At 44.7% G+C, this 72,089-nt stretch overlaps 3 protein-coding genes across 7 annotated transcripts; 1 reads left to right on the top strand and 2 right to left on the bottom strand.

Annotated features, from left to right (window-relative positions):
• Positions 1-14,961: 14,961 nt before the first annotated feature.
• LOC125553600 (uncharacterized) lies at positions 14,962-22,455 on the bottom strand. Its single transcript, XM_087538357.1, has 5 exons — positions 22,370-22,455; positions 20,430-20,511; positions 17,842-18,122; positions 17,330-17,710; positions 14,962-16,542 (listed from the first exon to the last, which is right to left on the bottom strand). The coding sequence occupies exons 1-5, from the start codon at positions 22,453-22,455 to the stop codon at positions 16,248-16,250; spliced, it is 1,125 nt and encodes a 374-aa protein (XP_087394483.1). The 3' UTR covers positions 14,962-16,247.
• Positions 22,456-23,044: 589 nt separating this feature from the next.
• RAP74 (transcription initiation factor IIF subunit alpha RAP74) lies at positions 23,045-33,847 on the bottom strand. Of its 5 annotated transcripts, XM_087517756.1 has the most exons (10): positions 33,547-33,847; positions 32,284-32,442; positions 31,912-32,063; positions 27,357-27,724; positions 26,279-26,394; positions 25,026-25,148; positions 24,737-24,949; positions 24,448-24,643; positions 24,015-24,130; positions 23,045-23,627 (listed from the first exon to the last, which is right to left on the bottom strand). In XM_087517756.1, the coding sequence occupies exons 1-10, from the start codon at positions 33,718-33,720 to the stop codon at positions 23,532-23,534; spliced, it is 1,713 nt and encodes a 570-aa protein (XP_087373882.1). In that variant the 5' UTR covers positions 33,721-33,847; the 3' UTR covers positions 23,045-23,531. The 5 variants fall into 5 exon arrangements, with proteins under 5 accessions (XP_087373882.1, XP_048573311.1, XP_048573305.1 ...); XM_048717354.2 differs by lacking the exon at positions 24,015-24,130 and having other exon boundaries at positions 24,449-24,643; positions 24,746-24,949; XM_048717348.2 differs by lacking the exon at positions 24,015-24,130 and having other exon boundaries at positions 24,449-24,643; positions 24,737-24,946.
• A 33,334-nt stretch (positions 33,848-67,181) lies between these two features.
• Positions 67,182-67,568, top strand: LOC147990700 (uncharacterized). Its single transcript, XM_087538356.1, has one exon. It carries the CDS (start codon positions 67,182-67,184, stop codon positions 67,566-67,568), a length of 387 nt encoding a protein of 128 aa, XP_087394482.1.
• The last annotated feature ends 4,521 nt before the right edge of the window (positions 67,569-72,089 follow it).

The raw sequence follows: 72,089 nt of genomic DNA, 5'->3' as shown, positions 1-72,089 counted from the left end.
GTTTATGTTTTTATAACATTTCTTCGTCCAGCCCAACATGGTATTTTCACCTAGCCCAGCAAGTCCACGGATTTCGAGAAAAATGCAAATGGGCTTTAAATTCCACCATAATATATAAATGGATTGCATAGACGCTACATCATTGTTTCACTCAGCCCACCAAATGGACTAAAAAACCAAATGGACTGGCTGACATGTGGGCCAGTAGGTCGAAGCCTAAGCACTTCCGCAAAAAATAAAAATACAAAGGTCAAAGCCTAAGCAAGGTGGTTGATTTACATCCAACGGTCGGCATTCTTCTTCAATCTCTCGTCTTCTTCCCCCATTGCTGTCAGGACTACCTGCTCCAGCCTCCGGTGTCTAGTGGCGCTGTTTTGCGTGCCTCGCAGCGAAACGCTACCCCACCAACGGCCATGCCATCCCTCCACTCCTCCGCACCTCCTATTATTCTTTGCCGAGTGTAGGCCCACCCCGCACCCAAACCAGTCAAGTTTCCCACTCCTCTCCGTCTGCGACTCTACTACCACATCTTCCCCATCTCTGGGGCATCCCAGTCTGGGGCCTCGTCGTCGTCCACCGGCTTGGTGCGCTCTGCACGGTGTGGTCAATGTGGTCAACAAATGAGAGTCATCGGAAGATGACTGTACGTGGAGAGGCTGACAGTGGGGACGCACCACGCCCATGGACGCATGCATGCAACTGCATCCTTTTTACCCTAGAAATAATGTTTTCTCCCCCTAATGTTGGAACCCACCAGCTACATCTTCGCACACAAATAAGTGCGTCCTTATTACGGGCAAAAAATGATCCTTCCCCCTGACAGCTGGAACCCACCAGCTATATCTTCGCACGCAAGGAAGTGCGTCCTTATCCTCCCTGACAGCTGGGACCCACCCGATCGAAGCGTACGTAGCATTATCTATGTACATACGGTTGATCGGTCTGTCAGCCACGATGAATCGTGGCCAAGTAAGGAGCAGTAGCAGTTCAGGCAGTCCGGTCAAAACCGTGTACACATACGTACAGGCAGATGCCAAAAAATATGGCCACGTACGTACATACGGGCGGGATCTCGAACGTGTACTCACGCATACGTACGGCCAGGGCTCGTGTACATGGAGAGGCAACAGACAGCAGCAACGGCGTCCTGTTGATCGGAAGCCAATCGGCTGGGTCGGAATGGAGAAACTGCGGCGTGTTCATGGGGAGGCAATGGAATGTGTCGTGTTCATTAGGACGCAAGGGAATACGCCGTGTTCATCGGGAGCCAACCGGCTTGGACAGAACAACCGAAATGAGGTCTGGCGTACCGCAGAACAGAGGAAACAGGCCTTCTGTTCGACCACGTACGGTCGAAACGGGATCCTGTTCATCGGGAATGCTGGTGTACCGCAAAACGGAGGAAACAGACTTGTGTTCGACCATGTACGGTCAAAACAAGGTCATGTTCATCGGGAAGGGTCTGGCGTACCGCAAGACGAAGGAAACGGACTTGTGTTGGAGCGCCTACGGTCGAAACAGGGTCCTGTTGATCAGGAGGGGTGTGGCGTACCTCAAAACAGAGGAAACGGAGTTGTGTTGGAGCGCCTACGGTCGAAACGGGGTCCTGATCATCCACCGTCTACTACCTCTCTCTAGCCTCCACCTGCTATTGTTCATCCACCATCGACTTCCTCCAGCCTCCACCAGCTACTGTTCGTCCACGGGGTCCTGTTCATCTAGCTCCACCGACTACTGTTCAATCGGCCCTCCACGGGGTCCTGTTCATCAACCGTACACCTCCTACTATTCATGGAACCACCATGGGGGCCTCTTCATCCACCCTCCACCGGCCTCCTCGGTCGGGGTCCTGTTCATCCAGCGGCAACAGCCTACTACTACCACGGGATCCTGTTCATCCAACCCCCACCGGGAACTGTTCATCCAACCCCAAACACGTACATCTCGACTCGTTCAACCAACCCCCATGTTCACTATTCATCAAGAAGCAGCAGGTTCGATCGGCTTCAGTTAGCAGCAGTAGTGAAGGAATCACTTGATCGGGTTCAGTTAACATCAAGGGATCGATCGGGGTTCAGTAACGTAGTGATACGTCTCCAACGTATCTATAATTTTTTATTGTTCCATGCTATTATATTATCTGTTTTGGATGTTTAATGGCCTTTAATATGCTCTTTTATATTATTTTCGGGACTAACCTATTAACCGGAGGTCCGGTGCCAGTTTCTGTTTTTTTTGCCTATTTTAGAGTTTCGCAGAAAAGGAATACCAAACAGAGTCCAAACAGAATGAAACCTTCATGATGATCTTTCTTGGACCGAAAGCAATCCGGAAGACTTGGAGTCAAAGTCTGGAACTCCATGAGGCAGCCACGAGGTAGGAGGGGGCGCCCCCCACCCTCGTGGGCCCCTCGTAGCTCCACCGACGTACCTCTTTCGCCTATATATACTCTTATACCCTAGAAACATCACAGAGAGCCATGAAACCACTTTTCCACTGCCGCAACCTTCTCTACCCGTGAGATCCCATCTTGGGGCCTTTTCCGGCGAACTGCCGGAGGGGGAATCAATCATAGAGGGATTCTACATCAACGCCATTGCCTCTTCGATGAAGCGTGAGTAGTTTACTGCAGACCTTCGGGTCCATAGTTATTAGCTAGATGGCTTCTTCTCTCTCTTTGATTCTCAATACAAAGTTCTCCTCGATGTTCTTGGAGATCTATTCGATGTAATACTCTTTTGCGGTGTGTTTGCCGAGATCCGATGAATTGTGGGTTTATGAACAAGATTATCTATGAATATTATTTGGTTCTTCTCTGAATTTTTATATGCATGCTTTGATATCTTTGCAAGTCTCTTTGAATTATCAGTTTAGTTTGGCCTACTAGATTGATCTTTCTTGCAATGGGAGAAGTGCTTAGCTTTGGGTTCAATCTTGCGGTGTACTTTTCCAGTGACAGTAGGGGCATCAAGGCACGTATTGTATTGTTGCCATCGAGGATAAAAAAATGGGTGAGTTTATCCCTCTACATCATGTCATCTTGCTTAATGTGTTACTCTGTTCTTATGAACTTAATACTCTAGATGCATGTTGGATAGCGGTCGATGTGTGGAGTAATAGTAGTAGATGCAGAATCATTTCGATCTACTTGACGCGGACGTGATGCCTATATTCATGATCATTGCCTTAGATATCTTCATAACTATGCGCTTTTCTATCAATTACTCGGCAGTAATTTGTTCACCCACCGTAATACATGCTATCTTGAGAGAAGCCACTAGTGAAACCTATGGCCTCCGGGTCTCTTTCTTATTATATTGCATCTCTTTTATTTACATCGCATCTCGTTTACTATTTTGCAATCTTCACTTTGCAATTTATACAACAAAAAATACCAAAAATATTTACTTTACTATCTTTATTAGATCTCACTTTTGCGAGTGACTGTGAAGGGCTTGACAACCCCTTTATCACGTTGGTTGCAAGGTTCTTGATTGTTTGTGCAGGTACTAGGTGACTTGTGCCTTGTCTCCTACTGGATTGATACCTTGTTTCTCAAAACTGAGGGAAATACTTACGCTACTTTGCTGCATCACCCTTTCCTCTTCAAGGGAAAACCAACGCATGCTCAAGAGGTAGCAAGAAGGATTTCTGGCACCGTTGTCGGGGAGATCTACGCCAAGTCAAGACATACCAAGTACCCATCATAAACTCTTCTCCCTCGCATTACATTATTCGCCATTCGCCTCTCGTTTTCCTCTCCCCCACTTCTAAAACGATTTTCGAAAAGATTCGCCTTTTCTTCGCCTCTCTTTCGTTCGTATTTTTCGTTTGCCCTTATGCCTCACTTGGATTGTTTGCTCGTTTGCTTGGTATAATTGTGTGTTTATTGCAAATAAGAACCAAAACTTATGGATCCTCATCCACTTGCTAATATTTTGAAGAGATCCAATTATGTCGAACCAATCGCTAGTGAGTTGAGTGCACTAGATTATCTTTATGAAGTTTTGCTTGAAATCCGTGAATCTGAAAATTGTGATGAAGTGATTCACGATAGATCTTTGAATAAAGAGCATGATTGCAATGATGTTATTATAAATTCCACTAATATCAAATGTGCTAATAATATGAAAAACCCTAAGCTTGGGGATGCTAATTTTGTTATGTCTACTACTTGTTGCAATGATCATGATTGGGGTGATTCTTCTTATAATCTTAAAAGTTTATTTAAGCCCCATGATGAATATGAGATTGATAATAATGTTTGCAATAATATTGAAAGTGGTTTTGGAAGAGTGTCAACTTTAGGTCCCACATATTTGGATAACGTTCAATGTTATGAACCTTTTGATAAAAGTGGGTACGGAGAGGTCATGACTTTATTTTATGATAATCCCACTATTTTGGAAGAGTGTCAACTTTGCATGCATGTGGATCATGAAGAGAAAATTTTATGTTATAGATATATTGTTTAATTTGATTATGATCCTACATGTAATTATTATGAGTGAGGAAAATATGGTTGTAGAAATTTTCATGTCACTAAATTACCTCTCGTTATGTTGAGATAGCTATTGTTTCTTCTTCCTTGCATATGTTAGTTTTTGCTTGTCTTGATAATTTGTTTGCTTATATAATGCCAATGCATAGGAAGTATGTTAGACTTAGATGTGATTCTCATATGCTTCATGATGCTCCCTTCGTGTTTCAATTGCTATCTTTCATGTGAGCATCATTAAAATTATATGCCTAGCTTAATGGCTTTAAAGAATAGTGCTTGTTGGGAGGCAACCCAATTTTATTTTTTTCTTGCTTTTTAGGTCATGTTTTGCTTTGAATAAATCATATAGCCTCTGGTTAGATGTGTTTTTTGTGTTTTAATTAGTGTGTGTGCCAAGTAAGACCTTTGGGATAGCTTACGGTGATAGTTGATTTGATCCTGCTGAAAAACAGAAACTTTTGCGCCCAGGAGATTAGTTTTAATTTTTAACATAATCGCGATAAAATACTGATTACTTTTTCAAAGGATTAATAGACAAATTATATAGGACTTCCTAATTTTTTCGAATTTTTGGAGTTACAGAAGTATTCAAAAGTTACAGATTGCTACACACTGTTCTGTTTTTGACAGATTCTGTTTTTGGTGTGTTGTTTGCTTATTTTGATGAATCTATGAGTAGTATCGGGGCATATGAACCATAGAGAAATTGGAATACTGTAGGTTTAACACCAATATAAATAAAGAATGAGTTCATTACAGTACCTTAAAGTGGTGGTTTATTTTCTTATACTAACGGAGCTCATGAGATTTTCTGTTAAAGTTTTGTGTTGTGAAGTTTTCAAGTTTTCGGGTAAAGATTTGATGGATTTTGGAATAAGGAGTGGCAACAGCCTAAGCTTGGGGATGCCCAAGGCACCCCAAGGTAAAACTCAAGGACAACCAAAATCCTAAGCTTGGGGATGCCCCGGAAGGCATCCCCTCTTTCATCTTCGTCTATCGGTAACTTTACTTGAGGCTATATTTTTATTCACCACATGATATGTGTTTTGCTTGGAGCATCTTGTATGATTTGAGTCTTTGCTTTTTAGTTTACCACAATCATCCTTGTTGTACACACCCTTTGGAAGAGACACGCATGAATCGGAATTTATTAGAATACTCTATGTGCTTCACTTATATCTTTTGAGCTAGATGATTTTGCTCTAGTGCTTCACTTATATCTTTTTAGAGCACAATGATGGTTTTATTTCATAGAAATTATTGATCTCTCATGCTTCACTTATATTATTTTGAGAGCCTTTTAGAACAGCATTGTAATTTTTCTTTGGCTATAAAACTAGTCCTAATATGATGGGCATCCAAGATGGGTATAATAAAAACTTTCATATAAAGTGCATTGAATACTATGAGAAGTTCGATTCCTTATGATTGTTTTGAGATATGAAGATGGTGATATTAGAGTCATGCTAGTTGAGTAGTTGTGAATTTGAGAGATACTTGTGTTAAATTTTGTGATTCCCGTAGCATGCACGTATGGTGAACCGTTATGTGATGAAGTCAGAGCATGATTTATTTTTTGATTGTCTTCCTTATGAGTGGCGGTCGGGGATGAGCGATGGTCTTTTCCTACCAATCTATCCCCCTAGGAGCATGCACATAGTACTTCGTTTCGATAACTAATAGATTTTTGCAATAAGTATGCGAGTTCTTTATCACTAATGTTGAGTCCATGGATTATACGCACTCTCACCCTTCCACCGTTGCTAGCCTCTCTAGTACCGCGCAACTTTCACCGGTACCATAAACCCACCATTTACCTTCCTCAAAACAGTCACCATACCTACCTATTATGGCGTTTCCATAGCCATTCTGAGATATGTTGCCATGCAACTTTCCACCGTTCCGTCTATTATGACACGCTTTATCATTGTCATATTGCTTTGCATGACCATGTAGTTGACGTCGTATTTGTGGGAAAGCCACCTTCATAATTCTTTTATACATGTCACTCTTGATTCATTGCACATCCCGGTACACCGCCGGAGGCATTCACTTAGAGTCATATTTTGTTCTAAGTATCGAGTTGTAATTCTTGAGTTGTAAGTAAATAAAAGTGCGATGGTCATCATTATTAGAGCATTGTCCCATGTGAGGAAAGGATGGTGGAGATATGATTCCCCCACAAGTCGGGATGAGACTCCGGGCGAAAAAGATAAAAAAAAAGGCCAAAAAATAGGGGGGCCCAAAAAACAAAAAAAAAGGAAAAAGAGAGAAGGGACAATGCTACTATCCTTTTTCCACACTTGTGCTTCAAAGTAGCACCATGATCTTCATGATAGAGAGTCTCTTATTTTGTCACTTTCATATACTAGTGGGAATTTTTCATTACAGAACTTGGCTTGTATATTCCAATGATGGGCTTCCTCAAAATTCCCTAGCTCTTCGTGAGCAAGCAAGTTGTATGCACACCCACTTAGTTTCTTTTGTTGAGCTTTCATACATTTGTAGCTCTTGTGCATCCGTTGCATGGCAATCCCTACTAACTCACACTGATATCTATTGATGGGCATCTCCATAGCCCTGTTGATACGCCTAGTTGATGTGAGACTATCTTCTCCATTTTGTCTTCTCCACAACCACCCCTCTATTCCACCTATAGTGTTATATCCATGGCTCACGCTCATGTATTGCGTGAAGATTGAAAAAGTTTGAGAACATCAAAAGTATGAAACAATTGCTTGGCTTGTCACCGGGCTTGCATGATTTAAATATTTTGTGTGATGAAGATAGAGCATAGCCAGACTATATAATTTTGTAGGGATAAGCTTTCTTTGGCCATGTTATTTTGAGAAGACATGATTGCTTTATTAGTATGCTTGAAGTATTATTATTTTTATGTCAATATTAAAATTTTGTTTTGAATCTTTCGGATCTGAACATTCATGCCACAATAAAGAAAATTACATTGATAATTATGATAGGTAGCATTCCACATCAAAAATTCTGTTTTTATCATTTACCTACTCGAGGACGAGCAGGAATTAAGCTTGGGGATGCTTGATACGTCTCCAACGTATCTATAATTTTTTATTGTTCCATGCTATTATATTATCTATTTTGGATGTTTAATGGGCTTTAATATGCTCTTTTATATTATTTTTGGTACTAACCTATTGACCGGAGGGCCGGTGCCAGTTTCTGTTATTTTGCTTATTTTAGAGTTTCACGAAAAAGGAATACCAAACGGAATGAAACATTCGCGATGATCTTTCTTGGACCGAAAGCAATCCAAAAGACTTGGAGTCGAAGTCTAGAACTCCACGAGGCGGCCACAAGGCAGGTGGGCGTGCCCAGGGGGTAGGCGCGCCCCCCACCCTCGTGGGCACCTCGTAGCTCCACCGACGTACTTCTTTCACCTATATATACTCTTATACCCTAGAAACATCGTAGAGAGCCACGAAACCACTGGTCCACCGCCACAACCTTCTGTACCCGTGAGATCTCATCTTGGAGCCTTTTCCGGCGATCTGCCGGAGGGGGAATCGATCACGGAGGGCTTCTACATCAACACCATTGCCTCTCCGATGAAGCGTGAGTAGTTTACCACAGACCTTCAGGTCCATAGTTATTAGCTAGATGGCTTCTTCTCTCTCTTTGATTCTCAATACAAAGTTCTCCTCGATGTTCTTGGAGATCTATCCGATGTAATACTATTTTGCGGTGTGTTTGCCGGGATCCGATGAATTGTGGGTTTATGAACAAGATTATCTATGAATATTATTTGGTTCTTCTCTGGATTCTTATATGCATGATTTGATATCTTTGCAAGTCTCTTCAAATTATCAGTTTAGTTTGGCCTACTAGATTGATCTTTCTTGCAATGGGAGAAGTGCTTAGCTTTGGGTTCAATCTTGCGGTGTCCTTTCCCAGTGACAGTAGGGGTAGCAAGGCACGTATTGTATTGTTGCCATCGAGGATAAAAAGATGGGGTTTATAGCATATTGCTTGAGTTTATCCCTCTACATCATGTCATCTTGCTTAATGCGTTACTCTGTTCTTATGAACTTAATACTCTAGATGCATGTTGGATAGCGGTCGATGTGTGGAGTAATAGTAGTAGATGCAGAATCGTTTGGATCTACTTGACACGGACGTGATGCCTATATTCATGATCATTACCTTAGATATCTTCATAACTATGTGCTTTTCAATCAATTGCTCGGCAGTAATTTGTTCACCCACCGTAATACATGCTATCTTGAGAGAAGCCACTAGTGAAACCTATGGCCCCGGGTCTCTTTCTTATTATATTGCATCTCTTTTATTTACATTGCATCTCGTTTACTATTTTGCAATCTTTACTTTCCAATTTATACAACAAAAATACCAAAAATATTTACTTTACTATCTTTATTAGATCTCACTTTTGTGAGTGACCATGAAGGGATTGACAACCCCTCTATCGCGTTGGTTGCAAGGTTCTTGATTGTTTGTGCAGGTACTAGGTGACTTGTGTGTTGTCTCCTACTGGATTGATACCTTGGTTCTCAAAACTGAGGGAAATACTTACGCTACTTTGCCGCATCACCCTTTCCTCTTCAAGGGAAAACCAACGCATGCTCAAGAGGTAGCATGTAGCTAGTGCAATCGCTCGGGTTCAGTTAGAGCCTAATGCCTCGCTCGGGTTCAGTTAGAATGCAACGCCTCGCACACACGCGCGTACGTGTATGAGAGAAACGCGCAAACGTACGTGCATCGCTCGGCCCTGACCACCCACCGTAACCAGGAACTCCCCGATATTTTCCTCGCCCTCGCTTCTACCATGATTTTTTCCGTCATGGACGGCCGAAAGAATGTCATGCAGGTGCGTCTCCGACCCGCCCAGGACGAAAAGCCCATTTTCTGTCATCATTTTTTGTCATAGAAGTAGGAGCCCACCACATCTATGATGATACCGGGTTTTGTCACAATTATTGTCATAGAAGTGTCATAAGCATGACAGAAAAAATTCATTCGGCCCAAAATGTCACGGATGTGTCCTTTTTTTGTAGTGAGTTATGCTTCTTCAAGGACCAACATACTAAGGATCGTCCAAAGAAATGGCATGTGCTTGATGTTGACTTGCGATCCACTCGATCACTAGCATAGTCAGAGTCAGAATATCCAATAAGATCAAAAGCCGAGCCCTTGGGATATCATAATCCAAGTGTTGGAGTGTGAGCTAGATATCGAAGAATATGTTTCACAGCCTTATGGTGTGATTCCTTCGGTGTAGCTTGAAAATGGGCGCACATGCAGACACTAAGCATAATATCTGGCCTAGATGCACATAGATACAATAAAGAGCCAATCATGGAGCGGTATTCCTTTTGATCGAAGTCTATACCATTTTCATTGGTGCATAGATGGCCATTTGTGGGCATAGGGATTTTGCCGCCTTTGCAATCTTGCATGCCGAATTTCCTTAGTACATCCTTGAGGTATTTCTCTTGAGATATGAAGATGACATTGTGTTGTTGACGAATTTGAAGACCTAAGAAGAATTTCAATTCTCCCATCATAGACATATGATATTCTTCACTCATTATGTAGGCAAATTCGCCACTGTAATGTTGGTTAGTACAGCCAAAGATAATATCGTCTACATATATTTGGCACACGAATAATTCATCACCATATGTTTTGGTGAAAAGAGTTGGGTCAAGTGAACCGGGTTTGAAGCCTTTCTTCATGAGGAATTCTTTCAGTGTATCATACCACACCTGAGGGGCCTGCTTGAGGCCATAGAGCGCCTTGTTGAGTCTGAAGATTTTGCCAGGATGCTTAGGATCTTCAAAACCTCGGGGTTTAGCAACATATACTTGTAAGTGCATCTAGTGCCCCTTAGTGATTTTGGTGTATTCAAGACTTATAGGTTAAGGGACCAATGTGTTTGTGAGTGTACACGGGTCTATAAGTCTATGAGGAGTTTGATATTTATGATGAAAGTCGACCCCTAAAAATGAATGTCTTCAGCTGAAGACTTTGGTTTTCTTGAAGACTTTGAAAGTGAAGAAATTGGTGTGACCGTGAAGACTTGATATTCATGCGAGGAATATGAAGCGTGAAGACTTTTTGTTTTTGTAGTTTCGTTTTTCTCTTTCTTGAGTCATAGGAAACACCGTACTGTTAAAGGGGTCGAGGTAAAACTAAGGAAAAGTTTCCAAGTGATGCTCATCTCAAAATCCTACACCTACCCAATCCTTTCGAGTGAAGCCATTGGAAATCTCATACATTTTAGTCAATTTCTTCAATGACAGAGATGAAGATCTTCTAGTCTCTAAGGAATTTGTTCTGACTAGGGAGTTAGGAATTTGCCAGTGTGGATTGCCTACAAGTGAGGAACATGATAGCCCTGAGGAATTTGAGAGCTCAAATTTCCGACCATTGTTGTGCCACGCGCCAGCTGTCCCAAAATATCTACCCACCTAACGGTCATATCATTGAAGGGCATTTATGGCTTATCATGTCGGGCTGCTCCCTAGGCTATAAATAGCCGCCCCCTACAATCACTAGTTACTTGGATGCTCCTAGAGAAACTAACACTTGTCATTGAGAGCATCCCATCCTCCGAGGACTTTGAGCGAAAACCATCAAGTGAGGAAAACCGAAACCCAAACACCTACAAACCCAAAGTGATTGAGCATCACTAAAGAGATTGTTCATGTGTGGAACCGACGCTTGTTACCTTTGAGGATTGTGCATCCTCCACATAGTTAGGCAGCATGATCTAGAGCATCCAAGAGGAAATTTTGGATCGCCGAGTGACCGAGTCTGTGAAGGTTTGGAAGTCACCTGAAGACTTACCACGAGTGATTGGGCGAGGTCTGCGTGACCTTAGCTCAAGGAGAATACGGTGAGGACTGACTGTGTGTCCTCAGGTTTAAATACCTAGCCGCTCCAACCAAACGTACGACTGTCACAGCAGTTGGAACTGGTCTACCAAATCATCATCTTCACCAAGCTACTGGTTCTATTTCCTCAACCTTTTCATTTCCTTATTCTTGTGTTGAAGTACTTGATCATCACTGTTTGAAGACTTTGACTAAAGACTTTCTCAATTTCCTCAATCCTAATTCTTCAGTCACTTTGTCTTCGGCCTGCTTATCCTGTGTTCATGCTACTTGTACTCTGTGCTTGTTTTCACTTCATCATGATGATTGTGCTACTGCTCTATTATGCTTGCATTTGAGTACTTATTTCACTGCTAAGTAGCTCATTGCTTAGGAATTTCCTCACCCTGAAATTCCTCAGTGACGAATTTGTAAAAATCGCCTATTCACCCCCCCCCCCTCTAGTCGATATAACGCACTTTCAATTGGTATCAGAGCAAGGTATTCCCTTATTCTGTGTGATTTTGGTATAACCACATGGAGTTTTAGTTATGTCGACTGCAGGCATGATCAAGGTCTCAGCTGGGTGTCCTACCTTTGATGGGACGGACTACCCCTACTGGAAGAATAAGATGTGAATGCATCTTGAGGCAATTGACAATGATCTCTGGTACATTGTGGAAAATGGCGTTCCCTCCGTCACTCCTACAATTAACGTTGCTGATGTGAAGAGATTCAAGCAACTCGACTCTCAAGCGAAGAATATCATATGTGGCCATCTGAGCAAAGGGCAGTATGGCAGAGTGAATGCTTTGGAGACATCAAAGCTTATCTGGGATAGGCTGTCCAAGGTCAACGAAGGAGTCTCAACACAACGTGACTCTCGAGTTGACGTTCTTCGCAATCTCTTCAACCGCTTAAAAAGACTCGACAAAGAAAATGTTCAGCAAACCTTCGATCGCCTCACTGACATCTCAAATGAGCTTCAAGCACTTGGTTCCACTGACATCACCGACCATGAGGTGGTGAAGAAATTGCTAAGATCGCTTGATTCCTCATTTCACACTCTTGCACTGATGATACAAGAACATGGAGACTACAAGTCACTTGATCCTATCGATATCCTTGAGAGGCTAAATACTCATGAGTTCCAACTTGCTGAGAAGAGAGATCTCTATGGACCGAGCTATGGAAAATCACGCGCACTAAAGGCCAAGGCAGTCTCTGAATCTGAAGGTGAGGATTCTGGTAGCAGTCTTGGTGATCCTAAAGAATTGAGTCAGGAGCTAGCAATGCTCGTGAGGAAATTCCAGAAGTTCTCAAGGTGTGTTCACTTTGGTAAATCCTCAAGAGGTGATGACATGAGATCAGATTCCTCATACCGTGACTACAAGAAAAGAACTTGCCACAAATGCAATAAACCTGGTCACTACATTACTGAATGTCCTTAATGTGAGAAGGAATCAAAGAAGAAGAAATACAAGTATTACAGTTCTGATGACTCGAAGAAGAAGAAGAAATCTTCAAAGTCCTCATCGTCAAAATCTTCAAAGTCTTCATCTCACAAGAAGAGCATCTCCAAAAAGGCTCGGGCATTCATTGGCAAGGAAATGGACTCTGAAGCTGAATCTGAGGAAAATGAGGAAGATGAGGCATCTGAGGAGTCAGACTCTGGTGTGGCGAGCCTAGCCCTCTCTACTGCTTTCGTCAACAAGTCCATCTTCAACTCTGAGGAAAATGACTTCCCCAACACTGCTGATGACGGCGATGATGACTACGCTCCCACCTATTGCTTCATGGCAAAAGGTGCCAAGGTACTCAAATATCCCTCCTCTGAATCAAGTGAGGATGAATTTGATGAAAACCTCAAGCCTAGTTGTTCTAAACTTGCTAAGATTGCTTTGAAACAACAAAAGGCTTTTGAAAAGGTTCAAAATATGCTAGACAAAAGCGATGACCTGTTGGGTGAAGAAATGGATCGAACTCAAACTTTGAATGAAAATCTTCAGAGACTTTAGACTAAGTTTGACAACCTTCAAAGTCATCATAACACTCTCTTAGTTGATCATGAGAAACTTTCTTATAAATTTCTTCAAAGAAAGCAAGATCTTGAGCAGCTAAGGGTGAGTTATGAAGATCTTCAGAAGGAACGTGATTCATTGCTTGCTCAACAGATCAGTTCCGCTCAAGTTGAATTCATTCCACCATGTTTGAAATGCATTGAACAAGAATCTGCTAATTCTTCACCTGAAAGTTCAAATGCTTCTATTGCTGCAAAATCTTCAATTGTCTTTGTTATCACAAATTCCTCATCTGAGGATGCCACTAGTATCACTGACAATACAGGGTTGAAGGAATTGTATGTGACAGGCATGTACAAAAGCCTCAAAGGGCATCAGGCTCTTTGTGATGTGCTTAAAAAGCAGATCCTCAACAGGAACCCTAGGAAAGAGGGTATTGCCTTTGAGAGGAAACTCAATGCTGATGGGACCTACTAGAAACCTGAGCAGTATCCCAAAACCTCATGGGTTGCTGCAAAGGGACCTCTCGTAGATCCATCCACTTCATTTGTCTTTACATGCGAATCTTCATACTCTTCTGATGAGTCATTTGACTCCAACTATAAACTGTTCAAAAATCAGAATGGTGAAGTATTTGCTAGATATGTTGGCACTAACTGCAGGAACGGCCCCCCTATGAAGAAAATCTGGGTTCCCAAAAAGTGCCTTGAAAGTCTTCAGGTGAATGTCATCATGACACCACATGTGAAGAATAGGAACCCCAGATCGAATTCTTCACATGGACCAAAGTCTTCATATGGATCCAAGTCCTCATATGGACCAAATTCTTCATATGGATCCAAATCCTCATATGAACATCATCGTGCTAACACTTCTGTTTCATAGGGAAAGCCTAAGGGCTACAAATATGTGAATTATTCTTCAAATCATTATGTTCATAAGTCCTCGAAGAATTTCTCTGCTTATTCATATGCTTACCCTAACCCCTCTTCTGTGAACGAAGTGGACTGGCTTCTATGCCACCTTTTTCTTATGGAGCTCGTAGAATGATGAACTCTTTGCCACCCCTCCAGATGCGGGTGGTGAAGAAAAAGAACTAATCTCTTATGTAGGGTCGGGTCTCCAGACGTACTTGAACGTCTGATGAATTTGCTGGAGACTTGAATATGCTTGAAAGGATGCAAGCTAATCATGAAGAAATGGATTTTCATTTCTCACGTCATACTACGATATCTGTTGTATTGCTTGATGAAATTGATCTGATGAATTTGATGTCATATTCTTCGTTGTTGAAGTATATGAGTTCGTAAGATGCACTAATTCATCTGCAGGATGAACAACTCAAAGCCACTGAGTGGGTCCTCGACAGTGGATGTACAAATCACATGACTGGTGACAGAAACTTATTGATGGACATTGCTTTATCTCCATCACATCTGAAGCATATCACCTATGATGACTGTAACACCCACAATGCGGCTATATCTCCCACGTGTCGGGGCACGACTTAGAGGCAGAGCCGCATGGTAGGCATGTCGCAAGATGGGTAATCTTTACACATCCCATGTACTGAATAAGCGATATAGAGTTGGCTTACAATCGCCACTTCACACAATACAAGTTAAACATACATCATCCAGAATACAATCAAGGTCCGACTACGGAACCAAAATAAAAGAAGACAACCCCAAATGCTAGATCCCCGATCGTCCCAACTGGGCACCACTACTGATTAACAGGAAATGAAACAAAACAACGATCAAGATCTTCATTGAGCTCCCACTTGAGCTGGGTTGCGTCACCTGCACTGGCATCATCGGCACCTGCAGCTATTTGGAAGTGACTCACAAGGACTCAGCAATCTCACACCCGCGAGATCAAGACTATTTAAGCTTATGGGTAAGAAAGGGTAGTGAGGTGGAGCTGCAGCAAGCACTAGCATATATGGTGGCTAACATACGCAAATAAGAGCGAGAAGAGAAGCAACGCAACGGTCGAGAAGCTAGAAGTGATCAAGAAGTGATCCTGAAACTACTTACGCACAAACATAACTCCAAGAACCGTGTTCACTTCCCGGACTCCGCCAAGAAGAGACCATCATGGCTACACACGCGGTTGATTCATTTAATTAAGTTAAGTGCCAAGTTCTCTACAACCGGATATTAACAAATTCCCATCTGCTCATAACCGCGGGCATGACTTTCGAAAGTTCAAAACCCTGCATGGGTGTCCCAACTTAGCCCATCACAAACTCTCATGGTCAATGAAGGATATTCCTTCTCCCAAGAAGACCCGATCAGACTCGGAATCCCGGTTACAAGACATTTCAACAATGGTAAAATAAGACCAGCAAGACCGCCCGATGCGCTGACATCCCGATAGGAGCTGCACATATCTCGTTCTCAGGGAAATACCGGATGAGACATCCTGCGAGTAAAACCAAACCTCAAGTTTCCCCGAGGTGGCCCCGCAGTCTACTTGGTTCGGACCAACACTTAGACAAGCGCTGGTCCGGGGGGTTAAAATAAAGATGACCCTCGGGAGCGCGACTCCCAAGGGAAAAGTAGGTGGTGGTGAGGCAAATGGTAAAACCAAGGTTGGGCCTTGCTGGAGAAGTTTTATTCAAAGAGAATTGTCAAGGGGTTCCCATAACACTCAACCGCGTAAGGAACGCAAAATCAAGGAACATAATACCAGTATGACGGAAACTAGGGCGGCAAGAGTGGAACAAAACACCAGGCATAAGGCTGAGCCTTCCACCCTTTACCAACTATATAGATGCATTAATGTAAATAAGATATAAAAATGATATCCCAACAATATCCATGTTCCAACCTGGAACAAACTTCATCTTCACCTGCAACTAGCAACGCTATAAGAGGGGCTGAGCAAAAGCGGTAACATAGTCAAACAATGGTTTGCTAGGAAAGGTGGGTTAGAGGCTTGACATGGCAATATGGGAGGCATGATATAGCAAGTGGTAGGTAGCGCGACATAGCGATAGAACGAACAACTAGCAAGCAAAGATAGAAGTGATTTCGAGGGTATGGTCATCTTGCCTGAGATCCTGCAAGGAAGAAGAACGAGTCCATGAAGAAGACAAATGGACGTAGTCGAACGGATCCTCACAAACGCGACGTTATCGGAACTAACCCGAAGAAGCAACACCGGAAAGAAGCAAACAACATGGTAAACAACCATCACATAAACATGGCATGATGCACAACCAAGTATGATGCATGTCCGGTCTAATGAGGCATGGCATGGCAAAATGCACAAACAAACCTACAAATTAAGTGGAGCTCAATATGCAACTCCGTTGCATATTGACGAAACACCACGTGACTTATTTAGTTCTCTCTCGTTTATGTATCCAACAATATTAAATGTTCTTAACATCGCAAGGGGTGAGGCATAGTAAAACTACCTATCTAGGCAAGTTTAAATGAGGTCGGAACAACAAGCAACAAGTCCGAAAAATCCTCATGTGCATATTTATGGATTTGGTATTTTTCTACCCTAAACACAATTTTAGAGTTATTAAACATGCAAAGTAATGTAACCATGTAAAACTAGGCATTTTTCCACCCCATTTACATATAAAGTTTATTAATTTTGAAGCTACGGTTATTTAGTTATGAAATAAAGCATTTTAACATGGCATTTAAGCAATTTAATGCAAACATCAGTTTAAACATTTTAAACATTCATGAAAGTGGCATATTATGAAACTAGATGAAATTCTAGTCATATTACGTATATAAGTTGTTTTAATCTGATGCACGGTTGTGGAGATATTAAATGCATGAAGTTGGAGGGCTTTACTGCAAATTTATTTTTACTGGATAAAGACAAATTCGCAGACAGGAAAAAAACGACTATGGGCTGAAACTACACACGCTGGGCCTACAGAGGGGGGCTGCGGGGAAACTCACCCATGGGCTTTGGCCCAAGGCAGTGGAGAGGAAAACCAGACATGGGCCTCGCGGATCTGGTGGCCCACGTGAAGGCGAGGCAGAGGAGGGCGCGCGCGGGCGATGTGGCGCTCGTCCATGTTGGCGCTGGACCAAGTCAACAGAGGGGAGCGCTGGTTGCCTCGTTTGTGAAGTATGGGATCGAGCAGCAGGAGGAAGGAAGCGGCGGCGCTGAAGTGTCCTGGCGGCCGGATCCGGCGATGCAGCGGGGCAGACGAGGTCCGGCGGCCTTGGGGATGGATCCAATCCTGCGCATGGAGACGGTTCGGGGCACGCATCCGAGCGGACGAGCTTGAGGCGCTATTGCTGTCTGAACACTCCAACGATGCCATGTCGGGCTCCCTGTACGAGCAGACAGAGAGAGAGAGAGATATGAGAATGAGCAGGAGAAGGGAGAGGAAGGAAGGGAAGGTAAGGGCGGCGCGGTGGTGCCTGAGCAACGAGCGAGGTAGGGAGGAGGCCAGCGGCATGACCTGCTGATGTTGCCGTCGGCAACGTGGATGTGCGAGGCCGCGGGGAGGCCATGGGGTTGAGCTCCGGCGGAGGTGGTCAAATTCGTGGCGGGGACGGGGCTCCTCCTGTTCGGAAACCAACGAGATGGAGTGGCTGCTGTTGCCGGCTTGAGGAGAGGGCAGAGGAGGCCGCGGGGTCCTGCTGTTGTTGGCCAGTGCGGAGGAGCACGGGCGGCGCGACGGACCTGCTGGTCCAGTGGCGCTACGACGAAGACGGAGGGCGACGGGACTTCACTCGTTTCCTAGCAGGGAAGCAAACGAACATGGAGATGAATTAAAGCAGGGGAGGAAGAAGGCTGGGAGAAAGAGAGATGCAAGGAGCAGAGCGTTGCACGGGCCTAGATCCGGTGGTGCTACGGGCTTGCTGCCGACGATGGCGACTCCAACAGGTTCGGGCGGCCCGGCGGGGTCACACGGCCGAGGCAGCGGAGATCAGGCGAGGTGTGTGGGTTGGTCGGGCACGCAAGATGAGGGAGTTGGTCGGAGAGGATTTGGAACATGGGTGCGGGCTCTGGTTGGTGCGAAGGGGATCTCGAGGGAAGATTTGGTTGGCGATGGGACAAGCTCCCGAGCAACATGGGTGGTGGCGACGAGAGGATTAGATGGATCGATGGAACAGTTAGACTGCTACTTATTTTTGGTTAGGGCTATTTGGAACCTCTGATTAAAATCAAACGGTTGAGAATAAATAGGTTAGGAAAGTCTAAATAAGAAACGAAGATATTTTATAGTTGTGTGGGGATGATCCGGATCCAACGGTGACGACTGTCCAGGTCGGGCTCGGGACAGTGTCGGACGCGCGAGAGGGGTCTATGCACTGCGCAAAGAGGGGTAGGCTGGGCCTAGGTGGACTGAGAAGAGGAGTTGGGTTGAGATGAGAGGGAAGGAGTGCAGTCCGACGACGGTTTCTCGAGACCGAAAACGTCCGACGTGTGACCGGCTATAGTGCCGCTATAGTTAACGGTTGGGCTATCAAACGAGCTCTAAATGCGACGAAACTTGACAGGCGGTCTACCTGTACTATAATAAGACCACACGCCAACTTTCAACCCATTCTGAGAACATTTTTCTGGCCACTTATAAAATAATATTTCGAACGTGCCGCGGGCGCGTGCAAGTGTGTCTGGGCTCAGAACGGACAACAGAGAGAACGAGGAGACCGGGACAGATGCAAGTTTCGAAAAACATGATGATACAATGCGGATGATGACATGGCAAGATGCAACACGCAAGCGAAAGACAAGGCAACAACAGCGAATAACTGGAAGACACCTGGCGCATCGGTCTCGGGGCGTTACACTGACAAAGGCAAAAATAAGGTATTGGGTCTAGGTAGGGTTGCGATCTCAAAGGGTCGACACATGGACAAAGTCATGCTTGTCGAGTCCTTAGGGTTCAACGTCATGTCTGTCTCAGTGCTTTGAGATCTTGATATAGTTATTGTCTTTAGCAAGTATCATTATGTTGTGATCATGAAAGTTGACAATTCCAAAGTCTTCGAAGGCTTTAGGAAAGGAGACTAGTATATTGTTGATTTCTCTACAGGACCATAACCTGCCACGTGTCTACTGACAAAATCTTCAGAAGGCTGGTTATGGCATCGACGACTAGGTCATACTGGCATGAGGAACTTGCACACACTCGCGAAGAAGAAGCATGTCATTGGCATCAAGGGTGTCAAATTCCTCAAAGATCATCTTTGCGGGGCTTGTGAGGTTGGAAAGATGACCAGATCCAAGCATTCCTCAAAGACTGTCATGACTACCACTCGTCCTTTTGAATTGCTTCACATGGCCCTCTTTGGCCCCACTCATTATGCCACACTAACAAATGCAGCATCTCTATACGGCTTTGTTATTGTTGGCGATTATTCTCATTACACCTGGACGCATATCATCATGTACAAAACTAAAGTGTAGGAAGTCTTCAAACGATTTTCCTCAAGGGCCTCGACGAATTTCCATGTGAAGATCAAGCATATCCGGAGTGACAATGGGACCGAGTTCAAAAACACTGGTCTTGATGACTATCTTGATGAACTTAGTATTACTCATGAGTTATCTGACCCATACACTCCTTAGCAGAATGGCGTTGTGGAGCGCAAGAACAGGACTATTGTTGAGATGGCTCGCACTATGCTTGATGAATACAAGACGCCTCATCGCTTCTGGTCTGAGGCTATTGATACTGCGTGTCACATAATCAACAGGGTATATCTTCACAAATTCTTCCAGAAGACCTCATATGAACTCCTTACTAATAAGAAACCCAATGTGAGTTATTTCAAAGTCTTCAGTGCTAAATGTTGAATTAAAGATCCTCATCAACAGAGTATATCTTCACAATGTTCGCCACATCAAATAATCATAACTCTAAATCACAGTTAAATAATGTACTGATCTGTAGATAATGTAGATAATGTACTCCTGTCAAACAATATAATGTACAGATCTTGGAGTACTGAACTGTTTCATATATTGATTTTGGAGTACTTAAAATTTTAGTTTTAATTAAATTAAATGTAGTGAAGGAAGTACTCCTGCACTCACACATGCAGCAACCATCAAAAGAGAAACCCCAGGTTCGGTTTCATGTTCAGTTAAGCAGCTAGCGTCCCTGAGGTTGTCTCTCCTGCAGCATTACAAGAGAAGAGGGAGTATATGAAAGTTGAAAAGACAAAATTTTACTGGAGATGCAGATAACCATTTATTTGGTCGCAAGGAGGAGTAGAACCGTAGATCGATTAAGTGTATTCACAAGGAGGAGTATAACACACCAAAAAGATGCACATGCAACAACATTATCACATCACTAAATGTTACCTTCACCCCTTTACCTACAACATTCTTTCAATTTATAGTCATAGCCAAGAAAAGAAAATGTGCTTCCAATTTCGCAATGGTTGTTGTATTATTCACAATGTGAAAATCTTAGTGTGTTATCCTGAGGTAAAAGCAAAGAAAAGAGCAGCTGGCAAAGTGCACTATCTGCTTCTTACTATACACATGAATACAAGGAGTACATGGGTCTCTAAGACTACTTCATGTCTGAACTTTAAGTTTCGGGAAGAAGAGAACAAGCAAAGTAGTAGGAGAGGAAAGTAGTGGGAGAGGAGAGGAGTATGGAGGGCACAAGGGAAGTACTCCAATAAACCCTACACTAAACTACAGATGCAAGAAGAGAAAGAGAAGAGAGAAGAAGAGAGAAGAGAAGTCCTACTGTGACTGGAAAAGTTTCAGTTAAGTAACTGAAAAAATTCAGTTAATGAACTGAAACTTACACTAAACTATTGTTGTCCTACACTAAACTGCTGCTGTCCTACACTACTGCAAGTGCTATACTACTGCAACTATTAAATTAACAGAAAAAGTTTCATTTAGTTTTACTTAAAGGAAAAGATTCATTTAGTTTTAGTTAAATGAAATTTAATTAACTGAATTGGCAAGAGTACTCCTGAGCTGCACAACTATTACAGTGCTATACAGCAGCAGCACCAAGTCCTGCTCATAGCACAAAATTCTTTAATCTGAATTTACTCCAAATTACTCATAGCATCAAGTCCTAGTCCAAATTCTTTGATCTGGAAATTTTAATTGTACTCAATTAAATTTCTGCTGCTGAAACTTGCCAATTGGAAAGAGTACTGCTGCTGTAAAACTAATGAAACTACTCATGCAACAGTAAGCATGAGATACAAGCAGCACTAAGAAAATGTGCAACACCAAAATAGTGGAAGATTCACCAGCCTAATTGGTGACTGGAGATGAGGAGGAGATTAACTAAAAAATTAGTTCAGCCTAATTGGTGATAATTTTCTGTCTGAAATGATTATCTGTTCAACTGAAACAGTATGATTGTCGGTCTGGAAAATTATGTTCCAGTGTATGAAAATTACTCCATGTGTATCACAGTAAAACATGGAGTACACCAGAATAATTATGCCAGAAGATTAACTGAAATGATTGTTGCTGATTAATTGGGCTTGCCCTTGTGTAAAATCATGCCAGACAAAAAATTGGGCATGTGTATCACAGTACTCTTTCGTTGATCCTACGCTTAAATTACAGTACTCTTCTGCAATTTGGACTGAATGTGTTGAGCTGGATGGTGCGATTACTGTTCTGATGGTGTTGATCAAAGAACTACTGCAAGTACTCCGGCTACTGAATCCAACTAGTGCAAGAACTAATCTGACTACTGCAAGAACTACTGAATCCGACTACTACAAGAACTAATCTGACTACTGCAAGAACTAATCTGACTACTGTAGTTAATCTTCTGATGGAGTACGGTACTGGATCACAGAACTCAATCTAAATCAGAGTTGCAGAGTGAGGGGCTCGCCGAGGTAGGTCTTGGCGTAGGCGTCGCTGAGATCGTAGGCGTCGCCGAGGAGGCCCCAGCCGAGCTCGTCCCGCCACCGGTGGCGCCCACCCGCCTCGGCCTCCCGCGCCACCGCCCCTGCAGGTCCTCCACCAGCGCGGCCTACCACACCACCACCTTGTAGCCTCCTCGGTCGGCGTTCGCGCCGCCACCAGGCTCGCCCTCGGTGCGGCGCCGACCCTCGCCCTCCATGCCGCGCCGGGGAGCAGGTTGCCGCCCTGCAGACGTCGCATCCACTGTCTCCCTAGCCAGATCCACAGCACACGCACGCGGATCCAGCGCCTTCGTCGCCCAGAAGCTCACCGCCGGAGCAAAAATCCAAGCTTTGACCACAGATGCAGGGTGTGGATGGACGACGGGTGTGAGTGGAGGTAGGAGAAAGATGGCGGCGACGGGGAGAGATGTGGCCGGCGAGGTGGTGGGGAGAAGAGAGGGCGACGGGAGCGAGGGTGACAGGAAGAAGAGAGGGTGAATGGAGTGAGCGCTGTGGGTGACGCGAAGGTAAAAAGGGAAATTGTGTTAATTTCGTAATGTGCCTGAACTTGCATTAGAATTCGCCAGCAACAATTATTTTGGAACTATTTTGGAACGGAGGTAGTATACTATCCTCGAAGAGGTCAGATGAACACATGTAAAGATGATTCATCTTTGTGTGTAAACACATGATGAACTCCTGACATGGTAATGTCCGTAAGATTTGACACATCGAGTCCCCTCAGATCAGGCACAGCGTCACGCTCACTATTCTTTGGATGATATGGGACACGAAAAAAACACGTACTGAGTCACACAATGAAACTTTATTCTTAGGAACATCGTTATAGATTTTACTCTTTGGATTCATAGGTTTAAAGAACCTGGTCAAACGGAAAAAACTGTCTTGGCATCAATATATCTCTTCTCACACATCATCATAACCTTGTAATTCCCAACTTCTAGAATACTCCGGGAGATGACAACATACTAAGGCCCTGTTCGGATGCTCTCCGCTCCACAACTGCAGCTGCCGGAGCGGAGGGAGCAGTAGCACAATTGCAGGGAATGGCTCAAACCGAGCTCATTACACGGAGCAGAGTTTCAAGACTGGAGAGGTTCCGAAAAGGCACTAACTAGTTATTTGATTTCTAGTAGAAGCAAGGGTAGAAGTTCGGCACATACTTGTCAGAAGACCAAATTCGTCTAATACTATAATACAGTACAAAACTATTATCCCCATGAAGACACAAGAGGATACTTCGCAATGAAGGAAATGGCCACTTTTGAGCTGATCATTTCTTATCCTCTCTAAGGACAACATAGTTGTGGCCATTAGTCTTCTGTATCTTCGAAATTTTCTTCAGAATTTCAGCAAAGGCGTTCTTGTCCTGAGATGCAAAAGACAAAATGAGATCAAGATGCAAATTGAGCTGTCAGATCAACAACTGGTAGAAAGAGCATGTTTGACACTTTCAGTTACAGAAAAGGACTAATCATTTAACGAGCAAAAAACACAAACCAATTTTGAGGTTTACATGATTTCTTCTATGAATTTTAAAGCTTTGCCTAGCAAATTACATCAAAGAAACAGGTTTTCTTTCCACTAGAATTATTCCCACAACTGGGTTTTTTAACAACTTGCGCTTTTGTAACAATAATTAGTACTAACGAAATTAGAAGTGATAAAGTTGGGATCGAAATTAGCAAAATAGTATGGGGGCTGTTGTAGATCATGGATGGACTTCACCCAGGCGCCCAGCCAACCATAACATCACCTGAAGGTGGTGGATGGGGAGCCTGATAGCGTCCATGCACCGATGCACGATACTCTTGTGGACTCTGTGACTGTGTCCAAGTCCGGATGCCAAGTCACTAACAGCAATAGCTTCGTTCCTATTTTTCAAATTGCCAACCAACAATTCCCATTTCACTACTTACACAATTAGTGATTATATCAAAAATAAGAAATTCTGACTATCCCCTGAGGCAGACCAACAACGAGGTTCAAGAAACTGGAGGTGTCTTCATGCGTGACAATTAACAAACCATAACTAAATCCTTCAAAAAATATTGTGAGTTAATGCAAAACAGGACTGGCTGCAATTCTTAATATACGTGGCTAGAACAAGTTCTGTATCATTATTTAGTAATTAGTGAAAAAGGATGCAACAGCTTTAAAAGCCGTAACAGTACTGCTGAAGAATCCTACCTCTGGACCTCGTAGTCTAGACTTAAATCTGGAGACTAAATCTTGTGTAGTGACAGGAGCCACTGCAAGAAGAACGGTCCTGATCTCATCCTCTGTCACAGGAGATACATTGACACTTCTTGATGAAGCAGAGGCCTTTGGTGTAGGTTTTGAGGAAGATGGTGTCTCCTCTTTGATACTTGATGTTTTTGTATCCTGTGCAAACAACAAAACACATCACTCAGATACATGTCCATGAGAATTAAGGTTCTCCTTTAAAAAAATATGAAATGAACACAGTTGACTTACAGATTCCACCTTTGCTTTCTTTGAAGCTGCACCGCTAGATGCTTTGGCATCATCACCACCTGATTTCCTCTTTTGCTTGGATTTCGATGCAGGAGGTGTACTACGAGCATGTCCTGATGAAGGTGTAGGTTTGGCTGGGCTGTTATCAACAGGTTCATCTTTTGGTTGATCCGTCTGCTTTGGAGCAAGGACTGGAGATGACTCATCATCCTGCTGAAATAAGGGAAGAAAAAAAATCCTTATCAATAAAATAAAAATAAATATTAAATCTCTGTGAATGGAGTATTACATCATCTTCTTCATCATCATCGTCGGCATCCGACTCATTTTGTCCAGAAGAACGACCAAGCAGCTTCTTTAATTCCTTTCCTGACTTGCTCAGGCCACCTTCTTCCTCATTCTCTTCATCATCCTGAATGTATCAAAATCAGAATACCAGCAGTTTGTTCTTGAACAATGGAAATTGTAGGCAGCATTTTGCTTCGAATAATTTCACACAATATCATTCATAGACAGTTAATACTTTTTTTAACTTTGGACAGGTAATACTTGCAGCTTATACGATGGCATTCATAGGCAGCCCTAGCACATATTTTCTAGAGGCGTTTTCCCATAATACTAGCACGCAGGCAGATTTAATCAGTGTCCCATAAGCAATAGGGACCACAAGTGGAGTCTATTACATGATCGACTAGTAGCTCTTTTCTTCTTTGCGACCAAAGGTTTACCAGGTGCAATGGATCCAATTATGGCGGCACCTGAGAACCTTCACTTCAGGTTCATTAAGATAGGCTGGTTAGTGGCATATCTCCATTTCCTCCAAATAGCATCCCGTTTATCATTTCATTCATTTATCAGTTAGTTTGTTCTATTAACTCCGAACTAAGTCATGTGTGGATTCCGATCATTGCACATCCACTAGGACAGCATTATAGCAGTGCATTGACAGCTTGTATAAAATCAAGTACAGTTCATAACTTGTTATAGATGTGTGCACAAAGAACCTGACAAGAGAACAGAACTGTGTATAACTAAACTAAACGACCCTACAAAATCCCTAATACTCTTGATCCATCAATTGATTGACATAGGAGCCCTCTCTTATGGATAACTTGGCTTGAAATAATGCTAAGCTTTCTAACTGCCAAGATATTATCCCCTAATTGGATAACAGCGGCACATGAAAGAAACTTGTGTGCATCTAGCAGATTTAGTGAGTAGTAACACATTTATAAGCATATACTAGCTAGTTACATGTTTTACCTATGTGAACCATTTTAAGCATTCCCAAATAAGAACTTCCTGATATCAATTTTCAGTACAGATTGAACATGTTTATAACAAAGAAACAAAAGATAATGCCAACAGGTGCAAATTTAAGTTCAGAAATATTTCCAAAAATAGAGTAAATTTCCATCTTCAAAATTTCTGACATCGAATTTCAGTACTGATTGAACATGTTTTAAGGAAGAAAGAAACATTGCTGCAGATACAAAATTAAATTTGTAACTATTTCAACAAATAGTGTATATTTGCAACAACCTGCTTAATTTCAGGTGGAGCAGGAATTTCAGGAGCTAAATCTGCCCGCTCCTCTGGGTCGATATCCACAGCCTCGTCATCATCGGTGAATGTTTCTTCATGTTCCCAGTCATCACCTGAAAAGGCAATTCCCACTATGATGCTACTCTGGGTTCAGAAAAATGAGCATGATATATAGCCAGTGTTGATATTTTCTTTTCAGTGCAAACATTTTGGTATAGCTCTCTGTGACAGAGCAAACTTAATCTCAATGTGCCAGTTTGGCCATGTTAGGTATAGCTATTCTCGTTGTAAGGAGCACATAAATTACATTAACCTGGACCTGGGCACATAGCAAAAACGCTAGTAACCATGCAAAATAAACCAGCAGGAAAATGGTACGTTGACAGTACATGGTCATCCAAATATCTAGTCCAACACTTAGTCACAAGTAAACACGCTACCGTACTTGCTTACACTCAAGGGACGAATTCAACATTAGAGTTATTGACAGAAAGTAACACCCTATTGAATTCAATATTAGAGTTATTGACAGAAAGTAACACCCTATTTCTTAGCTAATTTGCAAATCTGAATAAAAGCAAATCGCAATATTATTATTCAGGGCCATCTAATGTAATGCAAATATGGGATGTATCATCTAAGGAAAATCAAAAGATATACTCCCTCCGTCCCAAAATAAGTGTCTCAACCTTAGTACAACTTTATACTAAACTTAGTACAAAGTTAAGACACTTATTTTACGACAGAGGGAGTAAGAACTAGCAAAAGCATATGCTTCCTAGTATACAAAGGAACTTTTCCAGAAAAACAAACTATTTCAGGATAATAATATAAGATGGATGCGTGTTTGGCGAGTAATCTTGTTCAGATTACCAAATGTATTTCTAAGATGAGGATGTTATGCATTAAATTAGGGACAAGGGGTCATCTCATAAGAACTAACAATTAAGCTTCAATAGAAAGAGAGTGCAAGTGAGCAAACTATGAGTGAACTTTGAGTTATACAGAGCTAGACGATGAGCAGAGTTTAGTCAACTACGGAACTATTCTAATATGATCAAAATTGAGAACTGACCTTTCTCAATGTCATCATCCAAATCAAAATCTAGATCTTTTCCACCTTCCTCATCGTCATCCATGCCCCTTTTAGAGAGCCCGAGCCTATCTTTACGAGCGGCTTCCTCTTCTTCATTCTCCTCACCTTTATCAGAATTATTACCCTCCTCATTATCTTTTCCCTTCTTATGACGAGCACTTTCTTTTTCCCCATCGTTAGCAGGCTCAAGTTTCATCATATCTGAACCAAAGGCAGCTGGCCCATTTGTAGCTGCTTTCATCATCCAACGTTCATAACCAGTTGCACTAGTCTTTCTCTTATTCATCTTCTCCTCGGCCTCTTCCAGAGTCAGCTGCTTGTACTGCGCAACTTTACTGAAGTTATACCTGATATAAGAAAAAAATCCAAGCAATGAGCACAAATTAATTCATTACAGAATCATTTTGCCAAGCCTAAACTGTCAAACAAAAAGTAATTATGATCACCAAGCATTGGTAAATAATGCTGATACATCCAAGCAGCTCTATTCTGAGAACGACTAAGAAGCCTATACAGGTCGAGTAACTGCACTCACCCAAAAGACCATAGTGGTACTGAACAACACTTTACAAGAAACGATCTCAAGGCCACGCAAGAGACCATCAGCCCGCTCGAAAAACAGGACACGGTCAGCTTGTCAATAGATACCTTCCAGTTCCTGAGCTAACGAATATCTACAGGCCACGCAGTGAAACATAGGAGCGGACAAGCCCGGCCTAAGAATAACAAATTAAGCCAACCAGGAAGTGAAACTACTCAACAAAAGGATCAACAGAAGGACAGTCTACACATCCTAAGCACGGGTGTCTCAAACAGTTTCTTACAAAAATATCTACATGAAAAGAACAGAGACAAGGGATGGCAACACGCAAGGGGGCTACTGTGATGAGTTCAGCAGCTTCAAAGACGCCTCGACCAAATTTTCAAAGCCTTAGCAAAAGCGCCAGCATCTTTCTGCCAACGCTAACAGACCACAATGGAGTGCCGCTCCTTCCTAACCTCCCAGGAGGACGTTAGTCAGAATCTCTGCAGATATACCTCCCTGCATACCTCCTTGACAAGGCCCATGACTAGGGCCATTGCGGCCTCAACAGAAGAACGGGAGTCACCTTCACCAAGCGGTCGATCCGTCTAGGAAGAGAAGAAACCTCCCCCAGCACAGCATCAAGCGCAGGGGTCTTTGGGCTAAAAGAGACTCCCGTCGATCCCAGAACACCCACCAAGTGAAGAAGAAGCTTCGACTTCAGTCCTTGTTCCTTGTTAAGCTGGTCCAGGAGCTGGAACACTTCCTTCTGAAGTCGCTCGGCTTCCTCTCCCTTTGCAAGGGAGAGTTGAAGGTCGAGTCAAACTCATTTTGTCTCCCCCTTCTGCCGCCCTCGCGCAGCACGGCGAGCGATCTCATCCACTTTCTTGGAGGCCTCCTCGATGGCTAATGGAGCAAGCATGGCCCCTCTCCCAAGGCCTGGTCACAGCTCGCTTCCGCCTCCTTCCGATAACCAACTCCACGAAGCAAGGAATGCCAATCGCGCAAAGCGGCTTCATTACACATATTGATGGGAGGTTGGCCCCACATCTTGTCGCGCGCACACCCTAACAGTTCGCCTAGGCCCAGCCCCTGCAAAGGGCCCATATCTAGAAGTCTCTTACCCAGACGAGTACCCCCCCCCCTCTCGAGCTCCCGAAAAGGAAAGTGCTTGACTACCAAACGGGGTGCAAGTCGTCCAAGACAAGGAAATCAAGACGGAGGACAGTCGGGCTGACCAAGGCCTGCTATAAATATGTCAAACCACGATGAGGAAAGAACAACTTTGGCTTCCCCGGCGAAGACGACATAAGCATCGAAGACCTAGTATAGCCTTCAAATATTCGATCTAAGATATCTCGTCTAGTTCACCTCGAATACCAGCAACCTGATATCAAAGTCATTGACCCCAATTGTACTTGGCAGATATTGTTCCTTGACAAGGGTGTGCGCGGTTGTCAACTAGTAGTCCATTTGGTTTTTGCTTGTTTTGCGAGCTGCTAGAGTTGTGTGAGGCAGCAAGTCACCAAACAACTCATGTACTTGTGCATGTTATGAGAAACAACTGAGAGAGAGAGAGAGAGAGGAGTTGAGTGGTTCAGATTCAATATTTGGTACCAGAGCTTAGGTGCTGACAATGACAATGCCGCATGACACTGGAGTGAGTGGAGCCATGCTAACCAGTGGAACAGGCAACCCACCAACAATGGCGTCAGGGAAGATTCCATTCCAACGGCTGACATGGACAAACTACGTAGCATGGGCAATGAGGATGAAGTGCTTCCTGTGAGCAAACACTGCATGGGGTGCTGCTGATCGCGAGAGCTCATCCAAGGAGGTTGATGAGAGGAAAGAGTTGACCTTAACAATTATCTCCAAGTCAATCGACCACGCGACGCTGCTACGTGTTGCAGAGAAGGAAACACATCTATTGTGTGGACGGCACTACACTCCAAGCATGTGGGTCTCGAGCGCGTCCAAGAGGCGAGGATCCAGTCCCCGCGCCCGGAGATTGATAACCTCAAGATGGTTGGTGCAGAGTCCATGGATGATTTTGCGGCGAAGTTCACAATGCCCGTGGTGCATATTTGTGAGCTTGGAGACCCGATGGAGGAGAAATACGTCATTGAAAACGTTATCGTCTCCAAATACAAGGACGAGGAGGTCGCAGCCGCAGTTGTGGACGCAATGGAGGAAACAAAGATAAAAGCGAGGTACAATTCTACAATTATGACGACTTCGGACATTTTGCATGGGCATGTCCTAAGTAAAGAAGGAGAGCCTTGGCTAGAGGCTACGTCGGCAAAACCACTCTTCTTTGAAGTTGTAGGCGGTTTACTCATGAAGAGTGTTCTTTGTTACTAGGGATGTACATATGGTGCATACAAGACTTGTGTGGCATCAACTCGAACATGTGCATGGAGAGGAGCCGACATGTTGTGTGAGGCAGGCGTCGCTATGTGAAATGGTGATGCAGGCTAGCTGAATAGTGGAACGGCTACATGAGCTGATAGGAGTGATGGATTGAGTGAATCAATCGAGTTACCTACATGAGCTAGATATAATGTGTGTTGCCATTGATCTTGAGGCCGACGACTAGGGTGTAATACCATTGTCAAAAGAACTGGTGTGAAGCTAACAAGCACGGTATGATGTTGCTACACAAGAGCTTGGTGCGAGGAGTGGAATGGTCAAGATAACAAACAAGGATGGGAGTTGGGGGTAGTCAATTTCTTTTTTGCTCTGCTAGAGCCATATGGTCGGTTGCTAAATAGACCTTCCCTTTTATATAAATACAGCCATATGCTAAAGCTATGAGGAGCATCAAAAGACGGGGAAAAGTTATGAAAGACTTTGGCTATGTGAGGCAGATGATGCAGCAAGCCACCGGAGAGCTCATGTACTTGTGCGTGTTGTGAGAAACAATCGAGAGAGAGAGAGAGGCGGGGGAGAGCTGAGCGGCATGCGAACATCGAGTTAGGAGGCATCAGGAGATACTGAACTGGCCGAGATATGAGCCCAAGATGGCGTTCTTATTCTTTTTCTTTATGGTCAACACATTGGTCGAAATTTCCTATTTTAGTTTTGCTCTTGTTTTGTGTTGCTCTGTCTTTGAATCAAGCATGAACTTCGAGTTAGAATATTCCAGGAGAGATGCTGAGGCAATGGGTAAGGATCAGGAATCTATATGTTCTAACATAAAGATCACATTATTTTTGTATGTTTGTAATTGTCATGAAACTAGTTGAATTTGTCTACAGATGAAAAACTGATAAAAACATGCCCAAACTTCTGGGCAATTTCTTCTGAAATGTTGCCAGAATTTTCAGAAGTCCTATGAAATATGTTCTGTAGGTCATCAGTAAAACACCATGAAACCCTGCTAAACCTATGTGAAACACTCTGGAACCTGTGCAAAAACTTAGTGAGCTAACAAGAAACTTTACGAAACTCGCTGAAAATATATTTAAATTTCACAAAACACAAACAAATCACATCAGCAAAACTCATTTGAATTTATTGAAAAGAACTATGCAATTTGGCTGTGAATAACCTATGTGTAAGTAGTTTGAAACTTACCCAGAAGTCGTTTGATTTAAAACTTGTCTGAAATACCACTGGTGTACAAGTGAAACACAAAACGTGTGTACAATCTATAAAGTTCGAACAAGTGTGAATACAGTTTTATCTTTGACACTTGTCTCTTGTTAAGACCAGATGATGTACCATCAGGAGCAGCTCCAATGGTATAGACCAGTAGCAGCACCCATACTGTTCTATCTTTGACACTTATCTCTTGTTAAGACAAAAGGAAATTATTTGAGTGAATTTGTTGCAGATAGTAAACTCACAACATTGAATTTTTGTTTAGATTTTGTCACAAAATTCACTTGTCAAAGTTGTAACAATGGACTGTCATGATTGACTCTCATTTTTTCCTTCTTTCTACTACAATCCTGATTTGGGCTAACATAATGAAAAGCACGGCAAAATGTGGAACAAGTGTATTACCAGGAACCAGCAGGAAATGCGTGAAATTCCTTGCCATGCAACATTAACAAATAGTATGTAGCTGTTGCTGACTGTGATCCCTCCATATGACCTTGAAACTGATATTGACCAGTTTCATCTTCCAAAATCCATGGCTTCCTGTTGTATTTCTCCTGGAATTTCCAAATGTAAATCCACATAGTTAGAAGGGCCAACTGCACAAACTTAGAACTTCAACTCAAAACAGATCATTCTCGATCAAATATTATCCAGGACATGGCAGAGAAATTGATAACATTTGGTTCAAGCAAAGCAAAAATAGCTATGATACCTGTATTGTACTGGAATAATTGTTGAATAAATAATGATGAATGATGATCCAAAAGTACATACCAGCATTTTGTCAGTAAGCTGCCGTCCTTGCAGGCCTTCTTTATGAAGAGACCATTTGTTCTCAGCATTCTTTTTCTTTGAGAATGGCGGCAAACCAGTTACAAATCTTCCAATAGAGAATGCCTTATCTGTGCTGGCATTTGCCCGCACATTGTATTCCTGAAAGAGAAAGATTCACAATGAGTACATCATAGTGTAAATAGACGAACCACATAGCTGATCCGCCCTGTTCCCAGAACTGACATAACTCACAAATTGAACTGCAGACAGCACATAATATGCAACTACAATTTCCACAACAATAACAGCATAGTACACATGAAGAGCTTGCATAAAGCTGTGAAACTAACTACACTGTGAACACTGTGAATAGCGGTGGGGCTTAGTTAGGGACAGGGTGTGCCCTAGCCCCTCCTAAATTAATATTTTCACCTTTTATGTTTGATAGTTGTAGTCTACATCAATATTGTGTAAATGGTCCGTACTGACATTTTTGTATGCGAAATTTGAGATTGAGGTTATAAGTAACGACTCGAATAGAAGTGGAAAATTAGAAAATTCCACTGATTCATTATAACACACTTCAAGAAACATTAGCAATCACTCCCATGTTTGCACTTCAACATCCCCAATTATCCACAGCTACCCTAGTGCAACTTCTCTCTGGCACGCTAAACCAGATACTACCAGTTGGTTTTTTGTCCAATTTACAATCCAAAGGTCTAGTATAAACAGATTTGTCATGTAACTTGTACAGTGCTAAAATTTCAAAATCAAAGTCAATCAAGTTCTTTTGGTCAAGTCTCAAATCAATTTTCTTCTTCTCATACATAACATAAGCAGCCACAAGATCCAGAACTAAAAACAACCATTCTTGCATATAGTTCCAGGTAACATGAATTGCAGCAGATCCGGACAAAATTCTCTTCTCAATTTGTGCCATCATCTTAATTCTTTATTTTGAAATTGCAACTCGAACTAATATTATTATCGTGGCCATTCTTTATTCCATGAAGATCTGAGAAATAGCAGTCATTTTCTGTTCGTAGTGTAGTGAGAAAACCTTGATTGCAATCCATGGCATACTGAGCAACATAATTCAATTCATTGGAGCGTCAAAACAATGAATAGCGTAATCCAGCGCACCAATCCCACAGACATAAACCACATCCGGCTACTGGAGCAACCGAACGCCGAAACCCTAGATCGAGAGCGTTCGCACCAACGGCGATCACATGCACGCGGAAACGAACGGATCCATACCCGGATGAGGTTCGTGATGAGCGCAGAGCAGACGAGGCATCGGGCGCGGGAAAGCGCCATGGACTTGCCGCAGGAGCTACAGAGCGTGGTGTGCTTGCACCCAGTGCCGTAGAGGTCCGACGTGGAGCCGCAGCCCTCGCACGCCGGCTTCAGCACCAGGTCTACGCTCCCCATCGCGGCGGGGATGAGCGGTGGGCGACGGGGCACGGACGGCGGGTTAAGATGCCGGAGACGGATGGTGCTCCGGTCCGGGTCCGGGTCTCGCCGAGGGTGATTCGCAAAATGAAATGGAGATGGGTTCGGCTCTGTTGAATAACATTTTCTAGATGTTCAAAAAAAAAACCTTTTTCAAAGCAACTCTAGCGGACCCCGCATAATTCCGACGAGTATACGTGCTCGGCCTAATTTTCTGGCTAGAACAAAGCCCGTATACTCATCCGGCCCGCAAATATTTTTGTCGCAGCCCGCAAACGTTACCCTCGAAGCAGTATATCTACGGGTTTGTGGGGCAGATGCGGGTCGAAACCCTACCGCCCGCAGTCGTGTTTCCCCCATTCCACACCGTGCCGCTCGATTTCTCGCCGCCGGCCACCGGACCACCACTCACACCTATTCCGGACCTTTAAACCCCTGACCACCTAGACCTCACGCAAGCTTGCGAAAGCCATGGACGGCTCTGGGGATGAGGCGGAGCGCCATCGACGCGCCAGATCTGACGCCGCGCGCAAGCGGAGGGCGCGTCGATGGCTCAACCGCGGTACCCAGCCACCACCTGCGTTCAACCGCCGCGAGCTTGAGGACTTCGACCACGAGATCGCCCGCCGCCACCACGCCTTCTCCGACAACTGGTTCGCGGGGAGCTCATCGGGCGCATCGAGCTCGCGGCTCATTCCAGTGAAAAGCAAACCGGATGAGGAGATCCCGCCTTGCGCCGTGCCCGATGCGCCGCCGCGCCGAGGAGTCATCGGGCCCGAGGACTACCTCCCCCCGGGGCAGGAGGAGCTCCTCGAGCGTGTCGTCCTCGAGCTGTCGGTGAGGGAGCAGGAGGAGATGGAAGAGCGCATTCGGTGCGAGCTCAAGTACGAGCGGCTCTTCCTCCAGACAGACATCGCCGCGTCGTAGGCGCACGTGTCCAAGGAGGCTGACCTGCGAGTGATGAAGGCGAAGCAGGCGAAGCTCTACATCGACCTTGACTCCTCCTCCGACTCCGACTGAGCACCGCCGCTAGGGGGCAGCTAACGCACGAGCTCCGGTGAGCTCAATTTTGTGTAGTGGTACGGTACCATAGGCCTGTTCTAGCTCCGGCGAACTTATATGTAATATATGCATGCTGTGTACGAACTTATGTGAAGAAGAACTATCTATGTGAGCAAGCTCCGGCGAGCTTTTGCTTAAATTTCTCGCGCGAAACAAGTTTTAAAAATTTTATGGGTTTGGATACAGTTTCTGCTCTGTCGCCGCGAATTTCAGCCTACATAAGCGACGTCGTGCGAACTGCAAACGCAGTTTACAGTTCGGCGAAATGCGGGGTCTACTAGAGTTGCTCTCAACATAGTACTTCCTCTCCCTTTCATAGGGTGTGTTTGGTTTTTTGTCATTAAGAGCATCTCCAACAGCGGTGGCAAATATCGCGCGGGGGGAGGGGAAGCTGATTTTAGCGGGCGCGGGAAATTCCGGCGCGCTGTAAAAGATCGCGCATGGGGGGAGGCAGCCCTTCGCGCGCAAGATTTGGCGCGTGGCGTCTGGCACTCACTACAAAAGGCGCGCGTCCGCTCCCTCCAGCCGCACACTCGACCGCTCCCTCTAGCCACACACTCGACCGCTCCCCTCTATAACACCCTCGATGCGACTATATCTCCCACGTGTCGAGGCACGACTTAGAGGCATAATCGCATTGAAGGCATATGTCGCAAGTGAGGTAATCTTCACACAACCCATGTAATATAATAAGGGAAAGAGATTACATAGTTGGCTTACAATCGCCACTTCACACAATTACATGAATAAAGCATTACATCAATCAGATACAATCAAGGCCCGACTACGGAGCCAAAATAAAAGAAGAACCCCAAATGCGACAAAAGGTCCCCGATCGACCCCAACTGGGCTCCACTACTGATCAACTGGAAACGGAACAACACAAAGGACAAGATCTTCATCGAGCTCCTCCTGAGCTTGGTTGCGTCAACTGCACGGTCTCATCGGCACCTGCAAGCTGGGTTTGGAAGTATCTGTGAGCCACGGGGACTCAGCAATCTCGCACCCTCGCGATCAAGACTATTTAAGCTTATGGGTAAGGTAAAAGTATGAGGTGGAGCTGCAGCAAGCGGCTAGCATATATGGTGGCTAACATGCGCAAAAGAGAGCGAGAAGAGAAAGCAAAGCACGTTCGAGAATCTATGATCAAGAAGTGATCCTAGAACAACCTGCGTCAAGCATAACTCCAACACCGTGTTCACTTCCCGGACTCCGCCGGAAAGAGACCATCACGGTAACACACGCGGTTGATTCATTTTAATTAAGGTCAAGTTTAGGTTTTCTACAACCGGACGTTAACAAATTCCAATCTGCTCATAACCGCGGGCACGGCTTTCGAAAGTTCAAATCCCTGCAGGGGTGTCCCAACTTAGCCCATGACAAGCTCTCACGGTCAACGAAGGAATAGACCTCCACCCGAGACATTCCGATCAGACTCGGTATCCCGGTACAACAAGACATTTCGACATGGTAAAACTAAACCAGCAACACCGCCCGATGCGCCGACATCCTGATGGGAGCTGCACATATCTCGTTCTCAGGGCAACACCGGATGAGACATCCTACGAGTAAAACCAGCCCTCAAGTTTCCCCGAGGTGGCCTCGCAGTCTACTCAGTTCGGACCAACACTTAGACAAGCACTGGCCCGGGGGGGGTTAAAATAAGATGACCCTTGGGCTGGCCTAACCCAAGGGAAAAAGAGGCTAGGTGGCGAATGGTAAAACCAATGTTGGGCATTGCTGGAAGAGCTTTACTTAAGGCGAACTGTCAAGGGGTTCCCATTATAGCCCAACCGCGTAAGGGACGCAAAATCCGGGAACATAACACCGATATGACGGAAACTAGGGCGGCAAGAGTGGAACAAAACACCAGGCATAAGGCCGAGCCTTCCACCCTTTACCAAGTATATAGATGCATTAAGATAACATAACAATATAATGATATCCCAACAAGTAAACATGTTCCAACAAAGAACAACATCTCCATGTTCCAACAAGGAACAAACTTCAATCTTCACCTGCAACTAACAACGCTATAAGAGGGGCTGAGCAAAGCGGTAACATAGCCAATCAACGGTTTGCTAGGACAAGGTGGGTTAGAGGTTTAACATGGCAATTTGGGACGCTGACAAGCAAATGGTAGGCATCGTAGCATTGGCATAGCAAAAGAGCGAGCAAGCTAGCATAGCAAAGATAGTAGTGATTTCGAGGGTATGATCATCTTGCCTGAAATTCCGCAAGGAAGAAGAACGAGTCCATGAAGAAGACAAACGGACATAGTCGAACGAATCCTCACAACACGACGTTACCGGAAACAACCCAAAGACGCAACACCGGAAAGAAGCAAACAACATAGTAAACAACCAACACAAGAACATGGCATGATGCACAATCAAGTATGATGCATGTCCGGTTTAATGAAGCATGGCATGGCAATATGCACAAACAATACTACAAATTAAGTGGAGCTCAATATGCAACGAGTTGCATATTGACGGAGCACCACATCAATTATTTAGTTCGATCTCGTTTATGTACCCAACAATATTAAATGTTGTTAAACATGGCAAGAGAGTGAAGCAAAGCAAAACTACCTATCTAGTCAAGTTTAAATGAGGCCGGGAACAACAAACAAAAAATTCCAGTAAATCCCCATATGCATATTTTAGATTAGGTCCTGTTCTGCCCTAAACACAATTTTAGGGTTGTTAAACATGCAAAGTAAGGCCACCATGATAAACTAGGCAAAATTCTACCCCAATTACATATAAAGTTTATTAAATTCGGAGTTACGGTTATTAGTTATGAATTAAATCATTTTAGCATGGAATAGGAGCAATTTTAAACAAACATCATTTTAAACATTTTAAACATAGATGAAAGTTGGATATTATTAATCTACACAAAATTCTGAGCAAGTTTCATATATAAAATGTTTTAATCTGATGCACGGTTGTGGAGATATTAAATGCATGATCTAGAGGGACTTTTCTCCAAAACTATTTAACACTGGATAAATGGGCAAAATCGTTCCGCAGAAAAAAAACATGAATCGGGCCGAATCTGGCTGGCCCGATAGGTAAAAAAACAAGAGGGGGCGCTGGGGTGTGGGCTCACCCATGGGCTTGGCCCGGAGAGGAGGAAGTGAGGCAGGCCGGCGAGGAGGTGGGCCACCGGAGCTGGGATGGGCCCACACGACGAAGGAGGCAGCCCGAGCGGGTGTTCGTCCTCCTCCTGCTCGAGCAGGGGAGGCGGCCATGGCAGGACGGCGCCGGCACCGGTCGGAAGGGAGGCGAGGAGAAGACCAGAGCAAGGCGGGAACGGGCAGATCCGGCCGGGAACTGGTGGATCCGACCATCGGCGGCGGCGGGCGGGGTACTAGGCGACCCGAGGCTCCATGGCGGTGGTTGCCCTGCGAAGGAGAGAGACGGCATGAGAGAGAGCACGGGGAGGAAGGGAAGAAGGCCAGGCGGTGAGGGGCTCGCCTGAGAGATCACCGGCGTCGGCACCGCGGGCCCCGGCGACGAGCTGCAGCCTCGAGGGGCTCCTCCCCTCAAGCGGGAAACTGGAACGGGCGCGGTGGCGGGGATCCGGGCCTGCGCGGGCCGGCCGTGGGCTCACGGTCCCGTGCGGCTGCGGGGAAGCTGGCGAGGTGGAGCAGGACACGTGGCGCGACGCCACTGGCTTGGAGCGGCGGCTCTGCTGAGGTGGCGGCGCGCGATTGGCTGGGGTGAGGTGGAGGCTGGACGCGTCCGGCGGGCGCGGACATGTCCGGCGGCGGAGTGGGAAGAAGCTAGGGTTTGGACTGCGCGAAAAATCGGGGAGAGCCACATATTTATAGGTAGAGGGAGCTAGGAGAGTCCAAATGAGGTGCGGTTTTCGGCCACGCGATCGTGATCGAACGCTCTAAATGATGGAGCAGAGTTAGGTGGGTTTTAGGCCAAATTGGAAGGGTGTTGAGCTGCAACACACATGAGGCCTTCTCGGTCCCTCGGTTAACCGTTGGAGTATCAAACGAAGTCCAAATGATACGAAACTTGACAGGCGGTCTGAAGGAAATATGCCCTAGAGGCAATAATAAAGTTATTATTTATTTCCTTATAATCATGATAAATGTTTATTATTCATGCTAGAATTGTGTTAACCGGAAACATAATACATGTGTGAATACATAGACAAACAAAGTGTCACTAGTATGCCTCTACTTGACTAGCTCGTTAATCAAAGATGGTTATGTTTCCTAACCATGAACAATGAGTTGTTATTTGATTAACGGGATCACATCATTAAGAGAATGATCTGATTGACATGACCCATTCCATTAGCTTAGCACCCGATCGTTTAGTATGTTGCTATTGCTTTCTTCATGACTTATACATGTTCCTATAACTATGAGATTATGCAACTCCCGTTTACCGGAGGAACACTTTGGGTACTACCAAACGTCACAACGTAACTGGGTGATTATAAAGGAGTACTACACGTGTCTCCAAAGGTACATGTTGGGTTGGCGTATTTCGAGATTAGGTTTTGTCACTCCGATTGTCGGAGAGGTATCTCTGGGCCCTCTCGGTAATGCACATCACATAAGCCTTGCAAGCATTGCAACTAATGAGTTAGTTGCGAGATGATGTATTACAGAACGAGTAAAGAGACTTGCCGGTAACGAGATTGAACTAGGTATTGGATACCGACGATCGAATCTCGGGCAAGTAACATACCGATGACAAAGGGAACAACGTATGTTGTTATGCGGTCTGACCGATAAAGATCTTCATAGAATATGTAGGAGCCAATATGGGCATCCAGGTCCCGCTATTGGTTATTGACCGGAGACATGTCTCGGTCATGTCTACATTGTTCTCGAACCCGTAGGGTCCGCACGCTTAAGGTTACGATGACAGTTATATTATGAGTTTATGCATTTTGATGTACCGAAGGTTGTTCGGAGTCCCGGATGTGATCACGGACATGACGAGGAGTCTCGAAATGGTCGAGACGTAAAGATTGATATATTGGAAGCCTATCTTTAGATATCGGAAGTGTTCCGGGTGAAATCGGGATTTTACCGGAGTACCGGGAAGGTTATCGGAACCCCCCGGGAGCTAAATGGGCCATGATGGGCCTTAGTGGAAAAGAGAAGAGGCAGCCCTACATGGGCTGCGCGCCTCTTCCTTCCCCTAGTCCTACTAGGACTAGGAGAGGTGGCCGGCCCCCTCTCTCTCTTTTCCCCCTCCGCGAATCCTATTCCAACTAGGATTGGGGGGGGGGGGGAATCCTACTCCCAGAGGGAGTAGGACTCTCCTGGCGCGCCACACCTTGGCCGGCCAGCCTCCCCCCTCTAGTCCTTTATATACTGAGGCAGAGGCACCCTAGAACACACAAGTTGATCCATGTGATCTATTCCTTAGCCGTGTGCGGTGCCCCCAGCCACCATATTCCTCGATAATACTGTAGTGGAGTTTAGGCGAAGCCCTGCTGCTGTAGTACATCAAGATCGTCACCACACCGTCGTGCTGACGGAACTCTTCCCCGACACTTTGCTGGATCGGAGTCCGGGGATCGTCATCGAGCTGAACGTGTGCTCGAACTTGGAGGTGCCATAGTTTCGGTGCTTGATCGGTTGGATCGTGAAGACGTACGATTACTTCCTCTACGTTGTGTCATCGCTTCCGCAGTCGGTCTGCGTGGGTACGTAGACAGCACTCTCCCCTCTCGTTGCTATGCATCACCATGATCTTGCGTGTGCGTAGGAATTTTTTTGAAATTACTACGAAACCTAACAGTGGCATCCGAGCCTAGGTTATTTATGTTGATGTTATATGCACGAGTAGAACACAAGTGAGTTGTGGGTGATATAAGTCATACTGCCTACTAGCATGTCATACTTTGGTTCGGCGGCATTGTTGGACGAGACGACCCGGACCAACATTACGCGTACGCTTACGCGAGACCGGTTTCCCCGACGTGCTTTGCACATAGGTGGCTTGCGGGCGACTGTCTCTCCAACTTTAGTTGAACCAAGTATGGCTACGCCCGGTCCTTGCGAAGGTTAAAACGGAGTCTATTTGACAAACTATCGTTGTGGTTTTGATGCGTAGGTGAGATTGGTTCTTGCTTAAGCCCGTAGCAGCCACGTAAAACTTGCAACAACAAAGTAGAGGACGCCTAACTTGTTTTTGCAGGGCATGTTGTGATGTGATATGGTCAAGACATGATGCTGAATTTTATTGTATGAGATGATCATGTTTTGTAACCGAGTTATCGGCAACTGGCAGGAGCCTTATGGTTGTCGTTTTATTGTATGCAATGCAATCGCGATGTAATGCTTTACTTTATTACTAAGCGGTAGTGATAGTCGTGGAAGCATAAGATTGGCGAGACGACAACGATGCTACGATGGAGATCAAGGTGTCGCGCCGGTGACGATGGTGATCACGACGGTGCTTCGAAGATGGAGATCACAAGCACAAGATGATGATGGCCATATCATATCACTTATATTGATTGCATGTGATGTTTATCTTTTATGCATCTTATCTTGCTTTGATTGACGGTAGCATTATAAGATGATCTCTCACTAAATTATCAAGAAGTGTTCTCCCTGAGTATGCACCGTTGCCAAAGTTTGTCGTGCCCAGACACCACGTGATGATCGGGTGTGATAAGCTCTACGTCCATCTACAACGGGTGCAAGCCAGTTTTTGCACACGCAGAATACTCAGGTTAAACTTGACGAGCCTAGCATATGCAGATATGGCCTCGGAACACGGAGACCGAAAGGTCGAGCGTGAATCATATAGTAGATATGATCAACATAACGATGTTCACCATTGAAAACTACTCCATCTCACGTGATGATCGGTTATGGTTTAGTTGATTTGGATCACGTGATCACTTAGAAGATTAGAGGGATGTCTATCTAAGTGGGAGTTCTTAAGTAATATGATTAATTGAACTTAAATTTATCATGAAATTAGTCCCTGATAGTATCTTGCTTGTTTATGTTGATTGTAGATAGATGGCTCGTGCTGTTGTTCCGTTGAATTTTAATGCGTTCCTTGAGAAAGTAAAGTTGAAAGATGATGGTAGCAATTACACGGACTGGGTCCGTAACTTGAGGATTATCCTCATTGCTGCACAGAAGAATTACGTCCTGGAAGCACCGCTGGGTGCCAGGCCTGCTGCTGGAGCAACACCAGATGTTATGAACATCTGGCAGAGCAAAGCTGATGACTACTCGATAGTTCAGTGTGCCATGCTTTACGGCTTAGAATCGGGACTTCAACGACGTTTTGAACGTCATGGAGCATATGAGATGTTTCAGGAGTTGAAGTTAATATTTCAAGCAAATGCCCGGATTGAGAGATATGAAGTCTCTAATAAGTTCTATAGCTGCAAGATGGAGGAGAACAGTTCTGTCAGTGAGCATATACTCAAAATGTCTGGGTATAATAATCACTTGATTCAATTGGGAGTTAATCTTCCAGATGATTGCGTCATTGACAGAATTCTCCAATCACTGCCACCAAGCTACAAGAGCTTCATGATGAACTATAATATGCAAGGAATGAACAAGACTATTCCCGAGCTCTTCGCAATGCTGAAAGCTGCGGAGGTAGAAATCAAGAAGGAGCATCAAGTGTTGATGGTCAACAAGACCACTAGTTTCAAGAAAAAGGGCAAAGGGAAGAAGAAGGGGAACTTCAAGAAGAACAGCAAACAAGTTGCTGCTCAGGAGAAGAAACCCAAGTCTGGACCTAAGCCTGAAACTGAGTGCTTCTACTGCAAGCAGACTGGTCACTGGAAGCGGAACTGTCCCAAGTATTTGGCGGATAAGAAGGATGGCAAGGTGAACAAAGTATATGTGATATACATGTTATTGATGTGTACCTTACTAGAGCTCGCAGTAGCACCTGGGTATTTGATACTGATTCTGTTGCTAATATTTGCAACTCGAAACAGGGACTACGGAATAAGCGGGCACTGGCAAAGGACGAGGTGACGATGCGCATGGGAAACGGTTCCAAAGTCGATGTGATCGCGGTCGGCACGCTACCTCTACATCTACCTTCGGGATTAATATTAGACCTAAATAATTCTTATTTGGTGCCAGCGTTGAGCATGAACATTATATCTGGATCTTGTTTGATGCGAGACGGTTATTCATTTAAATCAGAGAATAATGGTTGTTCTATTTATATGAGTAATATCTTTTATGGTCATGCACCTTTGAAAAGTGGTCTATTTTTGATGAATCTCGATAGTAGTGATACACATATTCATAATGTTGAAGCCAAAAGATGCAGAGTTAATAATGAAAGTGCAACTTATTTGTGGCACTGTCGTTTAGGTCATATCGGTGTAAAGCGCATGAAGAAACTCCATACTGATGGACTTTTGGAACCACTTGATTATGAATCACTTCTCCGGAACTATGGAGAGAGCAACAGATTTGTTGGAGATCATACATACAGATGTATGTGGTCCGATGAATATTGAGACTCGTGGCGGATATCGTTATTTTCTCACCTTCACAGATGACTTAAGCAGATATGGGTATATCTACTTAATGAAACACAAGTCTAAAACATTCGAAAAGTTCAAAGAATTTCAGAGTGAAGTTGAAAATCATCGTAACAAGAAAATAAAGTTTCTACGATCTGATCGTGGAGGAGAATATTTGAGTTACGAGTTTGGTGTACATTTGAAAAATTGTGGAATAGTTTCGCAACTCACGCCACCCGGAACACCACAGCGTAATGGTGTGTCCGAATGTCGTAATCGTACTTAACTAGATATGGTGCGATCTATGATGTCTCTTACTGATTGACCGCTATCGTTTTTGGGATATGCTCTAGAGACGGCCGCATTCACATTAAATAGGGCACCATCAAAATCCGTTGAGACGATGCCTTATGAACTGTGGTTTGGCAAGAAACCAAAGTTGTCGTTTCTTAAAGTTTGGGGCTGCGATGCTTATGTGAAAAAGCTTCAACCTGATAAGCTCGAACCCAAATCGGAGAAATGTGTCTTCATAGGATACCCAAAGGAGACTGTTGGGTACACCTTCTATCACAGATCCGAAGGCAAGACATTCGTTGCTAAGAATGGATCCTTTTTAGAGAAGGAGTTTCTCTCGAAAGAATTGAGTGGGAGGAAAGTAGAACTTGATGAGGTAACTGTACCTGCTCCTTTATTGGAAAGTAGTACATCACAGAAAATTGTTTCTGCGACACCTACACCAATAAGTGAGGAAGCTAATGATGATAGTCATGAAACTTTAGATCAAGATACTACTGAACCTCGTAGATCAACCAGAGTAAGATCCGCGCCAGAGTGGTACGGTAATCCTGTTCTGGAAATCATGCTACTAGATCATGATGAACCTACGAACTATGAAGAAGCGATGGTGAGCCCAGATTCCGCAAAGTGGCTTGAAGCCATGAAATCTGAGATGGGATCCATGTATGAGAACAAAGTATGGACTTTGGTTGACTTACCCGATGATCGACAAGCAATTGAGAATAAATGGATCTTTAAGAAGAAGACTGACGCTGACGCTGATGATAATGTTACTGTCTACAAAGCTCGACTTGTCGCGAAAGGTTTTCGGCAAGTTCAAGGGATTGACTACGATGAGACCTTCTCACCCGTAGCGATGCTTAAGTCCGTCCGAATCATGTTAGCAATTGCCGCATTTTATGATTATGAAATTTGGCAAATGGATGTCAAAACTGCATTCCTGAATGGATTTCTGGAAGAAGAGTTGTATATGATGCAACCAGAAGGTTTTGTCGATCCAAAAGGAGCTAACAAAGTGTGCAAGCTCCAGCGATCCATTTATGGACTGGTGCAAGCCTCTCGGAGTTGGAATAAATGCTTTGATAGTGTGATCAAAGCATTTGGTTTTATACAGACTTTCGGAGAAGCCTGTATTTACAAGAAAGTGAGTGGGAGCTCTGTAGCATTTCTAATATTATATGTGGATGACATATTACTAATTGGAAATGATATAGAATTTCTGGATAGCATAAAGGGATACTTGAATAAGAGTTTTTCAATGAAAGACCTCGGTGAAGCTGCTTACATATTAGGCATAAAGATCTATAGAGATAGATCAAAACGCTTCATTGGACTTTCACAAACAACATACCTTGACAAAATTTTGAAGAAGTTCAAAATGGATCAAGCAAAGAAAGGATTCTTGCCTGTGTTACAAGGTGTGAAATTGAGTAAGACTCAATGCCCGACCACTGCAGAAGATAGAGAGAATATGAAATATGTTCCCTATGCATCAGCCATAGGATCTATCTGAAGGAAATATGCCCTAGAGGCAATAATAAAGTTATTTTTTATTTCCTTATAATCTTGATAAATGTTTATTATTCATGCTAGAATTGTATTAACCGGAAACATAATACATGTGTGAATACATAGACAAACAAAGTGTCACTAGTATGCCTCTACTTGACTAGCTCGTTAATCAAAGATGGTTATGTTTCCTAACCATGAACAATGAGTTGTTATTTGATTGATGGGATCACATCATTAAGAGAATGATCTGATTGACATGACCCACTCCATTAGCTTAGCACCCGATCGTTTAGTATGTTGCTATTGCTTTCTTCATGACTTATACATGTTCCTATAACTATGAGATTATGTAACTCCCGTTTACCGGAGGAACACTTTGGGTACTACCAAACGTCACAACGTAACTGGGTGATTATAAAGGAGTACTACAGGTGTCTCCAATGGTACATGTTGGGTTGACGTATTTCGAGATTAGGTTTTGTCACTCCGATTGTCGGAGAGGTATCTCTGGGCCCTCTCGGTAATGCACATCACATAAGCCTTGCAAGCATTGCAACTAATGAGTTAGTTGCGAGATGATGTATTACAGAACGAGTAAAGAGACTTGCCGGTAACGAGATTGAACTAGGTATTGGATACCGACGATCGAATCTCGGGCAAGTAACATACCGATGACAAAGGGAACAACGTATGTTGTTATGCGGTCTGACCGATAAAGATCTTCGTAGAATATGTAGGAGCCAATATGGGCATCCAGGTCCCGCTATTGGTTATTGACCGGAGACGTGTCTCGGTCATGTCTACATTGTCTCGAACCCGTAGGGTCCGCACGCTTAAGGTTACGATGACAGTTATATTATGATTTTATGCATTTTGATGTACCGAAGATTGTTCGGAGTCCCGGATGTGATCACGGACATGACGAGGAGTCTCGAAATGGTCGAGACGTAAAGATTGATATATTGGAAGCCTATGTTTGGATATCGAAGTGTTCCGGGTGAAATCGGGATTTTACCGGAATACCGGGAAGGTTACCGGAACCCCCCGGGAGCTAAATGGGCCATGATGGGCCTTAGTGGAAAAGAGAAGAGGCAACCCTACATGGGCTGCGCGCCTCTTCCTTCCCCTAGTCCTATTAGGACTAGGAGAGGTGGGCGGCCCCCTCTCTCTCTTTTCCCCCTCCGCGAATCCTATTCCAACTAGGATTGGGGGGGGATCCTACTCCCGGAGGGAGTAGGACTCTCCTGGCGCGCCCCTTGTGGCCGGCCAGCCTCCCCCCTTTGGTCCTTTATATACTGAGGTAGAGGCACCCTAGAACACACAAGTTGATCCACGTGATCTATTCCTTAGCCGTGTGCGGTGCCCCCAGCCACCATATTCCTCGATAATACTGTAGCGGAGTTTAGGCGAAGCCCTGCCGCTGTAGTGCATCAAGATCGTCACCACACCGTCGTGCTGACGGAACTCTTCCCCGACACTTTGCTGGATCGGAGTCCGGGTATCGTCATCGAGCTGAACGTGTGCTCGAACTCGGAGGTGCCGTAGTTTCGGTGCTTGATCGGTTGGATCGTGAAGACGTACGACTACTTCCTCTACGTTGCGTCAACGCTTCCGCAGTCGGTCTGCGTGGGTACGTAGACAACACTCTCCCCTCTCGTTGCTATGCATCACATGATCTTGCGTGTGCGTAGGAATTTTTTTGAAATTACTACGAAACCCAACACTATCATGTATGCAATGCTGTGTACCAGACCCGATGTGTGCCTTGCTATAAGTCTAGCAGGGAGGTACCAAAGTAATCCAGGAGTGGATCACTGGACAGCTGTCAAGAACATCCTGAAATACCTGAAAAGGACTAAGGATATGTTTCTCGTATATGGAGGTGACAAAGAGCTCATCGTAAAAGGTTACGTTGATGCAAGCTTTGACACTGATCCGGACGATTCTAAATCGCAAACCGGATACGTGTTTACATTAAACGGTGGAGCTGTCAGTTGGTGCAGTTCTAAACAAAGCGTCGTAGCGGGATCTACATGTGAAGCGGAGTACATAGCTGCTTCGGAAGCAGCGAACGAAGGAGTCTGGATGAAGGAGTTCATATCCGATCTAGGTGTCATACCTAGTGCATCGGGTCCAATGAAAATCTTTTGTGACAATACTGGTGCAATTGCCTTGGCAAAGGAATCCAGATTTCACAAGAGAACCAAGCACATCAAGAGACGCTTCAATTCCATCCGGGATCTAGTCCAGGTGGGAGACATAGAGATTTGCAAGATACATACGGATCTGAATGTTGCAGACCCGTTGACTAAGCCTCTTCCACGAGCGAAACATGATCAGCACCAAGGCTCCATGGGTGTTAGAATCATTACGGTGTAATCTAGATTATTGACTCTAGTGCAAGTGGGAGACTGAAGGAAATATGCCCTAGAGGCAATAATAAAGTTATTATTTATTTCCTTATAATCATGATAAATGTTTATTATTCATGCTAGAATTGTATTAACCGGAAACATAATACATGTGTGAATACATAGACAAACAAAGTGTCACTAGTATGCCTCTACTTGACTAGCTCGTTAATCAAAGATGGTTATGTTTCCTAACCATGAACAATGAGTTGTTATTTGATTAACGGGATCACATCATTAAGAGAATGATCTGATTGACATGACCCATTCCATTAGCTTAGCACCCGATTGTTTAGTATGTTGCTATTGCTTTCTTCATGACCTATACATGTTCCTATAACTATGAGATTATGCAACTCCCATTTACCGGAGGAACACTTTGGGTACTACCAAACGTCACAACGTAACTGGGTGATTATAAAGGAGTACTACATGTGTCTCCAAAGGTACATGTTGGGTTGGCGTATTTCGAGATTAGGTTTTGTCACTCCGATTGTCGGAGAGGTATCTCTGGGCCCTCTCGGTAATGCACATCACATAAGCCTTGCAAGCATTGCAACTAATGAGTTAGTTGCGAGATGATGTATTACAGAACGAGTAAAGAGACTTGCCGGTAACGAGATTGAACTAGGTATTGGATACCGACGATCGAATCTCGGGCAAGTAACATACCGATGACAAAGGGAACAACGTATGTTGTTATGCGGTCTGACCGATAAAGATCTTCGTAGAATATGTAGGAGCCAATATGGGCATCCAGGTCCCGCTATTGGTTATTGACCGGAGACGTGTCTCGGTCATGTCTACATTGTCTCGAACCCGTAGGGTCCGCACGCTTAAGGTTACGATGACAGTTATATTATGATTTTATGCATTTTGATGTACCGAAGGTTGTTCGGAGTCCCGGATGTGATCACGGACATGACGAGGAGTCTCGAAATGGTCGAGACGTAAAGATTGATATATTGGAAGCCTATGTTTGGATATCAAGTGTTCCGGGTGAAATCGGGATTTTACCGGAATACCGGGAAGGTTACCGGAACCCCCCGGGAGCTAAATGGGCCATGATGGGCCTTAGTGGAAAAGAGAAGAGGCAGCCCTACATGGGCTGCGCGCCTCTTCCTTCCCCTAGTCCTATTAGGACTAGGAGAGGTGGCCGGCCCCCTCTCTCTCTTTTCCCCCTCCGCGAATCCTATTCCAACTAGGATTGGGGGGGGATCCTACTCCCGGAGGGAGTAGGACTCTCCTGGCGCGCCCCTTGTGGCCGGCCAGCCTCCCCCCTTTGGTCCTTTATATACTGAGGTAGAGGCACCCTAGAACACACAAGTTGATCCACGTGATCTATTCCTTAGCCGTGTGTGGTGCCCCCAGCCACCATATTCCTCGATAATACTGTAGTGGAGTTTAGGCGAAGCCCTGCTGCTGTAGTACATCAAGATCGTCACCACACCGTCGTGCTGACGGAACTCTTCCCCGACACTTTGCTGGATCGGAGTCCGGGGATCGTCATCGAGCTGAACGTGTGCTCGAACTCGGAGGTGCCGTAGTTTCGGTGCTTGATCGGTTGGATCGTGAAGACGTACGACTACTTCCTCTACGTTGTGTCAACGCTTCCGCAGTCGGTCTGCGTGGGTACGTAGACAGCACTCTCCCCTCTCGTTGCTATGCATCACCATGATCTTGCGTGTGCGTAGGAATTTTTTTGAAATTACTACGAAACCCAACAATTACATATAAAGTTTATTAAATTCGGAGTTACGGTTATTAGTTATGAATTAAATCATTTTAGCATGGCATGGGAGCAATTTTAAACAGACATCATTTTAAACATTTTAAACATAGATGAAAGTTGGATATTATTAATCTACACAAAATTCTGAGCAAGTTTAATATATAAAATGTTTTAATCTGATGCACTGTTGTGGAGATATTAAATGCATGATCTAGAGGGACTTTTCTGCAAAACTGTTTAACACTGGATAAATGGGCAAAATCGTTCCGCAGAAAAAAAACATGAATCGGGCCGAATCTGGCTGGCCCGATAGGTAAAAAAAACAAGAGGGGCGCTGGGGTGTGGGCTCACCCATGGGCTTGGCCCGGAGAGGAGGAAGTGAGGCACGCCGGCGAGGAGGTGGGCCACCGGAGCTGGGCTGGGCCCACACGACGAAGGAGGCAGCCCGAGCGGGTGTTCATCCTCCTCCTGCTCGAGCAGGGGAGGCGGTCATGGCAGGACGGCGCCGGCACCGGTCGGAAGGGAGGCGAGGAGAAGACCAGAGCAAGGCGGGAACGGGCAGATCCGGCCGGGAACCGGTGGATCCGGCCATCGGCGGCGGCGGGCGGGGTACTAGGCGACCCGAGGCTCCATGGCGGTGGTTGCCCTGCGAAGGAGAGAGACGGCATGAGAGAGAGCACGGGGAGGAAGGGAAGAAGGCCAGGCGGTGAGGGGCTCGCCTGAGAGATCACCGGCGTCGGCACCGCGGGCCCCGGCGACGAGCTGCAGCCTCGAGGGGCTCCTCCCCTCGAGCGGGAAACTGGAACGGGCGCGGTGGCGGGGATCCGGGCCTGCGCGGGCCGGCCGTGGGCTCACGGTCCCGTGCGGCTGCGGGGAAGCTGGCGAGGTGGAGCAGGACACGTGGCGCGATGCCACTGGCTTGGAGCGGCGGCTCTGCTGAGGTGGCGGCGCGCGATTGGCTGGGGTGAGGTGGAGGCTGGACGCGTCCGGCGGGCGCGGACATGTCCGGCGGCGGAGTGGGAAGAAGCTAGGGTTTGGACTGCGCGAAAAATCGGGGAGAGCCACATATTTATAGGTAGAGGGAGCTAGGAGAGTCCAAATGAGGTGCGGTTTTCGGCCACGCGATCGTGATCGAACGCTCTAAATGATGGAGCAGAGTTAGGTGGGTTTTAGGCCAAATTGGAAGGGTGTTGAGCTGCAACACACACGAGGCCTTCTCGGTCCCTCGGTTAACCGTTGGAGTATCAAACGAAGTCCAAATGATACGAAACTTGACAGGCGGTCTACCGGTAGTAAACCAAGGCCGCTTGGCAAGTCTCGGTCCAATCCGGAAATGTTTAATCCCCACACACAAAAGAAAGCTCGAAATGACCACCGGAGGAGAACGAAGCGCCGGAATGCAAAACGGACAACGGGAAAAATGCTCGGATGCATGAGACGAACACGTATGCAAATGAAATGCACATGATGACATGATATGCAATGCATGACACACAAGCAATGACAAGGCAACAACAACAAATAACTGGACGACACCTGGCACATCGGTCTCGGGGCGTTACAACACTCCACCACTACGAGAGGATCTCGCCCCGAGATCTAGAATGGCACCGGAGGGACAACGGAAGAGATGAGAGAAGAGGTAAAACAAATTGCTTCTTTGACAAATGGGTGAAACCAAGAACCTTGAAAGTTTGAACAAAAGACAGAAAGAAAGCAACGGAGATGAACGAAGTTGAAAAACACTCCGTTAGGGAAAAAGAACAAGGAAGAACAACTTTGGGCAGCACTCCGGTTGAAAAGAGATGCAAGGCTTGATAAGGCGAAAAGAACTTGAACAAAGGGGCACAATACTCCGGTTAAGCAAGATAGGGAAGGAATAAGAGTGATATAATTTGGACAGCACTCCGCCTGTAAATGGAAGGAATTGAACTTGACAAGATGAGAGGATACTTGAAAAGAGGACACAACACTCCGGTTAAAAGGATAGGCATGAAAAGAACATGATCTTAGGCAAACGAGATGATGGGTTGAGAAGAGCAACATCAGTAGACCTCCAGGAGAAAGAATAGAATAAAGATAATTGAGACAAACGAATATAGAAGACAATGCCAACTTCTGCTACAAAAGAGCTTGAAAAGGCATTTTTAGGAGAAGGGTTGAACGGAGTTGTTGTGAAAACCCACATCGAAAAATAATAAGCTTGATATGGTCTTAAGGAATACCTCTCAAATTATGAGGTGAAAAACCTGAAAAGAATTGGATTGATAAGAACAAGGAGACGAGAAAGTTATATCACCGGGAGGATAAAAGAAGAACTTGGGTCATCTATGAGCACCATAATAGCAACAATCCTTAGGGAAAGCTTTAGGTGAAATATAACCCAAGGTAACTCCAATGACGAGATTGGTGGATTTAAAATACCTCATTCTTAACAACATTCGAATCATGAAACATGAACTCAGATTATCAAGAATGACACAATACCATCTCCAATGATACGGAAGAAATAATTGCACTCCGGATTGCAATATGAAGGATGCTTGAGCTCCTTAGAAAAGAATCTCGATGAACACTTCGAGAAGGAATTAAATCCTTGATGACTCACCACGTCGAGCCTTCATGAAGAAACTCCGGTAAAAGAATGGTCAAACGAATGGAAAGAAAAGTTGAAACACAGGTTGAACCCTTGCAATGATTAGATGGATCTTCGTGACGATATAGTTGAGAGGGCTTGGAACTCTGGTAAAAGAAAAGATGAAACAAATGAAACTGAGAATTTGAAGGGCCTCTGGAATAAAGAATTAATCATTTGGATGAACAAGAATAAGAATTAGGTTATGCTTGTCCTTCACCAATTTAAATTGATGACAAGTAGTGGATTTGCCATACTACTTATTCCCGTAGAAAGGATTAAGCGAGATATAGCGCAAACTTGAGACGGTCTTCAACAAGCCATCGGTAGGATTGAAAACACGAATGGATTGATATGCTAACCAAGAAAGAGAGATCTTGAATGAACCACCGTAAGAATTAAAAATGAATGAAGAGAAGATAAAGAAACACTAGAAAGAATTTGCAAATGAACGAAGATGCTCAAGAGAATCTAGATACATGAGAACGAAGGGATCACGAACTGATTAGAGATCACTTGAACGAAGCACCGGTAAAATTTGGAGTATGAGAGCTGAAAGCTGAGAATGAATAAACCTGAATTGATGGACTCCGGATAACAAACTGAGAAGACTCTTGAATTGCTTCGGATAGGTGAAAAGAATTTTTCACGATCAAAACAATTACGAGAGGATGGCAACAAACTAGAATCACGAATCTTGAAGAGAATGGAGCAAGATTAAAGAGAAACTCTTCTTCGGTCTTCAAAATCCGAGAATGACGACGAGAAACACCACCATGAATTGTTGAGGCACTCCGGAATGAAGAATGGAAAGGTTGAGCCAATGATGAAAAGAATTTGAAAGATCTTGGAGAAATACATTTGACTGATGATAATCATTCTTACGTCAAACTTCGAAAAGAAGATTTGAGGATAGCTCCGGGAAAAATAAGAAGAGTCAGGTAAGATCCTGGGAAAAGACCTGTGGGTTAAGGCCCACTCAAAAGGAACACTGTAGAAATGATTTAAAAGAGAGGATTGCTCCGGTTGAATTAAATGACATGAATGAGATAACAATCTCGAAAGAGCTTGAAAGGATCTTGAATGACAAGACGAGCCTTTTGAGAAAAACGTGAGCACGCCGGAACAAATGAATAGCGAGAAGTGAATTATTATGAAGGGCACCGGTATGAGAAGGCATTGAAATGAGGAAAGGGTAAGATCAACAAAGCTTGACTTGAAACCACCGGAGGAGAAAATGAGTAACGAGAGACGAACTTGAAGCTTCGTTAGCATCTTCTTGAGAACCACCAGATAAGAATATTGATAGAAAAGAATGGAGAGACTTCACATCAATAAGATGGATACTCGATTAAGAAATCTGAGTCCTTAAAGAAAACACAAGGGAGGGAGGGTGGGAAAAACAAAGGCAACTTGGATACGGAAGAAATGAACACCGTTGAAAAAACTGAGATTGAATCTTGCGGATGTTGAAAATGAACGGATCCACTTGAAGAGAAGCACACCAGTTAAAAGGATTGACATGACAAACTCGATGATCGAGAAGGATTAGTATTCACATAGGAATATGAGAACACCACTTAGGGAAGGTATGGAATCAACATTTGACTTCGAAGCAACTCGAATACCACAACTCAAAACAAAACAAAGGATTGGCTGGCAGAATAAGCCGGAACAAACATATGATAGAGATTTCGTCCGAAGTTTTCGTGGTGGGGCCTACACGGGCTCGATCGTACAACACCATCATGTACAAGGCAGTGCACATGACATACGAAGCGTCCCCGAGTCGGCATAGCCAAGGACTCTTTAAGACACAACGAGACCACTGTAAAACCGACCGTGGATAGGCGGACCACTAGATGTCGAACCCCAATTTCATATCATACATCTGTCGGAAAGATATCCTAAAGCTACTTGAATACCCACTTATAAACTCCCGAAATTTTTCCGGTTATGCAATCAGGTGTTGGGGATACAGGGGAAGCATAATATCTCAACCAAACTAGCAAATCCTACATCCAGCTGTATCCATCCTTCAACACATAACCAAGAAACCTTCGGAAATCATCTACCTCAACCTTCGAAAAGCATCCGTTATACAAGTTATGGCGATACTCCCGAACTCCCGCCCCAGTACTGGGTGGCGTCGAGGTTATCTCACCAACGAACTGCATAAAAGAGATTTTCGATGTCGGCGTACTAGACTCAGGTATTCCAGAATTGCAACGATAAAATTATGATGACAACACCTCAGAGCTCAACTCCCCGGGACACTTCCACTAAACCCCTGACAGGAGGCACCAAGACAATGTTCTCATCATAAAACCATCGGAACGATTCCAAGATACCCGCGTGATCCTAAAATTTTTTTTAGTGAAATTTGAGAAGTGAAGAGTCAAAACTCTACGTCAGGAAGCCTTACCAGAGCGATGAGGAGACTGGGAAGTAAAAAGAATTCCTAAACTCTCCGATATATAATTCCTAAATGAAACAAAACATTTTTCTAGACGCAACTCGGCCGCTAAAAACGATCAAGCAATGGGGCTCCTAAGGTCGGGGAAGGCTTTGATTACCAACTTGTAACACCCTCGATGCGACTATATCTCCCACGTGTCGAGGCACGACTTAGAGGCATAATCGCATTGAAGGCATATGTCGCAAGTGAGGTAATCTTCACACAACCCATGTAATATAATAAGGGAAAGAGATTACATAGTTGGCTTACAATCGCCACTTCACACAATTACATGAATAAAGCATTACATCAATCAGATACAATCAAGGCCCGACTACGGAGCCAAAATAAAAGAAGAACCCCAAATGCGACAAAAGGTCCCCGATCGACCCCAACTGGGCTCCACTACTGATCAACTGGAAACGGAACAACACAAAGGACAAGATCTTCATCGAGCTCCTCCTGAGCTTGGTTGCGTCAACTGCACGGTCTCATCGGCACCTGCAAGCTGGGTTTGGAAGTATCTGTGAGCCACGGGGACTCAGCAATCTCGCACCCTCGCGATCAAGACTATTTAAGCTTATGGGTAAGGTAAAAGTATGAGGTGGAGCTGCAGCAAGCGGCTAGCATATATGGTGGCTAACATGCGCAAAAGAGAGCGAGAAGAGAAAGCAAAGCACGTTCGAGAATCTATGATCAAGAAGTGATCCTAGAACAACCTGCGTCAAGCATAACTCCAACACCGTGTTCACTTCCCGGACTCCGCCGGAAAGAGACCATCACGGTAACACACGCGGTTGATTCATTTTAATTAAGGTCAAGTTTAGGTTTTCTACAACCGGACGTTAACAAATTCCAATCTGCTCATAACCGCGGGCACGGCTTTCAAAAGTTCAAATCCCTGCAGGGGTGTCCCAACTTAGCCCATGACAAGCTCTCACGGTCAACGAAGGAATAGACCTCCACCCGAGACATTCCGATCAGACTCGGTATCCCGGTACAACAAGACATTTCGACATGGTAAAACTAAACCAGCAACACCGCCCGATGCGCCGACATCCTGATGGGAGCTGCACATATCTCGTTCTCAGGGCAACACCGGATGAGACATCCTACGAGTAAAACCAGCCCTCAAGTTTCCCCGAGGTGGCCTCGCAGTCTACTCAGTTCGGACCAACACTTAGACAAGCACTGGCCCGGGGGGGGGGTTAAAATAAGATGACCCTTGGGCTGGCCTAACCCAAGGGAAAAAGAGGCTAGGTGGCGAATGGTAAAACCAATGTTGGGCATTGCTGGAAGAGCTTTACTTAAGGCGAACTGTCAAGGGGTTCCCATTATAGCCCAACCGCGTAAGGGACGCAAAATCCGGGAACATAACACCGATATGACGGAAACTAGGGCGGCAAGAGTGGAACAAAACACCAGGCATAAGGCCGAGCCTTCCACCCTTTACCAAGTATATAGATGCATTAAGATAACATAGCAATATAATGATATCCCAACAAGTAAACATGTTCCAACAAAGAACAACATCTCCATGTTCCAACAAGGAACAAACTTCAATCTTCACCTGCAACTAACAACGCTATAAGAGGGGCTGAGCAAAGCGGTAACATAGCCAATCAACGGTTTGCTAGGACAAGGTGGGTTAGAGGTTTAACATGGCAATTTGGGAAGCTGACAAGCAAATGGTAGGCATTGTAGCATTGGCATAGCAAAAGAACGAGCAAGCTAGCATAGCAAAGATAGTAGTGATTTCGAGGGTATGATCATCTTGCCTGAAATTCCGCAAGGAAGAAGAACGAGTCCATGAAGAAGACAAACGGACGTAGTCGAACGAATCCTCACAACACGACGTTACCGGAAACAACCCGAAGACGCAACACCGGAAAGAAGCAAACAACATAGTAAACAACCAACACAAGAACATGGCATGATGCACAATCAAGTATGATGCATGTCCGGTTTAATGAAGCATGGCATGGCAATATGCACAAACAATACTACAAATTAAGTGGAGCTCAATATGCAACGAGTTGCATATTGACGGAGCACCACATCAATTATTTAGTTCGATCTCGTTTATGTACCCAACAATATTAAATGTTGTTAAACATGGCAAGAGAGTGAAGCAAAGCAAAACTACCTATCTAGTCAAGTTTAAATGAGGCCGGGAACAACAAACAACAAATTCCAGTAAATCCCCATATGCATATTTTAGATTAGGTCCTGTTCTGCCCTAAACACAATTTTAGGGTTGTTAAACATGCAAAGTAAGGCCACCATGATAAACTAGGCAAAATTCTACCCCAATTACATATAAAGTTTATTAAATTCGGAGTTACGGTTATTAGTTATGAATTAAATCATTTTAGCATGGCATAGGAGCAATTTTAAACAAACATCATTTTAAACATTTTAAACATAGATGAAAGTTGGATATTATTAATCTACACAAAATTCTGAGCAAGTTTCATATATAAAATGTTTTAATCTGATGCACGGTTGTGGAGATATTAAATGCATGATCTAGAGGGACTTTTCTGCAAAACTATTTAACACTGGATAAATGGGCAAAATCGTTCCACAGAAAAAAAACATGAATCGGGCCGAATCTGGCTGGCCCGATAGGTAAAAAAACAAGAGGGGGCGCTGGGGTGTGGGCTCACCCATGGGCTTGGCCCGGAGACGAGGAAGTGAGGCAGGCCGGCGAGGAGGTGGGCCACTGGAGCTGGGCTGGGCCCACACGACGAAGGAGGCAGCCCGAGCGGGTGTTCGTCCTCCTCCTGCTCGAGCAGGGGAGGCGGCCATGGCAGGACGGCGCCGGCACCGGTCGGAAGGGAGGCGAGGAGAAGACCAGAGCAAGGCGGGAACGGGCAGATCCGGCTGGGAACTGGTGGATCCGACCATCGGCGGCGGCGGGTGGGGTACTAGGCGACCCGAGGCTCCATGGCGGTGGTTGCCCTGCGAAGGTGAGAGACGGCATGAGAGAGAGCACGAGGAGGAAGGGAAGAAGGCCAGGCGGTGAGGGGCTCGCCTGAGATATCATCGGCGTTAGCACCGCGGGCCCCGGCGACGAGCTACAGCCTTGAGGGGCTCCTCCCCTCGAGCGGGAAACTGGAACGGGCGCGGTGGCGGGGATCCGGGCCTGCGCGGGCCGGCCGTGGGCTCACCGTCCCGTGCGGCTGCGGGAAAGCTGGCGAGGTGGAGCAGGACACGTGGCGCGACGCCACTGGCTTGGAGCGGCGGCTCTGCTGAGGTGGCGGCGCGCGATTGGCTGGGGTGAGGTGGAGGCTGGACGCGTCCGGCGGGCGCGGACATGTCCAGCGGCGGAGTGGGAAGAAGCTAGGGTTTGGACTGCGCGAAAAATCGGGGAGAGCCACATATTTATAGGTAGAGGGAGCTAGGAGAGTCCAAATGAGGTGCGGTTTTCGGCCACGCGATCATGATCGAACGCTCTAAATGATGGAGCAGAGTTAGGTGGGTTTTAGGCCAAATTGGAAGGGTGTTGAGCTGCAACACACATGAGGCCTTCTCGGTCCCTCGGTTAACCGTTGGAGTATCAAACGAAGTCCAAATGATACGAAACTTCACAGGCGGTCTGAAGGAAATATGCCCTAGAGGCAATAATAAAGTTATTATTTATTTCCTTATAATCATGATAAATGTTTATTATTCATGCTAGAATTGTGTTAACCGGAAACATAATACATGTGTGAATACATAGACAAACAAAGTGTCACTAGTATGCCTCTACTTGACTAGCTCGTTAATCAAAGATGGTTATGTTTCCTAACCATGAACAATGAGTTGTTATTTGATTAACGGGATCACATCATTAAGAGAATGATCTGATTGACATGACCCATTCCATTAGCTTAGCACCCGATCGTTTAGTATGTTGCTATTGCTTTCTTCATGACTTATACATGTTCCTATAACTATGAGATTATGCAACTCCCGTTTACCGGAGGAACACTTTGGGTACTACCAAACGTCACAACGTAACTGGGTGATTATAAAGGAGTACTACATGTGTCTCCAAAGGTACATGTTGGGTTGGCGTATTTCGAGATTAGGTTTTGTCACTCCGATTGTCGGAGAGGTATCTCTGGGCCCTCTCGGTAATGCACATCACATAAGCCTTGCAAGCATTGCAACTAATGAGTTAGTTGCGAGATGATGTATTACAGAACGAGTAAAGAGACTTGCCGGTAATGAGATTGAACTAGGTATTGGATACCGACGATCGAATCTCGGGCAAGTAACATACCGATGACAAAGGGAACAACGTATGTTGTTATGCGGTCTGACCGATAAAGATCTTCATAGAATATGTAGGAGCCAATATGGGCATCCAGGTCCCGCTATTGGTTATTGACCGGAGACGTGTCTCGGTCATGTCTACATTGTTCTCGAACCCGTAGGGTCCGCACGCTTAAGGTTACGATGACAGTTATATTATGAGTTTATGCATTTTGATGTACCGAAGGTTGTTCGGAGTCCCGGATGTGATCACGGACATGACGAGGAGTCTCGAAATGGTCGAGACGTAAAGATTGATATATTGGAAGCCTATGTTTGGATATCGGAAGTGTTCCGGGTGAAATCGGGATTTTACCGGAGTACCGGGAAGGTTACCGGAACCCCCCGGGAGCTAAATGGGCCATGATGGGCCTTAGTGGAAAAGAGAAGAGGCAGCCCTACATGGGCTGCGCGCCTCTTCCTTCCCCTAGTCCTATTAGGACTAGGAGAGGTGGCCGGCCCCCTCTCTCTCTTTTCCCCCTCCGCGAATCCTATTCCAACTAGGATTGGGGGGGGGGGGAATCCTACTCCCAGAGGGAGTAGGACTCTCCTGGCGCGCCACACCTTGGCCGGCCAGCCTCCCCCCTCTAGTCCTTTATATACTGAGGCAGAGGCACCCTAGAACACACAAGTTGATCCACGTGATCTATTCCTTAGCCGTGTGCGGTGCCCCCAGCCACCATATTCCTCGATAATACTGTAGTGGAGTTTAGGCGAAGCCCTGCTGCTGTAGTACATCAAGATCGTCACCACACCGTCGTGCTGACGGAACTCTTCCCCGAAACTTTGCTGGATCGGAGTCCGGGGATCGTCATCGAGCTGAACGTGTGCTCGAACTCGGAGGTGCCGTAGTTTCGGTGCTTGATCGGTTGGATCGTGAAGACGTACGATTACTTCCTCTACGTTGTGTCATCGCTTCCGCAGTCGGTCTGCGTGGGTACGTAGACAGCACTCTCCCCTCTCGTTGCTATGCATCACCATGATCTTGCGTGTGCGTAGGAATTTTTTTGAAATTACTACGAAACCCAACAGTGGCCTCCGAGCCTAGGTTATTTATGTTGATGTTATATGCACGAGTAGAACACAAGTGAGTTGTGGGCGATATAAGTCATACTGCCTACTAGCATGTCATACTTTGGTTCAGCGGCATTGTTGGACGAGACGACCCGGACCAACATTACGCGTACGCTTACGCGAGACCGGTTTCCCCGACGTGCTTTGCACATAGGTGGCTTGCGGGCGACTGTCTCTCCAACTTTAGTTGAACCAAGTATGGCTACGCCCGGTCCTTGCGAAGGTTAAAACGGAGTCTATTTGACAAACTATCGTTGTGGTTTTGATGCGTAGGTGAGATTGGTTCTTGCTTAAGCCCGTAGCAGCCACGTAAAACTTGCAACAACAAAGTAGAGGACGCCTAACTTGTTTTTGCAGGGCATGTTGTGATGTGATATGGTCAAGACATGATGCTGAATTTTATTGTATGAGATGATCATGTTTTGTAACCGAGTTATCGGCAACTGGCAGGAGCCTTATGGTTGTCGTTTTATTGTATGCAATGCAATCGCGATGTAATGCTTTACTTTATTACTAAGCGGTAGTGATAGTCGTGGAAGCATAAGATTGGCGAGACGACAACGATGCTACGATGGAGATCAAGGTGTCGCGCCGGTGACGATGGTGATCACGACGGTGCTTCGAAGATGGAGATCACAAGCACAAGATGATGATGGCCATATCATATCACTTATATTGATTGCATGTGATGTTTATCTTTTATGCATCTTATCTTGCTTTGACTGACGGTAGCATTATAAGATGATCTCTCACTAAATTATCAAGAAGTGTTCTCCCTAAGTATGCACCGTTGCCAAAGTTTGTCGTGCCCAGACACCACGTGATGATCGGGTGTGATAAGCTCTACGTCCATCTACAACGGGTGCAAGCCAGTTTTTGCACACGCAGAATACTCAGGTTAAACTTGACGAGCCTAGCATATGCAGATATGGCCTCGGAACACGGAGACCGAAAGGTCGAGCGTGAATCATATAGTAGATATGATCAACATAACGATGTTCACCATTGAAAACTACTCCATCTCACGTGATGATCGGTTATGGTTTAGTTGATTTGGATCACGTGATCACTTAGAAGATTAGAGGGATGTCTATCTAAGTGGGAGTTCTTAAGTAATATGATTAATTGAACTTAAATTTATCATGAAATTAGTCCATGATAGTATCTTGCTTGTTTAGGTTGATTGTAGATAGATGGCTCGTGCTGTTGTTCCGTTGAATTTTAATGCGTTCCTTGAGAAAGCAAAGTTGAAAGATGATGGTAGCAATTACACGGACTGGGTCCGTAACTTGAAGATTATCCTCATTGCTGCACAGAAGAATTACGTCCTGGAAGCACCGCTGGGTGCCAGGCCTGCTGCTGGAGCAACACCAGATGTTATGAACGTCTGGCAGAGCAAAGCTGATGACTACTCGATAGTTCAGTGTGCCATGCTTTACGGCTTAGAATCGGGACTTCAACGACGTTTTGACCGTCATGGAGCATATGAGATGTTTCAGGAGTTGAAGTTAATATTTCAAGCAAATGCCCGGATTGAGAGATATGAAGTCTCCAATAAGTTCTATAGCTGCAAGATGGAGGAGAACAGTTCTGTCAGTGAGCATATACTCAAAATGTCTGGGTATAATAATCACTTGATTCAATTGGGAGTTAATCTTCCAGATGATTGCGTCATTGACAGAATTCTCCAATCATTGCCACCAAGCTACAAGAGCTTCGTGATGAACTATAATATGCAAGGGATGAACAAGACTATTCCCGAGCTCTTCGCAATGCTGAAAGCTGCGGAGGTAGAAATCAAGAAGGAGCATCAAGTGTTGATGGTCAACAAGACCACTAGTTTCAAGAAAAAGGGCAAAGGGAAGAAGAAGGGGAACTTCAAGAAGAACAGCAAACAAGTTGCTGCTCAGGAGAAGAAACCCAAGTCTGGACCTAAGCCTGAAACTGAGTGCTTCTACTGCAAGCAGACTGGTCACTGGAAGCGGAACTGCCCCAAGTATTTGGCGGATAAGAAGGATGGCAAGGTGAACAAAGGTATATGTGATATACATGTTATTGATGTGTACCTTACTAGAGCTCGCAGTAGCACCTGGGTATTTGATACTGGTTCTGTTGCTAATATTTGCAACTCGAAACAGGGACTACGGAATAAGCGGTCACTGGCAAAGGACGAGGTGACGATGCGCATGGGAAACGGTTCCAAAGTCGATGTGATCGCGGTCGGCACGCTACCTCTACATCTACCTTCGGGATTAATATTAGACCTAAATAATTCTTATTTGGTGCCAGCGTTGAGCATGAACATTATATCTGGATCTTGTTTGATGCGAGATGGTTATTCATTTAAATCAGAGAATAATGGTTGTTCTATTTATATGAGTAATATCTTTTATGGTCATGCACCTTTGAAAAGTGGTCTATTTTTGATGAATCTCGATAGTAGTGATACACATATTCATAATGTTGAAGCCAAAAGATGCAGAGTTAATAATGAAAGTGCAACTTATTTGTGGCACTGTCGTTTAGGTCATATCGGTGTAAAGCGCATGAAGAAACTCCATACTGATGGACTTTTGGAACCACTTGATTATGAATCACTTGGTACTTGCGAACCGTGCCTCATGGGCAAGGTGACAAAAACACCGTTCTCCGGAACTATGGAGAGAGCAACAGATTTGTTGGAGATCATACATACAGATGTATGTGGTCCGATGAATATTGAGGCTCGTGGCGGATATCGTTATTTTCTCACCTTCACAGATGACTTAAGCAGATATGGGTATATCTACTTAATGAAACACAAGTCTAAAACATTCGAAAAGTTCAAAGAATTTCAGAGTGAAGTTGAAAATCATCGTAACAAGAAAATAAAGTTTCTACGATCTGATCGTGGAGGAGAATATTTGAGTTACGAGTTTGGTGTAAATTTGAAAAATTGTGGAATAGTTTCGCAACTCACGCCACCCGGAACACCACAGCGTAATGGTGTGTCCGAACGTCGTAATCGTACTTTACTAGATATGGTGCGATCTATGATGTCTCTTACTGATTTACCGCTATCGTTTTGGCGATACGCTCTAGAGACGGCCGCATTCACATTAAATAGGGCACCATCAAAATCCGTTGAGACGATGCCTTATGAACTGTGGTTTGGCAAGAAACCGAAGTTGTCATTTCTTAAAGTTTGGGGCTGCGATGCTTATGTGAAAAAGCTTCAACCTGATAAGATCGAACCCAAATCGGAGAAATGTGTCTTCATAGGATACCCAAAGGAGACTGTTGGGTACACCTTCTATCACAGATCCGAAGGCAAGACATTCGTTGCTAAGAATGGATCCTTTCTAGAGAAGGAGTTTCTCTCGAAAGAATTGAGTGGGAGGAAAGTAGAACTTGACGAGGTAACTGTACCTGCTCCTTTATTGGAAAGTAGTACATCACAGAAAATTGTTTCTGCGACACCTACACCAATAAGTGAGGAAGCTAATGATGATAGTCATGAAACTTCAGATCAAGATACTACTGAACCTCGTAGATCAACCAGAGTAAGATCCGCGTCAGAGTGGTACGGTAATCCTGTTCTGGAAATCATGCTACTAGATCATGATGAACCTACGAACTATGAAGAAGCGATGGTGAGCCCAGATTCCGCAAAGTGGCTTGAAGCCATGAAATCTGAGATGGGATCCATGTATGAGAACAAAGTATGGACATTGGTTGACTTGCCCGATGATCGGCAAGCAATTGAGAATAAATGGATCTTTAAGAAGAAGACTGACGCTGACGCTGATGGTAATGTTACTGTCTACAAAGCTCGACTTGTCGCGAAAGGTTTTCGGCAAGTTCAAGGGATTGACTAAGATGAGACCTTCTCACCCGTAGCGATGCTTAAGTCCGTCCGAATCATGTTAGCAATTGCCGCATTTTATGATTATGAAATTTGGCAAATGGATGTCAAAACTGCATTCCTGAATGGATTTCTGGAAGAAGAGTTGTATATGATGCAACCAGAAGGTTTTGTCGATCCAAAAGGAGCTAACAAAGTGTGCAAGCTCCAGTGATCCATTTATGGACTGGTGCAAGCCTCTCGGAGTTGGAATAAACGCTTTGATAGTGTGATCAAAGCATTTGGTTTTATACAGACTTTCGGAGAAGCCTGTATTTACAAGAAAGTGAGTGGGAGCTTTGTAGCATTTCTAATATTATATGTGGATGACATATTACTAATTGGAAATGATATAGAATTTCTGGATAGCATAAAGGGATACTTGAATAAGAGTTTTTCAATGAAAGACCTCGGTGAAGCTGCTTACATATTAGGCATAAAGATCTATAGAGATAGATCAAAATGCTTAATTGGACTTTCACAAACAACATACCTTGACAAAATTTTGAAGAAGTTCAAAATGGATCAAGCAAAGAAAGGATTCTTGCCTGTGTTACAAGGTGTGAAATTGAGTAAGACTCAATGCCCGACCACTGCAGAAGATAGAGAGAATATGAAATGTTCCCTATGCATCAGCCATAGGATCTATCATGTATGCAATGCTGTGTACCAGACCCGATGTGTGCCTTGCTATAAGTCAGCAGGGAGGTACCAAAGTAATCCAGGAGTGGATCACTGGACAGCGGTCAAGAACATCCTGAAATACCTGAAAAGGACTAAGGATATGTTTCTCGTATATGGAGGTGACAAAGAGCTCATCGTAAAAGGTTACGTTGATGCAAGCTTTGACACTGATCCGGACGATTCTAAATCGCAAACCGGATATGTGTTTACATTAAACGGTGGAGCTGTCAGTTGGTGCAGTTCTAAACAAAGCGTCGTAGCGGGATCTACATGTGAAGCGGAGTACATAGCTGTTTCGGAAGCAGCGAACGAAGGAGTCTGGATGAAGGAGTTCATATCCGATCTAGGTGTCATACCTAGTGCATCGGGTCCAATGAAAATCTTTTGTGACAATACTGGTGCAATTGCCTTGGCAAAGGAATCCAGATTTCACAAGAGAACCAAGCACATCAAGAGACGCTTCAATTCCATCCGGGATCTAGTCCAGGTGGGAGACATAGAGATTTGCAAGATACATACGGATCTGAATGTTGCAGACCCGTTGACTAAGCCTCTTCCACGAGCAAAACATGATCAGCACCAAGGCTCCATGGGTGTTAGAATCATTACGGTGTAATCTAGATTATTGACTCTAGTGCAAGTGGGAGACTGAAGGAAATATGCCCTAGAGGCAATAATAAAGTTATTATTTATTTCCTTATAATCATGATAAATGTTTATTATTTATGCTAGAATTGTATTAACCGGAAACATAATACATGTGTGAATACATAGACAAACAAAGTGTCACTAGTATGCCTCTACTTGACTAGCTCGTTAATCAAAGATGGTTATGTTTCCTAACCATGAACAATGAGTTGTTATTTGATTAACGGGATCACATCATTAAGAGAATGATCTGATTGACATGACCCATTCCATTAGCTTAGCACCCGATCGTTTAGTATGTTGCTATTGCTTTCTTCATGACTTATACATGTTCCTATAACTATGAGATTATGCAAGTCCCGTTTACCGGAGGAACACTTTGGGTACTACCAAACGTCACAACGTAACTGGGTGATTATAAAGGAGTACTACAGGTGTCTCCAAAGGTACATGTTGGGTTGGCGTATTTCGAGATTAGGTTTTGTCACTCCGATTGTCGGAGAGGTATCTCTGGGCCCTCTCGGTAATGCACATCACATAAGCCTTGCAAGCATTGCAACTAATGAGTTAGTTGCGAGATGATGTATTACAGAACGAGTAAAGAGACTTGCCGGTAACGAGATTGAACTAGGTATTGGATACCGACGATCGAATCTCGGGCAAGTAACATACCGATGACAAAGGGAACAACGTATGTTGTTATGCGGTCTGACCGATAAAGATCTTCGTAGAATATGTAGGAGCCAATATGGGCATCCAGGTCCCGCTATTGGTTATTGACCGGAGACGTGTCTTGGTCATGTCTACATTGTTCTCGAACCCGTAGGGTCCGCACGCTTAAGGTTACGATGACAGTTATATTATGAGTTTATGCATTTTGATGTACCGAAGGTTGTTCGGAGTCCCGGATGTGATCACGGACATGACGAGGAGTCTCGAAATGGTCGAGACGTAAAGATTGATATATTGGAAGCCTATGTTTGGATATCGGAAGTGTTCCGGGTGAAATCGGGATTTTACCAGAGTACCGGGAAGGTTACCGGAACCCCCCGGGAGCTAAATGGGCCATGATGGGCCTTAGTGGAAAAGAGAAGAGGCAGCCCTACATGGGCTGCGTGCCTCCCCCTTCCCCTAGTCCTATTAGGACTAGGAGACATGGCCGGCGCCCTCTCTCTCTTTTCCCCCTCCGCGAATCCTATTCCAACTAGGATTGGGGGGGGGGGAATCCTACTCCCAGAGGGAGTAGGACTCTCCTGGCGCGCCACACCTTGGCCGACCAGCCTCCCCCCTCTAGTCCTTTATATACTGAGGCAAAGGCACCCTAGAACACACAAGTTGATCCACGTGATCTATTCCTTAGCCATGTGCGGTGCCCCCAGCCACCATATTCCTCGATAATACTGTAGTGGAGTTTAGGCGAAGCCCTGCTGCTGTAGTACATCAAGATCGTCACCACACCGTCGTGCTGACGGAACTCTTCCCTGACACTTTGCTGGATCGGAGTCCGGGGATCGTCATCGAGCTGAACGTGTGCTCGAACTCGGAGGTGCCATAGTTTCGGTGCTTGATCGGTTGGATCGTGAAGACGTACAACTACTTCCTCTACGTTGTGTCATCGCTTCCGCAGTCGGTCTGCGTGGGTACGTAGACATCACTCTCCCCTCTCGTTGCTATGCATCACCATGATCTTGCGTGTGCGTAGGAAATTTTTGAAATTACTACGAAACCCAACACGGTCTACCGGTAGTAAACCAAGGCCACTTGGCAAGTCTCGGTCCAATCCGTAAATGTTTAATCCCCACACACAAAAGAAAGCTCGAAATGACCACCGGAGGAGAACGAAGCGCCGGAATGCAAAACGGACAACGGGAAAAATGCTCGGATGCATTAGACGAACACGTATGCAAATGAAATGCGCATGATGACATGATATGCAATGCATGACACGCAAGCAATGACAAGGCAACAACAGCAAATAACTGGACGACACCTGGCACATCGGTCTCGGGGCGTTACACCCTCGCCGCCCCTCTCTTCTTCGCTCCCGCCGCCACCGTCGACATGTCGCTGTGTCGCCGAAGAAGCTCGGGCTACCACGGCATCCGTGTCCGCCCTTCCGACTGGTTCCACGCGGAGATCAGCTCTGGCAACATGCGTCTCAGTCTCGGGACGTTTGAGACCGCACACGAGACCACCCGCGCATACGACGTTGCGGCGTGGCGCCTCAGCAGATGAACTTCCATGACGCGCAGACGTGCCAGCAAGCGCAGGACCTCGCATCGCCGCCTCGTCTTATAATAGACCAGGACCGTGAGGAACACCGCAGACGCGAGCGCTGCCTCCTCATCGCCGAGGCGGATGAGCTAGCCATGACGGAGTGGCGCCAGCGCTACCCGCAGGACGTCGCCGATGAGAACGCCTTCTGGGCGGAGAGGACAGCAAGGCGACGTATGGAGCGGCCGGAGAGGCGTCGGCGGAAGGCAGTCGCGGAGGCGCAATGCGATCTTGTTAACACGGGTGGAAAGTCGTTCTTCGACTCAGACGATCCTCATTGGGAAGACGCGTGGCTCGATACCTCGGACGACACCAGCGAGAATGATGATGACGACTCGGAGTAGGTTCTAGTTGCACCGTAGTTTTTATCGTGTTGGACTAGTTTTTTTATCTATCTATGCTATGATGAACTATGTATGCTATGTGAACTATCTATGTATCGCCTATTTTATCTATTTTAATCTATGCATATGTTTTTTTATATTTGTTCGAAGTGCATATGTTGCTTGTGCGACAGCGCACGTGCAGTTTTTTGCAGCGGCTCGCGCGCGCTAAAATTTGCAGCGGTGTCTGGGGCAAACGCACCCCGCCGCACAAAAACAGGCGATCCACGCGCTCCAAATGTGTTTTTAGCGCGCCGCGCGTAGCGCGGCTGTTGAAGATGCTCTAAGTAGAAACCGTGGAATGGAATGGGCCCGTTTTATACCGAAGAGGCTAGTCCACAGTTTGGTTAGGCTAGTTATCGCTGGGACCATATGACACTAGTATATGTTAGAGCATCTACAGCCGTAGCAAATATGACACCGTAAACACCCGTGAACGCGCCGGGTCAGTGACTGGGCGTGTCCGTTTTGAACCTGTATTTACCAGTTCACGCAGCCACACTCCTCGTCGGTCATTTTGCACATGATTGGTAGAGATGAAAAGAGAGAAATAAAAGAATGCATAAAGAAAGGGTAAGGTGGTCTGGGGTGGGGCCGCGTCCTACGTGGCGGAGTGCTCGGGCGCGTCCGCGAGCCCTCATATCCTCTCCATATTTGTGACGGACTAGTGGTTGGGGCGTCACCCGGTGACGCCTTCTGAAAGGAAGTTTGTGCGGTGTCAGGTAGGGTGCCACACTTTTCATTGAATTTTAGCTTTGATTGATAACACACATGTATGTATAGCTGATGCATTACATACGATGGCTTGTCCAAATTCAGCAAATAAACATGCAATCTTAACACTATATCTATCAAATGCTCATGTTCATTATGTCGTTGTACTCCCAAACTCTAGACTTGTCGCTGCAGTTCATGTACACCTAGAATACCCTCCGCCAACCCCACCGAGCCGACACTCACCTTCATCATTGCCTACTCGAGGGGGTGGAAGCGGAACGCTGATATCTCGTTGACATAGAATTCTTGCACGCCGTAGTGCAGCCAGTGGCTGCACTTGCCGTCGAGGTCGACGCTGCTGTGTTGTAGTGTCTTGACGAGCAGGAGGACCGCGCTACCCCATGCACACACAAAGCACCACCAGCCGCAGCAGCCGCCACGTCCGTCGGCTCTCAAACCTAGATGAATCCCATTTGATTTTGATCAAAACCAACTAATCTGTTACATCAGCAAGGAACATATATAGTCCCTCCGTCACTTATTTATGAACGGAGGGAGTAGAAGTAAGAACACTGGGAACAAGAATGAAACAAAATAGGCAGGGAGAATATCGAGAATTAATATCAGGCGAGAAAAAAACATGAGAATCAAATTTGGTGGGGTGGAGGGAGACAGGACTGGCCTGTAAACTCACTAATCGTTGAATTCGTCCACTCAGGATGTATTTGGTTTGTGTCACCAGGTGGAAACGGGCCCATCTCGTCCCTAGAGGTCGTTCTCCTGTTTGGTTGGGTCGAGGAATCGGAACTCACTCGTTCTCTGGAATGGCATATTCCTCCTAGATCCGGAACGCGCTAGTACCTCCGAATCGGTGGCGGAACGCCTCCCGTCTCTCACATTTCCCCCGATGTTGTCCCCTCTCTTCCGCTGGTTATCTCCTCCCACCACCAACCAGACACCTATTCCTGCTCCGGCCGGCACAGAGAGCTTCATTAGTACAGCAACTAGACACCTAGTCTTTCATTATTTTTGCTTGATGTGTATGTTGGAATTTCTACCTATATATGTAACTTGTTAAATACTACAAAATAGTGTGAATTTATGTTTGATATATGCTTGAATGTATTTATAAACTGTGCGTGTTGCAAATAAAATTCAAATGTTTTCTCAAAATTTGAATATTATGTTCCTGAAAATACAAAGAGTTAAACTATTCATATTGTTGCGGAAAATTACTCCATTCCAACTGTGGAACCAAACACCGGAACGTAACCATTCCATTCCATCTAATACCCATAGCCAAACACAGGAACGGAACCAACCCATTCCCGTGGAATGGAAATATGAAATTCCATTCCACTTGGTTCTTGAACCAAACACACCCTCAATGTCTCCCATTCAAATGTGTTGTTCATTGTGTATCACCAAAAATCCGAGAAGATTGTCTCGAAATGAATCAAGTAAACATAATAGGTTTCAATGGAAACAAAAAGGACATAGTAATGTACTCCCTCTGTAAACTAATATAAGAGTGTTTAGATCAATATTTTAGTGATCTAAATGCTCTTATAATATTTTACAGAGGGAGTATATATGAGAGTGATGATGATTCTCATTTTATTATGTGTTATCCCTATGCCAATATCCCTCCTAATGAATAACATATAGTACAATTAGCAGCAGTGCAAAAAATTGCGTCACCAACAATGAAGTGCCTAAACCTGTAGAGAATCTGACCAAATTCAGAAACCTAATTAATTTTTTTGAGGCAAATTTCATGTATTATCTAGCAACTATTTAGGCTCTATTGCACCATTTTCATTGGGTGATTGAAATTTAGCAACTATTATCTAGCAACAATAAATGATTTTTTTGTTAAACCTAATTAAATTGCACAAAGAGTAATCGTGACTGCGGCCATCAAAGTTCAACTGATAGTCTTTCACTTTTGCGAGTAGAACTTCTAGCCAAATCAAGGAAGAGAAATATCTTAAGGGAGTAAGAGTCGGCCAACATACTATAAGAAGCTAAAATAACTGGAAAATACGGCATGCCCTAAAAGTTCATTACCATCATCATAAAGATGAGAACAAATACCTGAGTACTCAACTGGTGAGTGCAATAATCTTATCAGGAGAAAAAAACTTTCCCTGATCCATTAAGCAAAGACTCACATGATCCACTTCAAACAACCAAAGAGAAACTTAGTTAAACCGTCACATTATGAGTACACAAATGAATTTCTTCCTACTTAATACATTCTGTTGCAAAGTTTACAGTGTATTAATAATAGCAAATGACTAATTTTGCTTTATGCCACTACTCAGAGCCCGTGTGCCTAGTAGAAAGAACATTTTATTTTAGTAGACCAATGAAGAAAATGCACGCATGACTTATATCTGGGGTAGGAGATCTCCTGAATAGGCGAACGACTTCTAGGTCTCCTCCAGGCAGTGGTCCTTCTCTTCCCGAGACCAGCTCTGATAGCGAATGTAAGCAGGTTAAGACCAATCCGTGGGAGGATAAATGAGTAGCCAAGAATAAGAGCATGAAAATCAAAACTCTTGGACTTACAAAAGCAACTTGGTTTAGTGTGGTGCGGACATTCTACAGCAGTTGGCACATGGTACTTTCCCACTTGTAGAACTCCAGCTCTTTCTTGTTCAGAATCTTCTCAACAACCTGAAATGAAGAGACGGCATGATTACTCAATTAAAGGATATCAATTCATGGAGAAACAAACACTCACGCGACACGAACAGATTATGGGATAACATGATGCTATGATTTCGAAAGTACAAAACCAGGATTCAAGGTCCAAACCAAAATGGATAGCTATAGGATGATTATAAAGTTATATCTACATAGCAGTCCCAGATATAGAAGTAGATGTGTATATAATGTGATATATACTCCTCAACAAAGTATACACAATAATACCACGCTTCTACCTCCTATTGGAATTTCAATCAGCCGAACCAGAAGAATGAGTTGTAAGAACCAGAGCCAACACATGCTTTACAAAAATATGTGGAGTCATTCAAGCACACACCATTTGACTCAGATGAAAGTTCTGATACAAGTCTATTTTATGCAAAGACATACCTTTTTGCCAATCATTCGCCCTCCAGCAGTATGAGCAAAGTACACATTATAGAAGTGACAGATAAATGCTTGGGGGTCCTTCTCACACAACTCTTCCAGGTAGGAGGCACATGCAGTACCAGCGGCAGATGGTTCTGGAATGGTGTGGTCCTGTTCCATGAACCATTCTAGATCTTTCTTCAGTGGCTCTGATCTCTCCAACCCAGTATTCCTGAACTCCACAACTGAAAGGCATAAATAATGAGACTGTCAATCAGCAGATCAAGCTAACAAAGATGAAAGAAACATTCCAAATTTTTCCTAGAGACCCTAAATGCAGAAACAGATTATATAACTTGTGCCATGGTACCACTATAAGATTTCAGTAATTATGACGTTTATTGTTCTAAAACAGAATAAATGAAGTACCATCATCGGCGGGCATGCTCTCGACCTAACCACCTCAGCCAGCAGCGGCGACAGGATGCGGGCTCCAGGGAGGTGTGGCAGGGGGCATGTCGACCAGGTCTGGCTTGACCTCGTCCTCCCGCGGCTTCCTAGGGAGGAGAGCTCGCGGCACCGTCCGCCTTGTCATCAGCGTCATGGCGAAGAGCAGGGCCATGCCTTGCTACGAGGAAGAGGAGAAGATCCGTGGGAGAAGCCGGCCTTCCTTCGGCGGCC

Source organism: Triticum urartu, chromosome 1A (assembly GCF_056163025.1).
Source record: "Triticum urartu cultivar PI428250 chromosome 1A, HENAU_Tu73, whole genome shotgun sequence".
In the NCBI taxonomy this organism is placed as follows: Eukaryota; Viridiplantae; Streptophyta; class Magnoliopsida; order Poales; family Poaceae; genus Triticum; species Triticum urartu.
Note: the sequence above shows the minus strand (reverse complement) of the source record. Positions and strands in the feature narration are given on the sequence as shown.

What these genes read in the sequence shown, in the direction of transcription:
- RAP74 (XM_087517756.1), bottom strand. Translation starts at nt 33,720, where the DNA reads ATGGGGAGCGTAGACCTGGTGCTGAAGCCGGCGTGCGAGGGCTGCGGC. An exon ending in GCATTTCCTGCTGGTTCCTG is followed by an intron (nt 27,725 to 31,911) that starts GTAATACACTTG and finishes TTCTTATATCAG; the next exon opens with GTATAACTTCAGTAAAGTTG. An exon ending in AGAAAGCAAAGGTGGAATCT is followed by an intron (nt 24,644 to 24,736) that starts GTAAGTCAACTG and finishes TTGTTTGCACAG; the next exon opens with GATACAAAAACATCAAGTAT.
- LOC147990700 (XM_087538356.1), top strand. Translation starts at nt 67,182, where the DNA reads ATGAACTTCCATGACGCGCAGACGTGCCAGCAAGCGCAGGACCTCGCA.
- LOC125553600 (XM_087538357.1), bottom strand. Translation starts at nt 22,455, where the DNA reads ATGGAGGGCGAGGGTCGGCGCCGCACCGAGGGCGAGCCTGGTGGCGGC. An exon ending in GGCTACAAGGTGGTGGTGTG is followed by an intron (nt 20,512 to 22,369) that starts GTAGGCCGCGCT and finishes GTAATGCTGCAG; the next exon opens with GAGAGACAACCTCAGGGACG. An exon ending in TTTTGATGGTTGCTGCATGT is followed by an intron (nt 18,123 to 20,429) that starts GTGAGTGCAGGA and finishes CTTCCCTGCTAG; the next exon opens with GAAACGAGTGAAGTCCCGTC.